General features: G+C 49.4%; 2 protein-coding genes and 1 pseudogene across 5 annotated transcripts; 2 read left to right on the top strand and 1 right to left on the bottom strand.

Annotated features, from left to right (window-relative positions):
- The first annotated feature begins 3,610 nt into the window (after nucleotides 1-3,610).
- On the top strand, nucleotides 3,611-5,308 carry LOC147992942 (E3 ubiquitin-protein ligase WAV3-like). Its single transcript, XM_087532663.1, has one exon. The coding sequence runs from the start codon at nucleotides 3,646-3,648 to the stop codon at nucleotides 5,002-5,004; it is 1,359 nt and encodes a 452-aa protein (XP_087388789.1). The 5' UTR covers nucleotides 3,611-3,645; the 3' UTR covers nucleotides 5,005-5,308.
- Nucleotides 5,309-20,487: 15,179 nt separating this feature from the next.
- On the top strand, nucleotides 20,488-34,321 carry LOC125540054 (uncharacterized). Of its 4 annotated transcripts, none has more exons than XR_015609897.1 (9): nucleotides 20,488-20,755; nucleotides 30,444-30,519; nucleotides 30,678-30,751; nucleotides 31,063-31,115; nucleotides 32,064-32,109; nucleotides 32,994-33,063; nucleotides 33,150-33,242; nucleotides 33,317-33,406; nucleotides 33,484-34,321. XR_015609897.1 is itself a non-coding variant. In XM_087532676.1 (9 exons), exons 1-9 carry the CDS (start codon nucleotides 20,624-20,626, stop codon nucleotides 33,494-33,496), a joined length of 609 nt encoding a protein of 202 aa, XP_087388802.1. In that variant the 5' UTR covers nucleotides 20,488-20,623; the 3' UTR covers nucleotides 33,497-34,320. The 4 variants fall into 4 exon arrangements, 2 of the variants coding, with proteins under 2 accessions (XP_087388802.1, XP_087388809.1); XR_015609896.1 differs by having other exon boundaries at nucleotides 33,487-34,320; XM_087532676.1 differs by having other exon boundaries at nucleotides 33,355-33,406; nucleotides 33,484-34,320.
- A 27,567-nt stretch (nucleotides 34,322-61,888) lies between these two features.
- Nucleotides 61,889-64,102, bottom strand: LOC125533205 (sucrose synthase 5-like; annotated as a pseudogene).
- Between the last annotated feature and the right edge of the window lie 7,443 nt (nucleotides 64,103-71,545).

Consider the following 71,545-nt stretch of genomic DNA (forward strand, 5'->3'; position numbering starts at 1 on the left):
ACTGTAACTCCAATATCATTGAATATAACTCTCTTTACCCCCGCAAAAAAAATAACAGAAAAAATAAAACAATGGATAAAAAGTTGAAGGGACATTTACACTTACACCCAATGCTCACATTTACCTCAAAGGCTACATTTGGAATGTCGTTTTCTATCCATATCCCCCCAGGAAACATACCCTCTGAAGAAAAACCGGGTGGCCTTTGGTTAGACGCTTGGTTGGTCGTTTGTGGGGCGTAAACTTTACACTCTTTTGCACATTACACCTGGAATTGGCCGGATTCTAAAACACTGCCCAACCCACAATTTTGGTATGTCTCCTTTCTTGATGACCCGATTGACCTATGCGCATGCATGTGTTGGGAAACGTGGTAGAAAAAAATTCGCTCTACAATCACCCAGAAACATTATGAAGATGCGACGAACGGTTTGGATCAGATCTACCGCCTTCAAGTTGCAGCGGAAGAAAATGAGTCGGTGTAGATCATAAATGGAGTCCTTCGAACCGTAGATGAACGATACCGCAGACCGCCCACGAACAGTCCCTGAAGGGAAGACCGAAAGCACGATCTTTGCGAGTTGCAAGCATACGGTCTTCATGATCCGGTAGCGCTTAGCCGTCCACAGCTAAACGTCGCCAGAGAATTAGAGAGAGGAGATTAGAACCACACTGATGGGTTTCTAATTATGAGGATTAGAGGATCTAGGTCAAGTTCTGATTGATCGACTAGAAATAGAACTAGAAAACTAGAGGAGGCTCCAAAACTTGTGTATCGAAAAGGTGCAAATGCCTCTAGTATATATAGGTTGGAGGAGAAGGAGGGGGCGCCACAAAGGAGGGAAAGTCTCCCTCCCTTGGCCGGCCAAGGGTAGAGGGACTCCCTCTCCAATTCGCCCTCCCTCCCCCCTTTCCATGGGGAGAAGGGGGTGCCATCATTATTGGGCCCTTGTGGCTCAATTGTCCTTCAACCTCTTATTCTTTTAAGGCCCGTCAATATCAAATTAAATATAAAAGTCTCCTAACTACTATTAGAGAAGTTTATTATTAAATATTAATTTAACATCCCCTAAAACATTTTTCATCTATATATTATTTATCGGTAATACCCGGTATTGCCCAATAAATTCGGAAACCCTTCCGATGACCCCGAAACGGTTCCTGTTTCTCTCGAAGCTATTTCAAATATTGAAAAAATAATTTCACAAATATTCCCTCTAATTAATATGTGCTTATCAATCACAACACTCCCCCTAATCTATGATTGTCCATGTAGAATTGTCACACGATCACCACGTATCCTAATCCATTGTGTTTTCTTTAAAGTAAAAAATGACAACAATTTGGCTATGGCATTTAGCCAAACATTTCTCGTGCATGTTGTTCGACTCTTGTCCGACATGGACAACATCTGTAAGGAGGAACAATAGCCAGGTGCCGATGGTGGAACGGTGACCAATTCCAAGGGCAGGCATGTGGGGTGGAGTGACTCAAGTTTGACAATGCCTAGGCGAGTGACCGGGGTGGTATGGCGGCTATGCCATTATGGGAGAACAGATACAGAGCGGGAGGTCGGACAGAGTGAGAATACCCGCATTGAGTAGAGTTTTGCATGGGCCGGGGGTGTCAAAGTCCTATGTGGCGGAGGCCGCACGTCATACATTCGAAAAAGGTACGTATTTTAAATAAAAGTTCATGAATTTGACAAAAATATCCATGAACAAAAATATATCACCAATTTGCCAAAAATCTTCTCAAATTAAAAATGTGCACAATTTTTACAAATATCCATGAATATCCCATATGGTTCAAAAATTCAAATATTGTTTGTAATTTTGAAAAACAACGAATTTGTGAAACATTTCACGATTTTGAAAAAGCCCATGAAATTGAAAAAATATCATCTATTTGAAAAAAACGTGGAAGCAAAAAAACTGAAATTCATTTTTTGAAAAAATATTACGAAATGTAAAAATTTCATTCATTTGATTATTTTTCACTAAAAAGGAATAAAGAAAAACAAAATTGAAAAGCATTCCTGTATTTGAAACATACATTTTTTTATCTATTGGAAAAAGTTTGTGAATTTGCAAAAGAATACTAAGAATATGGGAAAATTTCACAAAATTAATAAAAATCATAAATTGGGAAAAAGTATGTTAAAAAAGATCGCAAGAAACAAAAAAAGATAAAAAAATAAAAATAAATTTAACAAAAAGGACAAAAAATAACACGAAAAAGTAACATAAGGAACAAAAATATCAAAAGAGAAAAGTAGGACAAAAAATAGTTGGAAGCTTCTAGAAGCTTCACAAAACCGGCTGGAAGCTTCTATAAGTTTCATGATTCCAGATGGTGGATGTATATGTAAATCTAAAAGGTAACCATGGGTATGCGCTATGTGCCGATATGCCTTTAAGTGATGCCTTAAGCGCTAAATAGTAACTAGCTCCGTTGTGTGCGGTAAGTTCGGCAAGTTGAGTAGCTACCTTTCCACCGGTTTTGGGAAGAATTTTCAAGTTTCTGGCCGGTTTCTTCTTTTGTTTGTTTGTCTTTTTTACTTGCCTTTTGTCTTTTCCTTTTTAATTATGTATTTTATTTATTAAAAAATAAGACATTTTAAAATCAGTTAGCGTCTTTTTTATTTATGTTCATCTTTTAGGCTTGTAAATATTCTTCCAGTCTCATTGAATATTTTAAATTTATTATATTTTGCCAAATTCCTGAAGCTTTTTTTAGAAATTCCTGCGCATTTCTTAAACTTATCAATGTTTTTTAATGCGTTAATAATTTTTGAATTTTCTGGAATTTTTCAATTTCATGAACATTTTCAAAATTCACGAACATTTTCTTATATATGTGAAAATTGTCTGATTTCACCAACTTTTGAAAACCAAAACTCTTAGTCATAACTAAAGAGGGCTGGAAATTAGCACATGTGTTTCTTTTTTGCTCTCGCAAAGAGAATAATGTAAAGTCTTCTTTCCATTGATTCGCGCCGGTTAGAGTTTGACTCCGAGCATTTGCGATGACGAGATTTGTAGTCAGGTTTTTCGAATTGATTGAAGGAGTCAATGACGACGATCGTGGCTCCGAGACACTGGTCCTTTGAGGCACACGCACTAAAACTTTTGGGCTATCATCAGCTCCGATGTGGGAGCGGCGACAATGCCACGTCGGTGGCTCGTTGTGTTGGCAACAATTGTTGTTTGGTGGTCTAGAGACCAACATATAATCTGTATTATGTTTGGGATGTTGTGTACTTTAGATAAAAATTGTATAAATAGATTGGATTCATCTTACAAATTATATAAAAAACAAACAAACAATCCCAAACATAATACAATCAGGCAATGGAAAGTTTGGGATGTTGTGTACTTTAAGAGTTTTGGTTTTCAAAAGTTTGTGAAATCGAACAATGTTCACATGGAAAGTTTCTAAAAACACAAAACATGCATGGAAAGAAAATATTGTCGCCTGGTTTCCGCGCGGGCTACGAAACCTTAGTTTCCGGATGCGGAGTACGTCGAGCACCCCACGTAACCTAACCTAACCGACCCGACCCGCTATATATATGTACGGCGCGCTGCCTTCGTCCAACACCGACACAACGACATTGTACGTACTCCGTCCGTCGTGCACCAGATGCGACCCAGACCTTCCTCCGCCGCGCGCTTGGCGGACGCCGACGCCGACGCCTGCGCCATCTGCCTCGGCGGCATGGTCCGCGGCCAGGCCGGCTTCACGGCCGAGTGCTCCCACGCCTTCCACCTCCGCTGCATCTCCGCCAGCGTCGCGCACGGCAACCACGACTGCCCGCTCTGCAAGGCGCCCTGGACCGTCCTCCCCGCCGTCAACGCCCCACGCACATCGCCATCGTCGTCCTCGTCGTCGTCCCGGCAGGTGCGACGCGCGTACCAGGACGACGAGCCGACCGTCCCGGCACAGGCCGCGGCGGCAAGTAACGGCGGATCAGGAGCTGCGGCGGTGGTCCTCAGGACGCACTGCGAGTTCCCGGCCTTGGCCAGGGGCACGGCCCGCGAGAACTTCGCCGTGCTCGTGCACGCCAAGGCGCCCTCCTCCGAGGCGGCGCGCGCGTCGCTCGACCTCGTGACCGTGCTCGACGTCAGCGGCAGCATGGCCGGCAGCAAGCTGGCGCTGCTCAAGAAGGCCATGGGGTTCGTCATCGACAACCTCGGCCCGGCCGACCGCCTCTCCGTCGTCTCCTTCTCCGACAACGCCAGTCGCCTGATCCGCCTCGCGCGCATGTCCGACGCAGGGAAGGCCGCGGCGAAGCAGGCCGTGGAGTCCCTCTACGCGGACGGCTGCACGAACATCGGCGAGGGCCTACGCGTGGCCGCCGAGGTGCTTGACTGCCGACGCCACATGAACGCCGTCGCCAGTATCATGCTTCTCTCCGATGGGCAGGACACGTACACCGCGGCGGGGAGAAACGGTGCGAACTACATCACCCTGGTGCCACCTTCTCTCAGGGGGTACAACGGCGCGGGAGTCCGGCCTCCGGCGGTTCACACGTTCGGTTTCGGCACGGACCACGACGCGGCGGCCATGCACAGCATCGCGGAGGCCACCGGCGGCACGTTTTCCTTCATCCAGAACCAGGCGATCGTCCAGGACGCGTTCGCGCAGTGCATCGGCGGGCTCCTCACGGTCGTCGTGCAGGAGGCGCGTCTGGCGGTCACATGCTTGCATCCGGACGTGCGCGTCCGCGAGGTCAAGTCCGGCCGCTACGACAGCCACGTGGACGACGATGGCCGTGCTTCCTCGGTGGACGTCGGCGAGCTCTACGCCGACGAGGAGAGGCGCTTCTTGATACTCATGGACGTGCCGACGGCCAAAGACGCTGAAGACGTCACCGGCCTGGTCAAGGTGAGCTGCACATACCAGACGACAGGGCAGGCGGCCACCGTTGACGGAGACGACTGTCGGATTCGTGGGTTCCGGCAGACCCTTAAGGTTCGAACACTGGGGTGCGTGCGGTGATCACGCCCTCTACCTCTCCGTCTCGCAAGGATCTAAACTACTAAAAGAATTGCACAAGGGACACAAGATTTATACTGGTTCTGGCCACCGTTGTGGTGTAATACCCTACTCCAGTGTGTGGTTTGTGGATTGCCTCTGGGGCTGGAGATGATGAACAATACAAGGAAGAACAACCTCGCGAGGGTCTGTTCTTGGCTGAGGTGATGAACTGCTAGGAGGAGTTCAGTCACCTTTCTTTCTCTCTCTCTCTCCGATGAGATGATCCTCTCTCACCGAACCATCCAACCGAACCCCTTGCTATGTGGGTGGCTAATCCTATTTATAGAGGCCCTGATCCTCTTCCCAAATATTGAGCGGGAAGGGAGCCAACAACGGCGGGCTAATTTGAAGGGGAACAATGAGTACACTTATCCTGACAAAAGCAGTCTCCGCCTGCCAAAGGCTCTGGTGATGACGCCGTGCTGGGCTCCATGGTGACCTCCGTCTCGTAGTCCTCCTGGTCTTGGTCTCGTTGCACCGAAATGGCAACCTTTGCCTGATGCCTCGGTACTCTGCGGCTGCGCTTGCCCCCTTTGCACCAAAGAGGAAAGAAGGACGCTGCGCGCGCTGGCACCCGCCTGGCACCCTGAGTCGTCATGGCTTACGTCATGGGCAGCTTGCGAGGTACCCCGCCTTGAACTCTCCGCCTCCTCGTGAGTCAGCCTGATGAGGCTGCGCCTGAGGATGCGCCGTGTCGTCCGCCTCGCGAGGCTTGGCCCCTCGCGAGGGTCTTGAGCCTTGTGTTGATGAAGATGGGCCGTGTTGGGCCCCCATTTGAGCCACGTCGCAGGCCACAGGCAGGCAAGTCTGGGGACCCCCGTTCCCAGAACGCCGACAGTAGACCCCGGGCCCAAGGCGCGCATGGACTTGGCCGTGCCGAGAGGCGAAAGGGCAAGGGCGAAGTGCCGCGGGCCCTAACAGCCTGCGGCCTTGGGCGCCGCGTGGCGGTTGACTGGACGCAAGTGCTTCAGCAACCGCGCAGGTTGATAAAAGAGCGGCATCTGCCCAGACCTTGCCTTTTGCTTTCTCCGGTTGCTGCTTAGATCCCCTTTCTTGCGCCTTCTCCTTCTTCCTCCAAACTTCCAGATCTACTCCGGCTGCGCGACCTAGGAAGCCATGGCGCCTCGCCAGCCTCCGGCCGAAGCTTGGTGTTCTCCTGCTCTGGACCTGCCGAATGTGTCCAAGGCTAGCCTTGCCCGGCTGCGCCGGATGGCGGCGGCGCAGGGCATTGACGGGACGAAGGTGTTCAAGGCCGGCACTGCCACCCCTGAGGGCCGAGGGAGCACCTTTTATCCTCTCTTCGCAAGCTCCATTGTTGCGGGCCTGATGCCTCCCTTCTCCGAGTTCTTCTTCTCTGTCCTCCGCCATTACAACTTGCAGGCTCTGCATCTTCACCCCAACTCCGTTCTTCTTCTGGCGATCTTCGCTTACTATTGCGAGGCCCACGTGGGGGTGCAGCCTTCGGTGGCCTTGCTGCGCCACTACTTCTCCCTTCGGATCTCTGGCGGCCTTCCTTCCGCGTGCGTGAGCTTCGTCGCGTATGGCGGCACCATTGCCATCTCGAGTCCCGGGAAGAGGACTGAGGGTTTCAGGAGCAAGTGGGTCTTGGTAGATGCCGGGTGCATCCACCCTCGGCTGATCTTGCCCGCGGAGCAGCCCGTGAGCTCCAGCGACTGGTGCCGGGCGGAGCTCAGGGATCCCCGCGCAAAGCTGGTGTTGGAGAAGATGGACGCGGACTTAAGGCCGGCCTGCATGACGGCAGCGAAGTTGAGCGGTGCGTCGCTGCTGAAGGAGTTCCTGGAGTACCAGCTCGCTCCACTCCGGCGGTACTCTCCTCCAATGTGGAGGCCTCATCCGAGCCCCGAGGCTGTGGACGAAGAGGATGCGACCGCGGTTCTTCAATCTCTGGTTGGGGGCGAGGTGGCAAGGTTGAAGGGCGCTCCCAAGCCCTTGTTCCTTCGCGACGACTGGAAGCGGGTGGTGGAGTCCATGCCCATTTTTAACGGGGACGGGCTCGTGCCCGTGGCGGCCTCCGAAGGACCGGTGGACGTGCCCTCCGGCGACTCCAGCGAGGAGGAGGACGAAGAGGAGCGGGGAGAGGGGCCCGAATCTGGGGCGACCGATGGAGAGTCGAGGGCTCCCCTCCCTCGGCGCTCGCCCCGTACCCTCCGCCTTTCGCCGAGCGATGATGATGATGACGATGACGCGCTGGGTGGCGGGAGCTCGCCCTCGATCCCGAAGAAGGACAGGACCGGGCTGATCTCCCGCGGGTCTGCCCCCACCCCGAGGCAGTCTACAGACGCGCCTTCTGCTTCCAAGGCCGACCCTTCCAGCCGGCTGTTAGGCTTCAAGTTGGGCCGGAGGCTGCCCGAGCTCACCGGCGATGACCCGTAAGCGCTTGATCCTTATTCTTTTGTTTCTCGTTCCGCCGAAGAGGCTTGATGATTGCTTCTCTTGAATAGGCTGGCGCCCATGGCGAAGAAGTTGAAGGGGGCTCCAGAGGCGCCATCCGCGGTGGCGCCTCTGCCTGTGGAGGGGGGTGACCGCGGCGCGCGGGCTTCTCCTGCCCGGTCGCCCTTGGGAGGCCTGGCCATGCTGGCGGGGGCGAGCTCAGCCCCCATGGCCCAAGTGACTCCTGAGGTGCCCTCGTCTGGCGCCGCTGCTACGGCTGTGGAGGCGCAGCGGACTCCGCCTCGGGACACGGCGGCCTCGCCGCCGCTACCTTCTCCTCCCGTTCCACTGACCGTTGCTTCCCCAACTCCTCCTGTTGTCTTGGAGTGCACCGATGTTTCTCCGCCTTCTTCTTCCATCCTGGAGCATGCCGTTGCTGAACTGGACCGGCTGCGGCAGGATCTTCTCGGCGCCGACCCTCGCCTGGTGGCCGGGCGCCTGGAACTGGCTTTGGGGTGGATTCGCTCCGATGCTTCGATCCGGGCGACGTTGGTTCAGGCCTCGACGGCCTGTGACGAGGAGAGGCGGGCCGTCCTCGAGGCAAAGGCTGCCCGAGACGCGGCCCTGGGAGAGGTGGTTGAAGTCCGCGGTCGCTGCAAGGCGCTGGAGGGCGAGCTGCAAGGCCTGCGGGGCCAGCTCGCGGAGGAGGTTCGTCTTCGCCAGGAGCAGGAGAAGGGGGCGAAGGCGCGCGAGGCGGCGCTCGAGGACCGGGAGGCCAAGCTCAAGAAGCGCCGCGACCACCTAGGCGCGCTGAAGAAGGAGCTGGAGGTGACGAAGGTCGAGCTGGACGCCAAGGCCCGGGTCCTCGCCGAGGATCGCGTGGCCTTCGCGGACATGGAGAAAGATGCCCGCGCTTCGCTGAAGATGCTTTAGAGAGCGGCCTGGACAGCCCGCTAGCCGGTGACGGGGACGGCCCCGCCAAGCTGCTTCCCTTCCTGGTTAAGGCTCTTGGGGATGTCGCCCTTGGCATCGGCCCCGCGGCCGAGGCCGAGGTGCGCGTCCTGTCTTCTGCTGCGCTGACGCGGGTCTTCACCCACATCTACCTTCGCGATCCCAACGCCGACCTCGACGGCCTGCTGGAACCGGTGAGCGGCGAGGGTGCTGCCGCCGCTGTCGAAGCCGTGAAGGGGCGCGCGGAGGCGCTGCTGGGGAGGTTCCAGGCCTTCAGCACCAAGCCAAAACAAGGCGCTGCCGACCCTGCCGTTCCACGAGGCGAAGCCACCGCCGACAAGTGACTCCATTCCATCCCTGCTCTTCTTTCAGTTCCTGCACATGCATCACGCCTCGGGGAGGCATTTAAACTTGCGTTTGGTACTAGGACGGCAGTATGGGTTGTAATATTTGCTTTTAAACTCCTTGGATTTTATGCTTTTCTTCCCTACTTGCTTGTGTTCTACGCCGGCAGAGCACGGCCCCGCGCGTGCCTCACCCAGCATTAGCCCCGACCGGAAACCAGGACGAAACCAAAGGAGTGAGGGGCTACGTGACAAGTTAGACTCCTGAGTCGCGATGCTCAGGAGTCCCCCTTGGCGCGCGAACAACAAGTAGGGAAGCGTGATGTAGGTGTATCTTCCGTTCTACGTCTGCAGAGCCCGACTCCGCGCGTACCTCACCCAGCATAGCCTTTCGGAACTAAGGAGTGAGGGGCTACGGAGCCAGTTAGGCTCCTGAGTCGCGATGCTCAGGAGTCCCCCTTGACGCGCAAACAGCGGGCGATGAGGTGAACTGCAAGCGGGGCTACCGTTCTACGTCTGCAGAGCCCGGCCCCGCGCATACCTCACCCAGCATAGCCTTTCGGAACTAAGGAGTGAGGGGCTACGGGACCAGTTAGGCCCCCTAGTCGTGATGCTCAGGGGTCCCCCTTGATGCGCAAACGGCCTTCATACCTTGGCTCCGCTCGGGGAGAGACGCGCGATGAACCAGGCCCGAGAGGCCTGACTGGGCGGCGTACGTCTGGGCGTGACCCAATCGTAGCCCCCGTGCCTAGCCTCCTCGCGCGGCACTCCCGAGGGGAGGCGTTGCGATGAGGCCAGCCACTGAGCTCTGGGCTCCCTGAGGTTAACGCGGCCCGGAGGCCACCCTCAGTTGTTTATCACCAGCGCGGAGCATAGCGCTTCCGTATGTGTACGGGCATAGCCGCTCCTCGGCAGTGTCGTCAGCCAGCGCGGAGCATGGTGCTTCCACTGGTACGTGGGAGGGGGCTCCCCTCCGGGAGGAGCCCCCGGGGCGTGTACAGCCCCGCCCTGACACGTGGCCAGCACGGTAGGGCTAGGTGAGGTGTATCTGGGCACCCGTGAGCCAGCGCGGGACTCACGAGGCCCTACCTCTGGGCGGGTTGCGCCCGGCACTGGGCCATATCTTGAGATGTGTCCCTGCAAAATTTGGTTAGATGCCGGTACTCTACGTCCTCGGGTCCCGGCCCTCGAGCTTGTCTCAGCCGTCGCTGGTATGCCAGCTCGCGATGCCGTGGACAAGGCCAGAGGGTGAGGGCTGGAGAGCCAGTAAGAGCCCTGAGTCGCGATGCTCAGACACCCCCCCTTTAACGTGCAAGTAGTCGACATGGAGAAGAAGGGATGCCGTGGACGGGCATCAAGCAATCAAGCGTGATAGGCGAATGCATAGTTGGAAATAAACGCGAGGGAGATACATGCCACTGGGCCTGGCCCGAGCGGCTTGGGGATGATGCAGCCCGAGGGGCGCCCCCAACAAGGCAAATTAACAACTGGGAAATAAAAGCAGATACATGCCGCAGGGACGGACCCACGCGGCCTGGGAGTGATGCGACCCTGGGAGGGCGCTCCCAGCTGGGAATGAGGCTTGAAAGATGTCACCTGAGGGTGTCGTCGGCGAAGTGGCGTTGGTGCAGCAGACTCGGTGGGTTGCGGAAGCCGATCCTCACGAGCCCCCAGGCCCCGGGGCCTCGGGAGGCTCTGGAGGCGCTGGTGGCTCCTCGCGAGCTGTCTTCATCTCCGCCATGGCCGCGGAACGCCTGTCTTCCTGAGCCTCCATGATGCCCCTCATGAGGCGCTGGCACGCCGCAGCCACGCTCGGCAGGCCGTAAGGCATGCGAACATAGCTGTGGGGTGGACCTCCGCAGCGCCCCACTTGCGAGGGCCAGAGACGCTCCGTTGTGGCGATCTGATTGAGCCCTGGTACGTTGACGCAGACGCGCAGCCCACCATCCTCGCTTGGATGTGGGGCCACAGCTGGTGGACGACGACAACCTCTCATGATCCTCGACTCCTGTAGTTCTTGAATGGCCTTGTTGACGAACTCCCGCTGGTCTGACCTTCCTTGCCTGGCTCCCTCTCGAGGGAGACGTGCTTCGAAGCACGCCTCCACATGGTGCCCAAGCGCCTCCCTCGTGACACTGGCTAGGTCGGTGGCCCTCCAGGTGAGAACCCCCGAGCCCTGCCTGAGGAGGGCGCCGGGCGCGCTTTCCTATGCGATGGAAGGAGGGTCCTTCCGGGCAGACACGGGCCCAGAAGGGCCTACCTCCCGAGGGGTTGAGCCTGACGACGTCTTCTTCTTCTTGAGAGTGGTCTTAGGAAGCCTCCTGCTTCCGCGATCTGGGTCTTCTAGCGACGCGGCCTGAAAGGCTCGCTCCAGGGAACACACTGCATCCTTCTCCTCATAGGGCACCGTGATGACGCCGCCACTTCCTGGCATCTTGAGGATGTTGTAGCCGTGGTGAGTCACGGCCATGAACTTGGCCAGCGCTGGATACCCGAGGATGGCGTTGTACGGCAGGCGGATGTGGGCGACGTCGAAGTCGATGAGCTCGGTGCGGTAGTTGCTGCGGGCCCCGAAGGTGACAGGGAGGCGGACCTGCCCAATCGGGACTGTGGAACCGTCGGTGACTCCGGAGAAAGGCTTGGTTGGCTGAAGCTGGTCATAGGGCACTTGGAGGTTGTTGAATGTTTCCACGGACAGGACGTTGAGCCCTGCCCCTCCGTCGATGAGGGTCTTGGTGACCAGCACGTTGCTGATGACTGGGGAGCAAAGCATCGGGAGGACTCCGGCCGTGGCCGAGCACTTGAGCTGGTCTGCTGAGCTGAACGTGATGGCGCACGCCGACCACCTGAGGGGGTGCGTTGCTTCGAGCTTGGGGAGAACTGCATTCACTTCGCGGGCAAACTGCTTGAAGATACGTTGAGAGGCTGGGGCTTGAGCTCCGCCCAGGATGCAGGCGATTGCGCGCGGCTCTTGGAAGCCCCCAGCCCCCTCGTCTTGGTGGCAGTCTTCGTTCCTTCTTGGCGGAGGCGGCAGCGGAGGTAGGCCCGCGTTGCCGTGAGGGCGATCCTCACGAGGCTGATCCCTCCAGTCCCCCTTGCGAGGCAGGTCCCGCCAGCGGTCCTCGCGAGGTTGGTCGCGCCACCCCTGGCGTGGGCCGCGATCTTCCCAGCGTCCTGGGTTTCTTCCTCTTCCTCGGCCGTAGCCCCGGTCAGCACGGTCAGGGCGACGGCCGATCCTTCCTTCTCGCACGGCGCGGAGTTCTTGACATTCGTTGGTGTTGTGGGTGTGGAGGTCGTGGTACACGCAGTACCGGCTGCCCCTGGAGGAGTCGGGCAGATCCTTGCCCCGCTTGTTGTCTGGTTCGGCTGCGAGTACGACAACCCCTTGCGCTTCACGTCCTTGGCCTTGGGCTTCTTCTCTTCTGGGTTCGCGGCAGGCAGCTCGAGGAGGGAGAGACGTCCCTCCTCAGCCTTGGCGCACTTGTTCGCCAAGTTGAACAGCTCCAGGGAGGTGCAGAGGTCTTCATGCATCGCCAGCTCCTCCTTCATCTTGACGTCGCGCACGCCATCGGAGAAGGCCGAGATGATGGCCTCCTCGGACACCTTGGGGATCTTGAGGCGCGCGCTGTTGAAGCGCTGGATGTACTTTTGCAGGGTCTCTCCGGGTTGTTGCTTGATGCGGCGCATGTCGCTCACGGCGGGTGGTCGGTCGCGAGTACCTTGGAAGTTGGCGATGAAGCGGGTGCGCATCTGGTCCCAGGAGGAGATCGTGCTTGGAGCCAGATTCAGGAGCCAGGTGCGAGCTCCTTCCTTGAGCGCCATGGGGAACCAGTTCGCCATGGCCTTCTCATCCCCGCTGGCAGCCTTGATGCCCAGCTCATAGAGCTGGAGGAACTCTGCGGGATCAGTTGTGCCGTCGTAGCGAGGAGGCAGGTCTGGCTTGAACTTGCCGGGCCACGCGACGCTGCGTAGTTTGGTGGTGTAGGCGCGGCAGCCCGCGGTGGCCACGAAAGGCTTCGGCTGGTGGAGAGCTCAGTCTTGAGGGTCCCCACGCGCTGCAGCTAGGAGCAGAGCGGGGTCTTGGCGTGCCGGAGCTGGAGCAGGGAGCGCCCGGGCAGCTCCTTGCGGGCGAGGGACTTCTTGGCAGCTCCGTTCTGGCTGCGCTGGCACCTGGCGGAGCGGGTTCCGCCCAGGGGCCACGCGCCTTGGAGCCATGGCATCTTCTTGGAGAGGAGGCAGCTGGTACGCCCCCGGAGCTTCATTGCCCGCGCGGGGCGGAGTGCGGCGCAGCGGGGCGGATGGCGCAGGAGAGCCCCCTGCGGCGCGGACGAGCTCGGCGATGCGGTCGAGCCACTCCTCGTAGACGTCGTCGACGGGGCGGTAGCGCAGGAGCTCATTTGCTGCGATGAGCGCAGCTCGAGCCTTCAAGGGTGCGCGGAGCGCGCGGGACGAAGATCCAGCTGGTGCGAGCGATGGAGTAGCGGTGCGGCCGTCTTGCCGCACGGACGGGTGCTGAGATGATGCCTGCTGCTCGCCCCCCGCCGGGCCGGTGGCGGCGTTGACGGCGGGCGACGGGGAACGACGAGGACGCCCACCGACGGGGGCCGTCTGGGCGACGCGGGAAGCGATGGCGGCCCGGCGCTCGGCGCTGGCCCGACGAGCGCCAGACATGGATGCGACGGTCGGAGGAGAGCGGAGTGGTGGAAGATGAATTCCGGCGCACCCCTACCTGGCGCGCCAAATGTCGGATTCGTGGGTTCCGGCAGACCCTTAAGGTTCGAACACTGGGGTGCGCGCGGAGATCACGCCCTCTACCTCTCCGTCTCGCAAGGATCTAAACTACTAAAAGAATTGCACAAGGGACACAAGATTTATACTGGTTCGGGCCACCGTTGTGGTGTAATACCCTACTCCAGTGTGTGGTTTGTGGATTGCCTCTGGGGCTGGAGATGATGAACAATACAAGGAAGAACAGCCTCGCGAGGGTCTGTTCAGCTGAGGTGATGAACTGCTAGGAGGAGTTCAGTCACCTTTCTTTCTCTCTCTCTCTCTCCGATGAGATGATCCTCTCTCACCGAACCATCCAACCGAACCCCTTGCTATGTGGGTGGCTAGTCCTATTTATAGAGGCCCTGATCCTCTTCCCAAATATTGAGCGGGAAGGGAGCCAACAACGGCGGGCTAATTTGAAGGGGAACAACGAGTACACTTATCCTGACAAAAGCAGTCTCCGCCTGCCAAAGGCTCTGGTGATGACGCCGTGCTGGGCTCCATGGTGACCTCCGTCTCGTAGTCCTCCTGGTCTTGGTCTCGTTGCACCGAAATGGCAACCTTTGCCTGATGCCTCGGTACTCTGCGGCTGCGCTTGCCCCCTTTGCACCAAAGAGGAAAGAAGGACGCTGCGCGCGCTGGCACCCGTCTGGCACCCTGAGTCGTCATGGCTTACGTCATGGGCAGCTCACGAGGTACCCCGCCTTGAACTCTCCGCCTCCTCGCGAGCCAGCCTGATGAGGCTGCGCCTGAGGATGCGCCGTGTCGTCCGCCTCGCGAGGCTTGGCCCCTCGCGAGGGTCTTGAGCCTTGTGTTGATAAAGATGGGCCGTGTTGGGCCCCCATTTGAGTCACGCCGCAGGCCGCAGGCAGGCAAGTCTGGGGACCCCCGTTCCCAGAACGCCGACAACGACGCGGTGGTCCAGAGGCCCGTCGAGGTGACCGAGGTGGAGCCGTCCATGGAGGTGGAGCGCGAGCGCCTTCGGGTGGCGGCAACCAAAGACATGGCGGCGGCACGTGAGGCGGCCGATCGCGGAGAACATGCGGAGGGTGGACGGATACTGCGGAGACGAGTGGCGGCTATGAAGTGCTGGGCGCGCGCTCACAAAGACCTTGACTGCGAGGAGCTGGAGGACGAAATGCACGACTATATCGGTCTCGTGGAAGACAGGCAGTAGTACCAGAAGTTTGGGCACGCGCGCATCCTGTCGGGCATGAGCTCGCACCGGAAGCAGCGCGCCGCCACGGTGGGGAAGGCGCCTGGCAGTCGTGGCCGTGGCTGTTGCCGTGGCGGCCGCGTGCAGCGGGCGCTTACGCGACGCCGGCAATGGAGAAGATGGTGGACAAGTCACGCGAGCAGCGGCAGACCGCAGCGGCGCCGGCGCCACAGCCGAAGAGGAAGCATGGCAGAGGGCAGCAGCCAGACAGCAAGAGCGGCACAGGGAAACGTCACAAAAAACATTAAATTGCCACTGCTATATGAAAATTAGTTAAACATGTTTGGTTACTACTACGATTTAGATATATTTTGTAGCTAGTTAGCTTATATCCTGAGGAGTTAATTCATATTAGTGATATGCCTTTTTTTTCGAACAATAGTATGCAACAGTTTTAATACTTATCAGTTTTTTGTAGTACTCCCTCCGTTTTTTTTATTCCGCATATAAGATTTGGTCAAAGTCAAACTACACAAAGTTTGACCAAATTTATATATAAAAATATTAACATCTACAATATTAAAACTATATAGTATGAAAATGCATTTCGTGGTGCATCTGATAATGTTGATTTCATATTGTCAATGTTTATATTTTTTAATATGAAGTTAGTCAAATTTTACAAAGCTTGACTTTGATCAAACCTTATATGCAGAGTAAAAAGAAACAGAGGGAATATTGAAAAAAAATATAGTGCGTTTGAGGCACATGGTGAAACAAATTGCTTATATACTTTTTTATTCTATATGCTTATTATATGCAGCTGAATGTTCTTGTCCTTGCGTACGCAATAAATAAGAAGATAAACATCCTAGAAAGTCCAGCCTATCATTGTACAGACCTACAGTTGGAGATTGGCTATGTGTACCTTGGTTCTCCTTGTTTAGTTCAAACTTTTAACTTTGTCGGACAAAAATTACACTTATGCATATGCATGGACTTACATGGACCATATACTTCGATCAAGTATGTAATTTCTTTAAACAGTTTGTTTAATTCATATCTAGATGTTTTCTTAGGATGTCATATTTAAACTCTCACAAATAACGCAACAACAAAGAACAAAAAAAAGTTGTGATAAAAAAATAGACCACAAACATAGTGAACATCAGGTTAAATGTGACATACAGACCCTTCTTTAAAATGGCAAAACTAACCTCCATTCAAATAACATTCCCCATGTCACATGGGTCCAAAATAAATACCCATGCATGCTGCCAGCACTACAACAAAATAGCCGCGTATGGTCGCTTTTCCTGAGACGCTCTTTGTATTTGTCTCTAAGCTCGTGAGCATCAGGAGGCTAGAGACGTTACAGAGCGCCACAAATGTTTTTTCTATAACTAGACATTTAAAATATAAATATGCATTTTTAATTAATGTATACACAATTTTTGAGACGTTTTAGTATGCTGATCTATTTTTTTAACCATATTTTTTTATACTTTGGATAGCTATTAAAATCAACCATGCTAAAATTCAAACACGTGGTTGAGTAATTATGTGAGGTGATAAGCTCATGATGGTACCGCTTGCATTCCCGGTGTTAGAGAGGTGGGGGCCGGCTCAGTGCCTCCATTCTGGCTCATAGATATGCAAGGGTTAGAAGTTTACAGTGGCATGTCGAGGATGGCGCCACTGTTGCGAAAAGATAAGGTTTCCATGACCATTTCCATGATCAGGTTGCCCCGCGTCACACTCACTGCTTGAGGATGTCACCCTTATTATTCTGAGTCCCACTCCGCCTGTTTGATCTATCACTGCATGAGCTTTATAATTTTTTATTAAATAATGTGAATATTACACTGGATGTGTATATACATATATGGTTAATTAGTGAAATCTACATTTTCCTAGGATTTGTTTTTCGCTTTATCAAATTTGGGGCTCCTAAACTATTTTTGCTTAATGAAATTTGGCGCGGCAAATTAGATTTTCTTTACCGCCTAAGACTTCCCGCGTCTCTCGATTTTCCCGCTCCATCTAATCCCAAATATTTTCCTCACGTACGCCGCCTTCTCCCAACCTCCAGATTCAATCTACACCGGCATCATGCCCACCTCGCGCGCCGCGCAGTCCCCTTCCCCGTGCGGCAACATGCATGGTTGAGTACATTTACTAGCAATATAGAAATGAAATTGCTAATGACTTATATGATTGCTTTCACTAGCGAGGTCGGGTGATAGCTAAATGCCTTTTATCAGAGAGCAAATTGAATGTTCTCTTATATCTGATTAACCCATAGAGAATTTTTCTTGATGTTCTAGTACTGCATACTAATGTATTTTCAATGCATATTTTATATCATGGTATATAGCTTAGGGTGTGAAATATTCATATTGTGCACCTTGCGATCATCAAGTATTTGAGACTGGTGAAATTTATGGTGTTGTGGAACTATTGAATTTAGTACAAAGTCGAGACACTTATATTGGAATGGAGGGAGTATAAGTTTACTTACAGTTGAGCTGAACCTCAAATGTAGAAAGCAGATGGTGGTCAAGAATCGGAAAATGCTCATGCTTGAAATAGCAATGCGACCAAGCAAGGTGGTATTCAATCAAGTGTATAACTTCCCGTGTTACTAAGCTCATCAAGAAAATACATTTGTAGGCATTATGTTTGGTGAAGTATCTTGGGTTTTTAGGTCAAAAAGCCAAAGCTGACCACTCCAACACAACCTAAGACATTGCTGCTCCAAGACAACCTCAAGACATTTGTACATCTCTCATAGTTTTATCAAAGAACACTTTATCTTGCTCTAATCCAAAAGCTTATGTTCTAAACTTCTCCCTGTTAAATTTTTTCTTTCAGGGTAGCTGAGAATTTAGAATCGGAACACATTGCAGGAGCAAGCAGCAACTACGCAAGAATTAGTCTTTAAATGAACACATATTATGTATAATGTATGGAAAGCCTAGTTCTAGTTTGTACTATATTCTCTTAATTATTTACATGTTTCATACGAATGTCTGATTTGATTCAGTTGTGAACTCCATACACAAACGTATGTATTTGTTCATAGATTTGTTACAAAGGATGCTAATTGTGAGAATGGATTGCTTGTGAATGCAATTGGTGATGTGGGTTGATGCCTTTTTATAGTGATATTTGATCAATTTGCACATGCATCCCTATCATATTAAGGTAACTGAATTTGAAATGGGGAATACAAAGTAAAATTAATTATCAAAAAATGATTAAAGCAAAATATTCCATAGACACAAAAAACTTAATCATATTTAGAGACGAATATGTCATCTCAACATAGCGTTTATAAGCAATAGGCCCACATGAGTAGAGACGCGATACGGGCGTGTTATAGAATGTCTATTTTTGTAGAGACGATTTTGAACGTCGCAATATAGCATCTCATATCATGTAGACACGCTAACCAAGCGTGTCTATCCGTTTTGAGACGGTCCGTAAGGAGACGCTCCAAGGACGCTTTACTAAATCGTCTCTATTTTTACCTAGAGATGAAATAACGCGTCTCTAGCTATGAAAATGAACGTCTCTAGACATCATTTTTCCTGTAGTGCAGATCCCATCACATATGGCTGCATCTAAGGGAGGACAATAAAGTGCTCGCCTAGCTAGGGAGAGTCATTTCTGGGGCCAAATTTCTAGGGGATGAAGATATTCAAATTTACCATAGTAGGGCCAATAAATAAATAAGGATTTTTTCAGAACTAGTTGTACATGCACCACATATTTTGTCTCCCAATTTTAAATGGAGTGAGGCATGATATCATTTGTAACAAGTGAGACATGATATCATTTGTCAAGTTCTTTGAAAATCAAGTGATTCACACTTTTGGTATGGCGTGATGAAGACCAACGAATTCTTTTTTCAATTTGGCTCTTTCTCGGTTACGGATGGTTCTCAGATTCGATTACGGGAAGATACCTGGCTGGGTGTCACCCCACTTTTGGTGCAATACCATAGCTTACATGATCGTCACACATAATCAGTCACGATCAAACAAGTTTTGGGACAAGAAACCCCATATATTTCATCCCATGGGGACCTTTTAGGGCCTTGCCTGTCAGCATGAAATGAATCACTCAATTGTCTGGAGGTCATTCAGCTATCAAGCGAACCAAACAAGTTTTAGCGGAATTTGCATCAGAACGGCTAGTTTTCAGTCAAGTGCTTCTATGATGCATTGGCTCATAGTGATGTTCCGATTGATAACAAAAAATTGCGGAAGTTCAAAATTCCTCTAAGAGTGAAGATATTCCTTTGGATTCTAAACAGAGGGGTCATCTTAGCTAGAGATAACCTGGCACAACGTAATTGACAAGGTAGCAAGGGATGTGTCTTTTGCCAACATGACAAGTCTATTGAACACTTATTTTTTGAGTGTAAGTTTGCTCGTGCAGTGTGGGCCATTGTACAAGTAGCTTCAAATCTATATCCCCATGTAGTGCACGTAACATGTTTGGCAATTGGTTGCGGGGTATTGATAGAGCACATATGCTTGTGGGGGCGGCTGCCTTATGCTGGGCGTCGTGGCTTACCAGGAATGATGTGATTCTTAAGGTTATCCATGCATGTATGTGATGGCTCCGTACTTGGTCTATCTTGCAGTGGCTGGAGCACAAGGACCTTTTTATGATGGCGTCTACATGGCTGGAGCATACGGCCAAGGCGGTTTTCTCCCTCCATACACGGTGGTGTAATCTTTAGATAGGATCTAACCCACCATAGGTTGCATTGATCTATTAGCTATAATAAGATGTTTATTTTTGGCTGCATTGGACTTGTTGGATGTGTGCATCGTGCTATGTAAAGGCCGGACATTCTTTGGATACGGTTGTATTACCTTGATATATCAATTCAATGAAATGTCCTTTATCAAAAAACATATTTTCTCCCCCCTTTTCTCTTCTTGAGTTTTTGACAAAATGAAATAATTCACTGATGTAGGTTATCCTATACCTTGTTCATCTATATAGACTTATGAAACATATATGACTTTTTTAGTAAACACACAATTTATTTTAAATAAACATAGCTCAATTAGTACAAATATACATGGCGACCATCAGACAAACATGACGGAGACAAATGTCCCAGAGACTATGCATAAAGATTAATATGGAGCCCGATGCCAAATTAGTTGTCGATCACCAACGTCACTTGAATCCTAAAATGAAGGATGTGATAAGAACAGAAATGTTAAAGCTTGTGAAGGTGGGTATAATTTATCCTATAGCTAATCCAGAAACAAGCATAGCAGTGCCCACCCAGCCTCCTCCCCGCTCGGGATTTCTGGCCGTCGGATCAGTTTTTTGATGAATTCTGGGCCGTCCGATCACGCCCTCAGATGATATCGGCCGTCGGATCACTGCTACAATGAATAGTGATGAATAGTAACCTCCATTCGGTTTTCCTTACTGACTTTTCTTACTCTGGAATTACTTTTCTGCCTCGCTGACGTGTGGGGTCACTCGCTGGTGGGCCACGCCGGTCAGCGACTGTGGCTGTGATCGTGGCTTGTGTTGTTCGTCGGCATCCTTTCCAGTGTGCCACCGCCTGTATTTTCGCTAGCCCGCCGAGGGCATTTTCGTCATTTCAGACCCAGGGATATAAAAGCCAGCCGCTCCCGTGGAGACGACCTAGCCGTCCTGCTCCTCCCGCACTCACGCCGTCCCCTCTCCTTCCTCTCTTTCTCCTCTACGCCTGCCTCCCTCCCTCCCCATTGACCCGCGCCTGTCTCCCTCCCCATCGGCCCCCTCCCCACGTCGCTCATCCTCTTGCGTCACCCGAAGGGGAGCCACCGCTGCTCGGCCCTCTCCCCCTCGGCGTCGAGCGGATCATGGCGGTGCCGGATCCGGTGTCGGGGTCGAGGGGCACGCAGGATCCAGGCGTGACGGCTTATTGGTGAGCGCGGCGGCCGCCATGGACGAGCTCAAGCCGGGTCATGTGGGCGCGTTGGTTAGCGCGGCGGCGGCCATGGCCGAGCTCGAGCCCGGGTGCACCGACGAGGGTACTAGGGGATTTCACCGTGATCTCCTCCTCGTCGTCGGTCAGGTGATGGTCCTCGCGATCCCGTCTTGGCTCCTTCGAGGCGTTCTTCTGTCATCGCCCCTATTCCATCAGGCGAGACAACAGAGACTGAAGGAGCATAACAGGGCAAGGAACGCCCCAGTGGCTGATGACTCTTCACAGTTGGGCCTAGGTGTGCGTGTGGGCCGTGGGCCTTGTGAGTGTAATAGCGTGTGTGGTAAAGCTACGGCATATATAAGCCCGAACCGTGTAGCCGAGAGGCATCGAAAAATTAAGAAATGAAACAGTAGTCTCCTTCCTATATTTTCCCCTTTTCTGCTCCTTCCCGAGTTTTCTCCCCTTGGTCGCCGCCTACCTTCGTCCCAAATCCCTAGGGTTCATCCCCGAAGGCAAGGACATTACAATTGGTATCATATTTGCCTTGTTCGATCCGCTGACCCCGCTTCCTCGAGATCAGACTGTAACATCGACCGATCGGTTGTGCAGCTGCTTCGGCGGCCGCCTGTAAATCCGAGATCGGCGTTGGTCTGGTTCAGAGAGGGTTACGACGGCTCTGTTCAAGCCAAGCGCGCAGACGAAGCATCTGATCGCAACAATGTCGGCCTTCGAAGAGCGGGTGCTGAAGGAGCTGTCTGCTCTAAAGGGAATTGGCGAGCGAGTGGCGCGCATCGATGAGATCAGTGCACGGCTCGACGATCTGGACGCGAAGTTTGCAGAGCAAGTTCAGCGCCTGGATCAGGTTCAAACCAAGGTAGATCTCTCGGTCACATCAATTGGGGAAATCCATCAGGAGCAAGTCCATGTAGCGCGCGCAATTAAGGAATCGCACAGCACTCAGGATACGGATCTAGATCGATTGGCGCAACCAGGCTGTTTTGCAGCGTCTCCGACGGCAGCGCAAGCTACGGCAGCAGCTTCTTCAGCCGCCCAGGTGCCACCGCCGCTTCGTCGACCATTCGACCCGGGCAGAGCACCGCCATCACCGCGCCTTACTGACGAACAGAACTCTAAGCAACCATGGATGCCGAAGATGGAGTTCCCACGCTTCGATGGAGAGGGAGTTCGTATGTGGCTGGACAATTGTGAAGTGTACTTCCAATTGTACCGGATCCCTGATGGCTTCAAACTGATGTCGGCCTCTCTGCACCTGCAAGGTAACGCGGCACACTGGTATCAGGCGTCCAAACACACAGATGCCTGCGCAGATTGGTCACGGTTCAGAAAAGCAATACTGCAGGAGTTCGACCTCAATGTGCACCGCAACTGTCTGAAGGAACTTCTATTGCTGAAACAGGAAGAGTCTGTGCACCAATACCACACCATGTTCAATTAGCTTGTGTATCAGGTCCGGTTATACGATGCGAGCATCAGTGAAACAATGCTGGTGACTCAATTTGTGTTGGGATTGAAGGAGGAAATAAGAGTAGCAGTGGAAATTCAGTTACCCCAGTCGGTAGTCCTAGCGGCCGAGTATGCACTGGTACAGGAGGCCGTCCTAGAACGACAGAAAATGCAGCACCACAAAGTTCAGAAGCAGTTTGGACAAAGCAAATTCACTGCACCTCGTCAGGAAAATTCCTCTCGGCCTCAATTTGCAGCAGGAGACTTGTGGAGAGCAAAACAACTCAAGGAGTTCCTTAGGGCAAATGGGCTTTGCTACAGTTGTGGTGAAAAATACAGTCAAGGTCACGTATGTGCAAACAAACCACCTTTACAGCTCAAGGCTTTGGAGGCTCAGGAAATTGAAGGGCAGCTTTCAGATGACATTCTAAATGCCATTGCGACTGAAGAAGCAGTAGAGGAAGTGGCTGCTTATCTTTCAGTTAATGCCATATCAGGGTCTGCAAACACTAAAACTATCAGGCTGAGAGCACTTGAAGAGAACAAAGTCATGTTGTTACTAGTGGACTCCGGGAGCTCTCACACATTCATTGACAGGCAATTAGCAGACAAACTGAAACACAAAGCCACTATGCTTGATAAGGCCCTACAAGTCAAAGTAGCAAATGGGGAGCAGCTTCAGTGTGAAACTGAGATGGTGGGCTTACCCTGGTGGATTAATTGTGACACTCCAAAATTTTTATTTGGTTTTTCAGCAAAAACTTTGTTGGTTTTTGAAAAGAGGCCATTTAAATTTTTTCCAGAAAACCTTCCTCTTAAAAACTTCTTTGGCAAGGATTTTTATTTTTGTATCTTCTTCAAACTATGGTGTTTGATCATTTAAAACTCTTTCTCTGATGGTTCCCTTCTCAAAGTATATTTTTGGAAATTATTCTTTTTCTTATAAAAAGAACTCTGTGAATTTTGAGGTTTTTCTTATCTTGAAAACCACCCATGGTTTTACCATGTCTCTTATAGTAAATCTTCTCAAAATCCCTCCCTCCACCTTTGAACAATCTAAATTCTCTGTCTCAACAAGTCCAAACAAGTTTTGGATTTTATTTCAATTATTTTATCTCTCAAATCATTTCTGCCAATTATTTTGAGCCTGAGTGATTTTCAAAGCAAGTACCAAGATGCAATTGATTTTTGACCTCAAACTAACTCTCCTGGATAGTACTTGGTACCCACAACCCAGAACCATCTTGATCCACTATCCCTCTTTTCAAAATTTTCAAATTTCAGTCTCTGCAAGTTTGGACCAGATTTGCCAAATTTGGTGAAATTCATATCTACACTTCTCCAAAAATTCCACCAAAATTCAGGCAACCTCTAGTTGCAATGATAGACCTCTCCACCAAAAATCAGCTCAAGGAAAAATCCCTACATGCCAGAGTCATTCTGTCGAACACTTGGCATGCACTGTTTTTGTTCATATTCAGTAAATTCAGAGTTTCAGTGTCGTTTCCCCGACAGAACTTCAGTCACATGCCCACTGTGCATTTGGCTCGATGCTCGCAGCCCCTTCCTCTTGTCCGGAGCTTCACACACGCGCTTGGCGCCTTCCTGGCGTCGGTGGCGCCCTGGGCCGCCTGCGCCGGCGTGCTTTGTGGCGGCAGAACCACCGTAACGGCCGACAGGGGGCAACACCGCGGCAGAACGCCGTTCGGCGCCGCCCAATCCTCCTGGTAGCTCCGCGTGGCCATCTCCTTGCCAGCGCACACATGCAGCACCATCGCCGTGGCCTGGCACGCGCAGAGCGCGTTCTCTGCCGCCAATGGGCCGTGCTGCCGTTCCGTCGAGGGCAGGCCGTAACCCTCCCTCCCATGCTGAGTTGGACCCTGTAATGGCACCACTGCTCCACCTAGGCGTTGCTCAAGCTCCTAAGCCGACCGTCCCGCCACAGCGCCGCCGTAATCACCCGCCGGACTTATCCGTTCACGGCAACCGCCTCGGGCCGGCTATAAATAGCACCCCCGAGCTTGCTCTCGTCCCCGCACAACTCCACCACCTCACTAGACCCCGCCTAGCCACTGGGAGAGCCTCGAGGGGCCTTTCTTCTTCGACTCCGGCCACCTCCGTCCGCCTCGGGCTCCGGCAACATTCTCTTTGGTGAGAACTCCTCCGCCGCCCTGCTCTTGCCCGTAGCCCCGTACCACCTCCAGTAGGCTAACCCCCACTCCAATTTGATCTTCACAGCTCTCTCCGACGAGGTCCGCAACCACCCGAATCGCCGTCCGCCGGAGCCAGCGTCGCCGCCGACGTGGTACTCGCCGGCGACCACCACCACCTCCCACAGACGTGGAATGGCGCCCTGAACACGGAGGTACTCTCCGATCTCCCTGCCTCACCGTGGATCGCCGCCGGCGACCACCGCGGCTCTCGGGCACCGTCGAGCTCTGCCGCCTCTTTTGAAATTTCAAACCTGACGGGCGGGACCCGCCTGTCAGCCTCTCTGATCTTTTAAACGAACCGTTTTCTGAAAACGTCTTCTGCCAAAGTACGTCATCCCTCTGGGCCGGCATATTCTTTATCGAAGCGTTTTCTGTTTTTATAAGTTAAACCCTGGAAACTTTCTGTTTCATTACAGATGAGTCCCTGGACAAAAACCTTTATAACTTTTAAACAAAAATATATTTTTGATTGATTCTTTTTCTGTCCTCTTTAGAATTTTGTCTAGTTTTTTATCAGATTTATTTGAAAAAAATATTTGGAATAATTTTTGTGCACCTCTCGGTATTTACGTTAGCGCGTGTGTTTTCTTTATACCGTAGATACCGAAGGAGGTGACGGAACCGCAAACTTCACCGAGCTAGGCTCCGACTACTCTGAACCAGGCAAGCATGTTTGAACTTTTGATATGATGATTGTTTTGGCATGTTGCATTAAGTAGTTTCATGGCATGTTGATGAGCATACCGACGAATGTCGTGTTACATGCAACGATGAGGCAAGTGAGTTTCGAAAATCCATAAGTGGATGGATGTGAGTATGCATGGCCATGTGTTGGCATGAGGATGGGTAAGATGGCAGTGTTGCAGCATGCCAGTCTTATGCCAGACTATATGACTTCAGTGTCAACCCGTATCGATCCAGTTCCTTCCACTTTTCCTTCCCTGTACTACCACATGTTTTCCGCAAGGAATATGGCTTAGTAAGTTGCAAACCGCTTTCTTGGTACACACCAAAAGGAGAGGCCGTGATGATGGTTCCATGGCCCTGGATTAAAGCCAGTCATCCGGTCAGGGGGCATGGGTGTTTCCGGTTGGGACCGAGAGGGGGGCACCCCTTAGAGCGCGCGTATATAAATTTGATCCCATGCTATTCGAGATTGTGATCTCCCCGTCTCAAAAGTTTTTCTTGGACGATGTCTAGGGTGATTCCTGGCATCGAGAGGTAGGATGGGTGTGTACTGGTTAGCTGTGTTTTCTTCCGAAATACCGTAAACGGAACTAGTCCTTCGTGACTACGGAAATCCGTTGGCTGTGGGAAAATTTTTCGTACAAACTCTGCAGAGTCATATATTCCTTTGAATCGTCTATTCCATGTCCAAGTTCGGTATTATCTTATCCTGACAAATGTCAGTTTTGATGACAGAGACTCCGGTGAATCACATGAGTGCTAAGTCCGGTTAAATGTTTATTCCTGTGGATGGACTAACCCGTTTATTATCATGAATTGAATATTTATTATGAGTATTACTTACTTGTGAATAAAAGCCTTTTCTGCGATGTCGCTCAGACGTCCGACTGTGGCATTGTTATTATTTACTTTCAATAAAAGCCCTTTCTGCGATGTCGCTCAGACGTCCGACTGTGGCATTGTTATTATTTACTTTCAATGAAAGCCCTTTCTGCGATGTCGCTCAGACGTCCGACTATGGCATTGTTATTATTTACTTTCAATAAAAGCCCTTTCTGCGATGTCGCTCAGACGTCCGACTGCGGCAGTACTGTTATTTACTTTCAATATAAGCCCTTTCTGTGATGTTGTCCCGACGTCCGACTGTGGCACGCATGTCTTTTATTTTCAGTTTAAGCCCTTTACGTGGTGTCGCTTAGACGCCCGACTGCGGCATGATCTTTATTTATTTGTTCACCCTTTGAGGCGTCGCTTCAGACACCCGATCGGTTTCCTATTATTTTCTTTTTGTTGGGTTTTCAGGCGGACTACCGCCGATTCCCTTTTTACTTACCTTGCTTGCTAAATTTTGAATGTGCATTGGTAAATTAATCATGACGCATCCATGAATGCATTTGTTATATCTTACGTCCGAACTGTCTTGCGAGTACTTTCAGAGTACTCACCTGGCTTGTTGATTTGGCCAGATGCTGACGAAGGCGATCTCATGGATGAAGAATTTGATAGCGAGTCCGACGCCTAGAGGAATCCCAGTCAGTCTCGTGCGACCCTAGATTTGGTCACTGTATTATATCCGCTTCCGCTACCAAATAAATTCATCGAGCCTCACCTCGACGCTCGATGAGATGCCAGTTTTAGAGTCATGTATCTCACTCCCCGCTGTGTTTTTCCACCACCACCCTATCCTCGAGTCAGTAGTATGCCTCCACACCACTGTGTCATGTCCGCCATTATGTATAATTATTGGCGTGCTTGTAATAATTTGGTTGAGCAACCGTAGCTCGACCCTGTAATATATTTTATGCTACTGGCTTATTGTATCAAGAATTTGTCTACCGGTAAGGAGGATTTTTCTCATACTGGACTCAAAAGATTGGTTTCTCAATAAACATTTTTATTGGAAAACCGGTCGTGACATTAATGGACACACCTTCACTTCTGATATGAAGGTGGTGGACTTGGGAGGGTATGATGCTATTCTAGGAATGGATTGGTTGGCCCAGTGGGGATCTATGGTCTGTCATTGGGAAGAGAAGTGGCTACAGTTTGACAGAAATGGACAACAGATCAGGTTGGAGGGCATTGTGGAGAAACAACAAACTGAGATTCAAGCTATCACTGTGGAACAAATTCTCAAATGGCAAAAAGGGAATGATATTTGGGCTACTGCAGTTGTCTCCCCAACTTTGCACACCGAGAATCATGAAGTGCCAGCCTACATTTCAACAACTCTGCAAGATTTTGCTGATGTGTTTGAGGACCCAAAGCAGTTACCACCACATAGGGAATTTGACCATGCCATATCCCTTTTACCTAGCAGTGCACTAGTTAATGTCAGACCTTACAGGTATAACCCATAGCAGAAGGATGAAATAGAAAAGCAAGTAAATGAGATGCTAGCTACTGGTCTCATCACACCTAGTATGTCTCCTTTTGCTTCCCCAGTCTTGCTAGTAAGGAAGAAGGATGAGACTTTGAGGTTCTATGTGGATTACAGAAGACTAAACACACTAACAATAAAGAACACATTTCCAATTCCTGTGGTGGATGAGCTGTTAGACGAAATTGCTAGGGCCAAGTGGTTCTCTAAATTGCATTTAAGGTCTGGTTATCATCAAATCCGAATGGTGGCAATGGATGAAGAAAAGACTGCCTTCAAAACTCACCATGGGAAATATCAGTCCAGAGTAATGCCCTTTGGGCTGACAAATGCACCTGCTACTTTCCAGTGTCTGATGAATATAATTTTCAAAAAATATGCTAGGAAGTTTGTACTCATTTTTATGGATGATATATTTGTGTTCAGTGAAACACTGGAGGAGCATGAAGAACACTTAAGACAAGTGCTCCAGACTTTGAGAGAAAATTAGCTATATGCAAAATGAGTAAATGTTGCTTTGCTACACAACAATTGAGCTACCTGGGACATATAATCTCTGACAAGGGAGTGGCCACCGATCCTGAGAAAACCAAGGCCATGGAACAATGGTCCCAACCCACCAACTTCACGGAATTGAGGGGATTTCTCGGGCTTACAAGCTATTACAGAAAATTTGTGGCCCATTATGGAATTCTTGCCAAACCCCTGACCTCTCTATTGCAGCTTAAGACATTCCAATGGACCGAGGAAGCCCAGGATGCTTTTGACAAGTTGAAAACAGCAATGGTGTCCACTCCAGTGCTGTCCTTACCAGATTTCTCCAAATCCTTCATAGTAGAGACTGATGCATGCGATACTGGGATTGGGGCTGTGTTGAGTCAGCAAGGACACCCAGTGGCCTAGTACAGCAAAGCTCTAGGAGTGCAAAATCAGAAGCTACCAACATATGAGAAAGAATTCATGGCAGTCATGATGGCAGTAGATAAATGGAGATCCTACCTAACCAGAGGGCCATTTGTCATCAAAACTGATCATAAAAGTCTGTGCAACTTAGAAGATCAAGTGCTCCATACCGAATTGCAGAAAAAAGCAATGGCTAAATTGGCTAGCCTCCAATTTAAATTTCAATACAAAAAGGCACCGAGAACAAAGCAGCTGATGCCTTGTCGAGAGTGGGACATGTATTTGCAATACAGGCTGTATCCACTGCTCAACCAGTTTGGCTGCAAGAAGTGGTTAACTCCTATGCAGTAGATACAAGAGCCCAGGAACTACTTACTAAATTAGCAATCACTGCGGAAGATGAGCCTGGGCTTTCCCTTTCTCAAGGACTAATCAGATTCAAGGGCAAAGTCTGGGCGGGCTCTAACTCAGGTTTACATACCAAACTAATTGAAGCATTTCATGATTCTCCTATTGGAGGGCACAGTGGTATTCAGGCCACATACCAGAGAGTAAAGAAGTTGTTTCACTGGGCGGGAATCAAGCAAGATGTTCAGAACTTTGTCCAACAGTGCCAGATTTGTCAACAAGCAAAACATGAAAATTGCAAGTACCCAGGTCTCCTAAACCCATTACCAATACCAACAAGAGCTTGGGAGGATGTAAGTATGGATTTCATTGAAGGTTTGCCTAAATCCAGTGGATATAATGTCATCCTAGTGGTAGTAGACAGATACTCTAAATACAACCACTTCAGTCCCTTGAAGCATCCTTATTCAGCTGCTACTGTAGCACAAGCATTCATGCAGCAGGTGGTGAAACTTCACAGCATGCCATTAACTATCACATCCCATAGAGATACAATATTCACCAGCCACTTCTGGAAGGAGTTGTTATCTATTTGGGGCCCTAAGTTACAAATGTCCACAGCCAGACACCCACAAACAGATGGGCAAACAAAACAAGTGAACCAGTGCTTGGAGATGTATTTGAGGTGTGCTGTTCATGATTCACCTACAAAATGGCACAACTGGTTGGCCTTGGCAGAGCTCTGGTATAACACCTCCTATCATTCATCCTTGGGGTGCACTCCTTTCAAAGCTTTATATGGGCAAGAGCCACATATGGGACAATTCCTTAGACCCCCAGAGGATGCTTCTCCTGACATCCAACAGTGGCTACAAGACAGACAAGCTTACGCAGAAAACTTGCAACTGCATCTTCAGAGAGCCCAGCAAAAATGCAAAGCAGATGCTGATAAGCATAGATCCATGGGAGAATTTGCAGTTGGGGAGTTTGTTTTCCTCAAACTACAACCCTATGGACAGCTTTCTCTTGTGAACAGACCCTGCCCCAAATTGGCTTTTAAATACTTTGGGCCTTTCCAAATTTTAGAGAAGTTTGGCCCAGCAGCATATAAGTTGGACCTGCCTTCAGATACACAAATCCATCCTGTGTTTCACGTTTCTCAGCTGAAACAACAAGTGCCTGATCATACTCCTGTGTTCAAAACCTTGCCGAAGCTGCCAAGACTAGACACTGAAGAACTCACTCCCTCGGAAATTCTGGATCGCAGGTTAGTCAAGCGAGGTAATACAGCTCTGCTTCAGGTACTAATTCGGTGGTCAGATTTGCCAGGAGAATTCGCTACTTGGGAAGATTATGAAGCGCTGCAGAAAAGGTTTCCACATGCGGCTGCTTGGGGACAAGCAACTTCTCAAGAGGGGAGCACTGTCATCGCCCCTATTCCATCAGGCGAGACAATAGAGACTGAAGGAGCAGAACAGGGCAAGGAACGCCCTAGTGGCTGATGACTCTTCACAGTTGGGCCTAGGTGTGCGTGTGGGCCGTGGGCCTTGTGAGTGTAATAGCGTGTGTGGTAAAGCTGCGGCATATATAAGCCCAAACCGTGTAGCCGAGAGGCATCGAAAAATTAAGAAATGAAACAGTAGTCTCCTTCCTCTGTTTTCCCCTTTTCTGCTCCTTCCCCGAGTTTTCTCCCCTTGGTCGCCGCCTACCTTTGTCCCAAATCCCTACCTTCGTCGTCGGTCAGGTGATGGTCCTCGCGATCCCGTCTTGGCTCCTTCGAGGCGTTCTTCTGGCCGGTCCTCACTTCCCCTCTTTTCCTTTTTCATTAGTTGTCTTGCAGGTAGTTCGAGGGTGTGACGTCTTGGCCGTGCGGTTTGCTTGCCGTCACCTTGGCCGCCGGCGTGCCATTGAAGAGTGTATTGTTCTGGTCCCTTTCCTAGCCCTGTGCTACCTTTGCTGGTTCCTTCCCTGCCCGATTCTGATGATTACCTAGGTCCATTTTTGCCTGTTTGGCAGAGATGTTATTAGGATTTGTTTTGCTGGTTAGTGACCAGTAGTGTTCTTCCTCTTGCAGCCAGTAGTGTTCTTCCTCTTGCAGCGGATAAGTTGTGGCTCTTCGAGGATAGCTCACATTGCTTAGTTGCGCAGGTGACTGCCTTTTTTTTGGATCCTACAGTTTTGGCATTATGTGGATTTATTTTGGCATTATATCCCATCTTGTTTCTATTGTTTTGGCAAAGTGTGTGTTTACTTTGGAATTACATGCTCATAGTATTTGTATAAGGATAAAATTTGTTCCGTCGTCACATTCTCATACTGTTTGTTTAAGGAACGGGTTCTCATGCATCTGTCTGTATATTTTTCAGCATCAGATGGGCTATTTTAGCATTTCTAGTTCATATTGGGAAATTGAGAACTATAACAAGCGTTGCTTATTTTTTTCACCCTGCATTTTGTAGAGAACTAGGAGATCTCATCTAACTATCTTGGCTGAGCTTGTTCAATTGACAAGGTATCTCTCTCATCCTGTATTTTTTCCATTCATCTTTGAAAGTACAGTGTACCTAATGTCCTAACCAATGCCATCCTATTCGTATAGGCGGTGGTAACTTCAGAATTTCATGAATGAGAATATTGTTTATATTGTCAGAAGTTCACATCATGTGCCTTCCCTTCAGTTTTCACATGAAACTAATTTTTCTCCCATGTTTAGAATTTATACGTAAGTGTTGACCGACTCTTCATGTTCATTGCCTACTTCGACATTATTTTTTTAAGAATGTCTTTTAATGGTGTTTGATCAATCTTATCAGTTAACCACACTACATGTTCTGCATTCTTGCTTTGTTTGCTGGCTATGTTTCTTGGCTGGGTTGGTGTGCAGGATAATATGGGTGAATTAACAATCAAAAATGAAAAACGGTACAGGGCTAGGGGTTAGACAGTGGTGAATTAACACACTATTAGTGACAAAGTAAAAAGAAACCGGTTCCGAGTATTCGGGTTGCAGGTTCTGAGGTGTGATCGTTGAGGTGGGGTAGCAAATATAGTTAGCAGTATTGTATCCTAACCTGGAGAACATCCATTTACTAATTTTGGCTCCGGAGTTCTGTTAGTGAATTAGAAAATAGTGAGCCCCTGCTCTGAGGCCAAGGTACGCCAATGATCGTCCAAGTTACGCCAATGATCAAAAGAACACCTGAATGAAAAAAAGTTCTTCCATTTGCAGCGAACTTTCAGTAGATATCGTCTCTATTTCTTTTACATGTGGATATTGTTGTTTCAAAGCAAATTTCACCATTAAGTTTTACCAGGTTTTGTTACCTATAATCTGTTTTTTATTAGGTTCTTTTTTTTGGTTTTATCAGGTTTTGTTACCTATAATCTGTTTTTATCAGTTTTTCTTGCTTATTCTCTCTAATCAGAAAAGGAGCCTAAAAATCTGCATTTACATTTGCAGATACGGCAGGAAAGTACAGCTTATCCACAGACACCAATTGGGAGAGGTACAGCATATGCATTTCAAAGAGAACTGGACTCTGCTATTTCTGATTTCACCAAGGTTGAAATTTTAAATTCAGAACTTCAGTGATGCTTACTGTTCTCTTTCCTTGACAATGTTTGCACAATATATATATATTTTAGAGACAGTAAATATTTGTGCCTTGTGAGAATAGGTCTGCTGTCAAGTGACATCATGCAACATAGATTTAGAACGAAGATTATGATATGTTTCTGTACAACGACTACTGGATCGATAGTACAAAATAAATAGCTTGAATGGATTTAGCATTAAGAAAAAAATAAGATATGGAAATTCTAAAGCTACCCTTCTTGTGGATCGACTGATAAATCCATGTAATATTTTGAGAAAGAGTTAAATCTGTATATGTTGTTTGAGTGCCTTTTAATTAAGATACTGGACTATGTTGGTACACATATATTTGGATGCTTGTGATTGGCTGGAAAGAACAGAAATTTAGATTTGTTGTTGGACTAAACTGAGACTGAGTAGTCATAGCCTTTTGGCTGATGCATCCTTCAGTATACCAAAACACTTGCTATTTTTCATGTTCTTGTACGCGATGGGTTTAGGACACAAACAATTATTTGTTTTATCTATGAAAAACTTTTGCTTCAAGATTACAATGTGTTGAATGCCTTTCGTGCTTAGTTAAAGTATAAGTACTGCTTATATGTGATTTCAGTTCAGCTTGACCAATTTTCTTTGCTCTGCTTTTTCCCTCCCTCTCCACTGAATATGAACATGTTCAAAATAAAATGCGCATTAACACTTATGAGAGTAACCATATTTTATTTTTGTTGGGACTCTTCTCTCTAGGTTTGCGTTGATCCCACTCTCTTGCATTTTTGCTTTCACAATTACTAGGACTCCAGTAATAACCACATTATGAAATGGGCGATAATCAGCGACTCTATTTACATCAGTGATGACGAAGGTATGGGTGTATATATAGAGTACCAGTGTCGTCTCTAATTCCTATTAACGATGTCGTATCCGACGCTGGTTGTCTCAAATATTCAGGTAAGCGCTGCCATAAACGCCAACGTGCCAAAAAGACAAGGGGTCGAGCTCCATGTAGCAAACCATGTCTTTGTGAGAGGACCTTAACAAGAGGTAGCATGCTGGCCTTATGCCATTGTTCAATACTTTGCATGTTAGATGAACTCTTACACACCATTGTTCAATAGATTGTTCTTCGCAAGTTAGACTGAACTCTTACGCATAGGACCAATATGGTGCGAACTATGGGGCAAACCATCACTCACTATCCACAAGCGGTCAGTTAAAAGAACATAACCGTATTATCCATGATTTTTTTGGCTATGGCTTGATTGCTTAAACTAAATACTCGCAGCAGGTTCATGTGACGTGCCATGTGAGAAGTCGAACGTGAAGACAATCAAGTGAAGTTATCAGATAGTATGCTTTAGTTGAACTGTATAGGTGCGCTCTGGCTTGATTTTGTTGTCTAACTCTACTCTGTGTATCTAACTTAATTTGAATTGATCGTCCTGCCTTAGTTTTGGAACAAAGAAATGTTACCCTTTTATTATGAGCCTCCAGATCATTTGTTGTACTGATTAAATATTTCCTACTCACCTTGGTTTTCGTATACCCAACATTGTTCTTGATTTACTTTTGGAACACAATATATGTTTCCGCTTATTCATGAGCTTCCAGATCAACTGTTCTACTGAATAAATATATCAGGTTTGCCTTTTGAGGGAGTCCTGGATTAGGGGGTGTCCGGATGGCCGGACTATACCTTCAGCCGGACTCCTGGACTATGAAGATACAAGATTGAAGACTTCGTCCCGTGTCCGGAAGGGACTTCCCTTGGCGTGGAAGGCAAGCTTGGTGAGGGAGTCCTGGATTAGGGGGTGTTCGGGTAGCCGGACTATACCTTCAGCCGGACTCCAGGGCTATGAAGATACAAGATTGAAGACTTCGTCCCGTGTCCGGATGGGACTTTCCTTGGCGTGGAAGGCAAGCTTGGCAATGCGGATATTCAAGATCTCCTACCATTGTAACCGACTTTGTGTAACCCTAACCCTCTCCGGTGTCTATATAAACCGGAGGGTTTTAGTCCGTAGGACAACTTCATCATACAACAATCATACCATAGGCTAGCTTCTAGGGTTTAGCCTCCTTGATCTCATGGTAGATCTACTCTTGTACTACCCATATCATCAATATTAATCGAGCAGGACGTAGGGTTTTACCTCCGTCAAGAGGGCCCGAACCTGGGTAAAACATCGTGTTCCTTGCCTCCTGTTACCATCCGACCTAGACGCACAGTTCGGGACCCCCTACCCGAGATCCGCCGGTTTTGACACCGACATTGGTGCTTTCATTGAGAGTTCCTCTGTGTCGTCACTTTTAGGCCTGATGGCTCCTTCGATCATCAACAACGATGCAGTCCAGGGTGAGACTTTTCTCCCCGGACAGATCTTCGTCTTCAGTGGCTTCGCACCGCGGGCCAATTCGCTTGGCCACCTTGAGCAGATCTAAAGCTACGCCCCTGGCCATCAGGTTAGGTTTGGAAGCCTAAACTACACGGCTGACATCCGCGGGGACTTGATATTCGACGGATTCGAGCCACAGCCAAGCGCGCCGCACTGTCTCGATGGGCATGATATAGCTCTGCCGCCGAACAGCGCTTTGGAGGCCGCACACGCACCGGTTTCGACCATTGATTCGGAGCCTACTGCGCCGATCGAGGATCAGCGGTTGGACGCTGCCTCAGGGGCTGCGATCTCAGAGGCGATCGAGCCGAACTCCAGCCCCGCACCCCGCATGGCCCGTGACTCCGAGGAGACGGATTCCTCTCCGAACTCCGAGCCCCCGTGCCCCTACCGATCGAATCCGATTGGGCGCCGATAATGGAGTTCACTGCCGCGGACATCTTTCAGCACTCGCCCTTCGGCGACATCCTGAATTCCCTAAAGTCTCTCTCTTTATCAGGAGAGCCCTGGCCGGACTACGGTCAACAAGGTTGGGATACGGACGATGAAGAAATTCAAAACCCACCCACCACCCACTTCGTAGCCACTATCGACGACTTAACCGACATGCTTGACTTTGACTCCGAAGACATCGACGGCATGGACGACGATGCAGGAGACGAACAGGAACCAGCACCTATAGGGCGCTGGAAGGCCACCTCGTCATATGACATATATATGGTGGACACTCCAAAGGATGGAGATGGCGATGAAACAGCGGGAGACGATACCTCTAAGAAACAGCCCAAGCGCCGGCGTCAGCGGCGCCGCTCTAAATCCCGCCAAAGCAAAAACGGTGATTCCGGCACGGGAGATAATACTACTCTGGATAGCGCGGAAGAACACCCCCTCCAGCAAGATTCAGCACAGGAGGACAGAGAAGCCAGCCCTCACGAGAGGGCGGCGGACCAAGAGGTTGAGGACGATAATTATACGCCTCCCTCCGAAGACGAGGCAAGCCTCGACGACGACGAGTTCGTCGTGCCAGAGGATCCCGCCGAACAAGAGCGTTTTAAACGCAGGCTTATGGCCACGGCAAGCAGCCTCAAGAAAAAGCAGCAACAGCTTAGAGCTGATCAGGATTCGCTAGCTGACAGATGGACTGAAGTCCTTGCGGCCAAAGAGTATGAACTCGAACGCCCCTCCAAGAGTTATCCAAAGCGCAGGATGCTACCCCGACTAGAGGAGGAAGCACCTACATCACCAGCGCATGACACGGCCGACCGGCCACCTCGTGGCCGCGACAGAGAGGCCTCTTGGCCCCCCACTCAAGCCATGCCCCGACGCCGCGTCAAGCATACTAAGGCACGGGAAAATGCGCCCGACCTGCGCGACATACTGGAGGACAAGGCAAGGCAAACAAGATCGATCTATGGATCGCGCAGGCGCCCCACGGCACGTGACGGTGATCGTCACTCCGGATGCAATAAATTCGGCCGGGCCGAACTCAATAGACAAAGCTCCTTCGAGCTGCGTCGTGATATAGCCCAATACAGAGGCGCCGCACACCCACTATGCTTCACAGATGAAGTAATGGATCATAAAATCCCTGTGGGCTTCAAACCCGTAAACATCGAATCGTACGATGGCACAACAGATCCCGCGGTATGGATTGAGGATTATCTCCTTCATATCCACATGGCCCGCGGTGATGATCTACACGCCATCAAATACCTCCCACTCAAACTTAAGGGACTGGCCCGACATTGGCTCAACAGCTTGCCAGCAGACTCAATCGGTTCTTGGGAGGACCTGGAAGCCGCATTCCTTGACAACTTCCAGGGCACTTATGTGCGACCACCGGACGCCGATGACCTAAGCCACATAATTCAACAGCCAAAGGAATCGGCCAGGCAATTCTGGACACGGTTCCTAACAAAGAAAAACCAGATAGTCGACTCTCCGGAAGCAGAGGCCTTAGCGGCCTTCAAGCATAATATCCGTGACGAGTGGCTTGCCCGGCACCTGGGACAGGAAAAGCCGAAATCTATGGCAGCCCTCACGACACTCATGACCCGCTTTTGCGCGGGAGAAGACAGCTGGCTAGCTCGCAGCAACAACTTAACCAAGAACCCTGGTAATTCGAATACCAAGGACAAAAGTGACAGGTCACGTCGGAACAAACAAAAGCGCCGCGTTAACAGCGACAGCAACGAGGATACGTCAGTTAATGCCGGATTCCGAGGCTACAAATCTGGTCAACGGAAAAGGCCATTCAAAAGAAATACTCAGGGCCCGTCCAGTTTGGACCGAATACTCGACCGCTTGTGCCAGATACATGGCACCCCCGAAAAGCCAGCCAATCACACCAACAGGGATTGTTGGGTGTTCAAGCAGGCAGGCAAGTTAAGAGCCGAATACAAAGACAAGGGGCTGCATAGCGACGACAAGGAGGAGCCCAGGGCGCTGAACAACAGTGGACAGAAGGGATTTCCCCCGCAAGTGCGGATGGTGAACATGATATACGCAACCCACATCCCCAAGAGGGAGAGGAAGCGTGCGTTACGGGACGTATATGCGATGGAGCCAGTCGCCCCAAAGTTCAACCCATGGTCCTCCTGCCCGATCACCTTTGATCGAAGGGACCACCCCACTAGCATCCATCACGGCGGCTTCGCCGCACTGGTTCTAGACCCAATCATTGACGGATTTCATCTCACAAGAGTCCTCATGGACGGCGGCAGCAGCCTGAACCTGCTTTACCAGGATACAGTGCGAAAAATGGGCATAGATCCCTCGAGGATCAAGCCCACGAAAACGACCTTTAAAGGCGTCATACCAGGTGTAGAAGCCAACTGTACAGGCTCAGTTACACTGGAAGTGGTCTTTGGATCTCCGGATAACTTCCGAAGCGAGGAGTTAATCTTCGACATAGTCTCGTTCCGTAGTGGCTATCACACACTGCTCGGGTGAACCGCATTCGCAAAATTCAACGCGGTACCGCACTATGCATACCTCAAGCTCAAGATGCCAGGCCCTAGAGGAGTAATCACGGTCAATGGGAACACTGAACGCTCCCTCCGAACGGAGGAGCACACGGCAACGCTCGCAGTAGAAGTACAAAGCAGCCTCTCTAGGCAGTTCTCCAGTTCGGCCTTCAAAAAGCCGGACACTGTCAAGCGCGCCCGTAGTACCCTACAACAACACCGCCTGGCACGTTCTGAGCTAGCATAGCAATGCGGCCCCAACCCTAGCCCTCGCGATATAGCGAAACCAGCGCTTCACGTACATAACTACGCTCTTGAAATACCATGGGCACAGGGGAAGGGGCACTATCACGGCACGCCCGAAAAACGGCTTAAACCGCACCAGGGGCTGCCGGATTCCTTTTTTTCTCTTACTCTCAAGACTCCATACTTCGGATGACCCGTTCGGCAATTCAACTGCCGCACAAACGATGCAAGATCCAGGAAAGCAGACAAGCCACGCCGCATTATGGAACTCCCAGGTGGTCTCTATTGCGAGCAGTATACCTGTTTTTTAATACAATTCCGCGGCCTGCCCCTGGCCAAGACATGTTAAATAGTGCAATTTCTTTTGCTTATCGCACTATTTGTATTGTTCCGCTTTCATAACAGCCTTTCTATAAACAATGCATAGCTTTTTGTCTATTTTTTGCATTATCCTCTTTTTATATATATGTTTATTAATAACATGTCGCATCCGTACACTGTGGTACGGCAAAATATGCCAGGGGCTTCAGTACCCATCCATATGGCGTGAGAAGTCCGTACACTTTCACAAGTGCGGCACCCCGAACTTATAGCACTATATGCATCGGCTCCGAATCATGATTTGGGTCAATGGTTGGGTTTGCCCGGCTCCTATGTTTTGGTGCCTTACGTTCCGCTATATCGGCTAAGGTAGCACTAGGAGAACTACTGCGATTGTGCCCCAGTTGAGCTGGGCTGAGCACCTCAGTAGAGAAAGCTAAAACCGACTGTCATGATGAAGCGAGAGACCGGTCGCTGTTCGAGAGGTTTTTCGAGTCCTTAAAGACTTATGCCGCTTCGAGCGAGGAACCGGCTTTGTCCGGCCAAGGCGTGGATAGCGCCCCGAACTCGGTCTTGCAAATACTAGGGGCTTTGCCGAAATTTAAAATTATAGAGTTCTATGGCTAAGTGAGAGTGTTCAAGCATTATAGTCCGATTGCCTCGTTCGTTGTGCTGAGCGCCTCCCTCGACGGACCCAATCATGGGAAAAAGAGCGCTCAGGTTTATCCCGAACACCCCAGCACTAGTGGCATGGGGGCAGAAGCCGACGACTGGCCATCTCTCAATTTTTTGATAAACGGCCGCACAGAAAGTAATATTTTAAATTCAAAAGCATTTCTTAGCGCATATGAACAAGTTTTCAGCGCACAGGATAACACGAGCGAGTTCATTCAAAAATCACATCCTTGGTACATTCATCCGCCATAAGGCGGGCACCAGCTAGAACATCCTTGTAATAGTTCTCGGGCTTGCGATGCTCCTTCCCCGGCGGCGGCCCGTCCCTCACAAGCTTCTCACCGTCCAGCTTACCCCAGTGCACCTTTGCACGGGCAAGGGCCCTACGGGCACCTTCGATGCAGACGGAGCGCTTGATGACCTCGAGCCTTGGACAAGCCTCCACCAGCTGCCGCACCAGTCCGAAGTAGCTCCCAGGAAGGGCCTCTCCAGGCCACAGCCGAACTATGAAGCCCTTCAGGGCTTGTTTGGCCGGCTTGTGGAGCTCGACCAGCTGCTTCAGCTGGTCGCTCAAGGGCACAGGGTGTCCGGCATCAGCATACTGAGACCAGAACACCTTCTCCGTCGAGCTGCCTTCCTCGGCTCGGTAGAATGCGGCGGCATCAGATACGCTGCGGGGAAGATCTGCAAATGCCCCTGGAGAGCTCCGGATTCGGGTAAGTAACAAGTAGTTTACTTTTATATGTCTGCTTTGCATAGAGAATGCCTTACCCGCCGCTATCTTTTTCACTGCATCCAATTCCTGGAGGGCCTTCTGGGCTTCGGCCTTGGCAGATTTGGCAGTTTTAAGGGCCGCAGCAAGCTCGGACGCTCGCGTCTTTGAGTCGAGCTCCAAACTTTCATGTTTTTTCATGAGAGCCTGAAGCTCTTGCTGCACCTCGCCGACCTGCGCCTCAAATTTCTCCCGCTCGGTGCGCTCCGTGGCTGCTTTCTTCTCAGCCTCGGACAGCGCCTGCTTGAGGGTCGCCACCTCAGTTGTGGCCCCTACAATAAGCAGTGTACTCCTGTCATTTTTTGCAATTGCGTCTTCTTATAGGCATTTTTTCTATAAGGTATCTCTTACCTTCTTTCTCCTCGAGCTGCCGTTTGGCAAGGCCGAGCTCTTGCTCGGTCCGCTCGAGGCCCTGCTTCAGGGCACCCACCTCCGCAGTCAGTGCGGCGGTGGCCAGCAGCGAAGCCTGCATACGTATATTGACTCCTTTTTAGTTAGACTCCTGCGATATTTAATAGATCCTCTATTCGGCTTTTCTTTCGAACGCCAAACAGAGCATCAGGGGCTACTGTCTATGCGGTAATATTTTTACATATTTTTTACTTACCTCGAAGCCTGTTAGAAGGCTAGCACAAGCTTCAGTCAGTCTGCTTTTGGCGGATCGAACCTTCTGGACCACCGTACGGTGCTCCTCGTCGATGGAGGCGCCCTTAAGCACCTCCAGTAGATTGTCTGGCGCCTCCGGTTGGACGGAGGACGCCGGCTCAATAGGCTTGCTCCTCTTGGCAGGAGTTTGCCTGCCGCGGTCCGGAACCGTTGATGATTCCGGCGTGGTGTCCGGCTTAAAGCCGGACTTGGAGCCCTGGGGGGTCTGGTCCCCTTTACTCATGGAGTCCGGGAGGTCGCCTCGCGGCTCCTCCTGGACCACCTCCTCTTGCCCCGAAGCTTGTCGCGACGCCACCTCGGCGTCATCCGCAGCACAGGGGGAGGCAGCGGGCGGAACTGAATTCACGTCCGATGAATCCAGGGAGCCGCTCAACGACTCGTCGAGCCCGTCCCTGGGTGGGCTGCATGATTACATTCGACATTAGGGAAAGTTGTGCAACAAAAGGAATATCACGAGTTACTCTGGTATCCGAACACTTACGATTTCGCCGGACGCTTGGCCCTGTCCGGCCACTCCTCATCGTCCTCGTCGGCGTCGGGGGCGTAGTTCGGCGGAGGGGTTTTCCTCTTCTTAGACCCTTCGGCCTCCCCTACTGGGGCGGCCTTCCTCTTCTTTCCTCCCCCCGCTGGAGGGGGAGAGGTCTCTTCTTCCTCCTCCTTGTCTTCATGGGAGGAGTGCGTCTCGGACTCGTCGGACGACGAGTCCGACACCACCATAAGCCGGGAACTCTTTCGAGTCCCCGTGGCCTTCTTCTTCTTGGCCTTATTCTCCGGCACCACATAAGGTGCCGGAACCAGCAGTTCACTAGGAGAGCAGGGGCTGGGTCTTCGGGTAAGGGAGCCGGACAGTTAATCATTTCGGACTTCGCCCGCCAATCCTGTCAAAGGTGAGGGAGTTTAGATCCCGCATAGAGTCAAACTATGAAGAAAACTTAACATCCTGTAAAAGATGAAAATATTTTACCTCGCCAGCAGGACGCTGCGAGCTGAATCCGCGGTCTTCGGAGGCAGATGTGGGAGCCTCGGCGCCTTTGGTTAGCCCCCTCCAGACATCTTCGTACGTCGTGTCGAAGAGCCTGCTCAGAGTTCGGTGTTGCGCCGGGTTGAACTCCCAAAAATTGAAGTCTCGTTCTTGACACGGAAGGATCCGGCGGATGAGCATGACCTGGACTACGTTGACAAGCTTGAGCTGCTTTTTCACCAGGGACTGGATGCATTTTTGCAGTCCGGTCACCTCTTCTTCGTCGCCCCACGACAAGCCCGTCTCCTTCCAGGACGTGAGCCACGTAGGGGGTCCGGATAGGAATTCAGGGGCTGCGATCCACTTCGGATCGCGTGGCTCGGTGATGTAAAACCACCCTGACTGCCACCCCTTCAAGGTCTCCACAAAGGAGCCCTCGAGCCATAGGACGTTGGCTATTTTGCCCGCCATGGCACCTCCGCACTCCGCCTGGTTGCCGCACACAACCTTTGGCTTGACGTTGAAGGTCCTGAGCCAGAGGCCGAAATGGGGGCGGATGCAGAGGAAAGCCTCGCACAAGACGATAAATGCTGAGATATTGAGGATGAAGTTCGGGGCCAGATCGTGGAAATCTAGGCCATAGTAGAACATGAGCCCGCAGACAAATGGGTGGAGAGGAAAACCCAGTCCGCGGAGGAAGTGGGGAAGAAATACTACCCTCTCATGGGGCCTTGGGGTGGGGAGAAGCTGCCCCTCCTCAGGAAGCCGGTGCGCGATGTCTTTGGACAGGTATCCGGCCTTCCTTAGCTTTTTGACATGGCCCTCCGTGACGGAGGAGACCATCCACTTACCTCCTGCTCCAGACATTGTTGGAGAAGGTTGAGGTAGGAAGTGCGGGCTTGGGCGCTGGAGCTCGGGTGCGCAGAAGATGGATAGGCAAAGGAGGAAGAAGGCATAGGTAAAAAGGTGGATCCTTATCCCCTTATATGGGCGGATGCGACTATGCGTCCCCACCGGCCTAGTAAAACTCGCTTGCCTCCCAAGCACCGTGATAAATGGCGTGGTTGGGTTACCCACGTCCGTATTGATGAGAATCCAGTAAATGGGGGACACGATCTCTGCTTTGACAAGACGTGCCAAGGAAACTGCCTCGCAAAACACGCTAAGGTGGAAAAGTGAAAACGATTCGAATAAAGGCTTGGCCATAGTGTGATACCACGCTGCGGAATACGTCAGCAGATTAGATTTGTGTTAATATTGTTCTCTCTGTGGCAATACGTGGAAACTTATTTTGCAGAGCCGGACACTACTCTTGGTGTTTACAAACTTTTATGAAGAATTTGGAGGAGGAACCCGCCTTGTAATGCCGAAGACAATCTACACGCCGGACTCGTCGTCATTGAAGCCTGGTTCAGGGGCTACTGAGGGAGTCCTGGATTAGGGGGTGTTCGGGTAGCCGGACTATACCTTCAGCCGGACTCCAGGACTATGAAGATACAAGATTGAAGACTTCGTCCCGTGTCCGGAAGGGACTTTCCTTGGCGTGGAAGGCAAGCTTGGCGATACGGATATGTAGATCTCCTACCATTGTAACCGACTTTGTGTAACCCTAACCCTCTCCGGTGTTTATATAAACCGGAGGGTTTTAGTCCGTAGGACAACTTCATCATACAAGAATCATACCATAGGCTAGCTTCTAGGGTTTAGCCTCCTTGATCTCGTGGTAGATCTACTCTTGTACTACCCATATCATCAATATTAATCGAGCAGGACGTAGGGTTTTACCTCCATCAAGAGGGCCCGAACCTGGGTAAAACATCATGTTCCTTGCCTCCTGTTACCATCCGACCTAGACGCACAGTTCGGGACCCCCTACCCGAGATCCGTCGGTTTTGACATCAACACTTGGCGATACGGATATGTAGATCTCCTACCATTGTAACCGACTTTGTGTAACCCTAACCCTCTCCGGTGTCTATATAAAGCGGAGGGTTTTAGTCCGTAGGACAACATATAGAACAACAATCATACCATAGGCTAGCTTCTAGGGTTTAGCCTCTCCGATCTCGTGGTAGATCTACTCTTGTACTACCCATATCATCAATATTAATCAAGCAGGATGTAGGGTTTTACCTCCATCAAGAGGGCCCGAACCTGGGTAAAACTTCGTGTCCCTTACCTCCTATTACCATCCGGCCTAGACGCACAGTTCGGGACCCCCTACCCGAGATCCGCCGGTTTTGACACCGACATTGGTGCTTTCATTGAGAGTTCCTCTGTGTCGTTGCCGTTAGGCTTGGTGGCTCATACGATCATCAATAGCGATGCAGTCCAGGGTGAGACCTTCCTCCCCAGATAGATCTTCGTCTTTGGCGGCTTCGCACTGCAGGCCAATTCACTTGGCCATCTGGAGCAGATCGAAAGCTATGCCCCTGGCCATCAAGTCAGATTTGGAAGTTTAAACTACATGGCCGACATCCGCGGGGACTTGATCTTCGTCGGATTCGAGCCACTGCCGAGCGCGTCGCACTGTCACGACGAGCATGATCTAGCTCTGCCGCCGAACAGTACCCTGGAGGCCGCACCCGCATCGGCTTCGACCCTTAATTCAGAGCCAACTACGTCGATCGAGGATGGGTGGTTGGACGCCGCCTCGGGGGCTGCGATCCCAACGGCGATCGAGCCGAACACCAGCCCCGCACTCCGCGAGACTCGTGACTCCAAGGAGCCGGACTCCTCTCCGGACTCCAAACCCTCTGCGCCCCTGCCGATCGAATCCGATTGGGCGCCGATCATGGAGTTTACTGCCGCGGGCATCTTTCAGCACTCGCCTTTCGGCGATATTTTGAAGACACTAAAGTCTCTCTCTTTATCAGGAGAGCCCTGGCCGGACTATGATCAGCAAGGTTGGGATATGGACGATGAAGAAATTCAAAGCCCACCCACCACCCACTTTGTAGCCACTGTTGACGATTTAACCGACATGCTCGACTTCGACTCCGAAGACATCGACGGTATGGACGCCGATGCAGGAGACGATGAAGAACCAGCGCCTATTGGGATCTGGAAAGCCACCTCGTCATATGACATATACATGGTGGACACCCCAAAAGAAGGAGATGGCGATGCAACAGCGGAGGATGACCCCTCCAAGAAACAGCCTAAGCGCCGGCGTCAGTGGCGCCGCTCAAAATCCCGCCAAAGCAAATATGGTGATTCCAGCACGGGAGACAATAATACTCCGGAGAGTGCCGAAGAAAACCCCCTCCAGCAAGATTCAGCACAGGAGGATGGAGAAGCCAGCCCTCATGAGAGAGTGGTAGACAGAGAGGTCGAGGACGATAATTATATGCCTCCCTCCGAAGACGAGGCAAGCCTCGACGACGACGAATTCGTCGTGCCAGAGGATCCCGTCGAGCAAGAGCGTTTTCAATGCAGGCTTATGGCCACGGCAAGAAGCCTCAAGAAAAAACAGCAACAGCTTAGAGCTGATCAAGATTTGCTAGTCGACAGATGGACTGAAGTCCTTGCGGCCGAAGAACATAAACTCGAACACCCCTCCAAGAGCTACCCAAAGCGCAGGTTGCTACCCCGATTAGAGGAGGAAGCGCTTAAACCTACATCACCAGCACTTGATACGGCCGACCGACCACCTCATGGCCGCGACAGAGAGGCCTCTCGGCCCTCCACTCAAGCCGCACCCCGTACCAAGGCACGGGAAAATGCGCCAGACCTGTGAGATATGTTGGAGGACAAGGCAAGGCAAACAAGATCGATCTACGGATCGCATGGGCGCCCCATGACTCGAGACGGTAACCGTCACGCCGAACACAAATCCGGTAGGGCCGAACACAGTAGACAAAGCTGATTGGAGCTACGTCGTGATATAGCCCAGTACAGAGGCGCACACACCCACTATGCTTCACAGACGAAGTAATGGATCATCAAATCCCCGAGGGTTTCAAACCCGTAAACATCGAATCATATGATGGCACAACAGATCCTGCGGTATGGAGCGAGGATTATCTCCTTCATATCCACATGGCCCGCGGCGATGATCTCCACGCCATCAAATACCTCCCACTCAAGCTTAAAGGATCAGCTCGGCATTGGCTTAACAGCTTGCCAGCAGGATCAATCAGTTGTTGGGAGGACCTGGAAGCTGCATTCCTCGACAATTTCTAGGGCACTTATGTGCGACCACCAGACGCCAATGACCTAAGCCACGTAATTCAGCAGCCAGAGGAATTGGCCAGGCAATTCTGGACACGGTTCCTAACAAAGAAAAATCAAATAGTCGACTGTCCGGACGCAGAGGCCCTAGCAGCCTTCAAGCACAATATCCGTGACGAGTGGCTTGCCTGGCACCTTGGACAGGAAAAGCCGAAATCTATGGCAGCACTCACGACACTCATGACCCGCTTTTGCGCGGGAGAAGACAGCTGGCTTGCTCGTAGCAACAATATGACCAAGAACCCTGGTAATTCGGATACCAGGGACAGTAGTGGCAGGTCGCATCGCAACAAGCAGAAGCGCCACATTAACAACGACAATGCTGAGGATACAACAGTTAATGCCGGATTCAGAGGCTATAAATCCGGTCAGCGGAAAAAGCCATTCAAAAGAAATCCTAGGGGCCCGTCCAGTTTGGACCGAATACTCGACCGCTTGTGCCAGATACATGGCACCCCCGAAAATCCGGCCAATCACACCAACAGGGATTGTTGGGTGTTCAAGCAGGCAGACAAGTTAAATGCCGAAAATACCGACAAGGGGCTGCATAGCGATGACGACGAAGAGCCCCGGTCGCCGAACAACAGTGGACAGAAGGGTTTTCCCCCACAAGTGCGGACGGTGAACATGATATACGCGACCCACATCCCCAAGAGGGAGCGGAAGCGCGCGTTAAGGGACGTATACGTGGTAGAGCCAGTCGCCCCAAAGTTCAACCCATGGTCCTCCTGCCCGATCACCTTTGATCGAAGGGACCATTCCACTAGCACCCATCATGGCGGATTCGCCGCATTGGTTCTAGACCCAATTATTGACGGATTTCATCTCACTAGAGTCCTTATGGACGGCGGCAGCAGCCTGAACCTGCTTTACCAGGATACAGTGCAGAAAATGGGCATAGATCCCTCGAGGATTAGGCCCACCAAAATGACCTTTAAAGGCGTAATACCAGGTGTAGAGGCCAACTGTACAGGCTCAGTCACACTTGAAGTGGTCTTCAGATCTCCGGATAATTTCCGAAGCAAGGAGTTAATCTTCGACATAGTCCCATTCCGCAGTGGCTATCACGCACTGCTCGGGCGAACCGCATTCGCCAAGTTCAATGCGGTACCGCACTACGCATACCTTAAGCTCAAGATGCCAGGCCCTCAAGGAGTAATTACGGTCAATGGAAACACCGAGCACTCCCTCCGAACGGAGGAGCACACGGCGGCCCTTGCAGCGGAAGTACAAAGCAGCCTCGCCAAGCAGTTCTTCAGTCCGGCCATTAAACGTCCGGACACTGTCAAGCGCGCCCGGAGTAACCTACAACAAGACCGCCTGGCACGTTCCGAGCAGGCGTAGCAATGCGGCCCCAACCCCAGCCCTCGCAAAAATGCGACGCCAGTGCTTCGCGTACATAACTACGCTCTAGAAATACCATGGGTACAGGGGGAGGGGTACCATCACGGCATGCCCGAAACACGGCTTAAACGCACCAGGGGCTGCCGATTTTTTAATTTTCTCTTACTTTCAGGACTCCATTCTTCAGAAGGCCTGTTCGGCAGTTCAATTGCCGCACAAATGATGCAAGAACCAGGGAAGCAGACAAGCCATGCCGCATTACGGAACTCCCAGGTGGTCTCTATCACGAGCAGTATACCTGTTTCGCATACCATTCCGCAACCTGCCCCTGGAACGGACATGTTAAATAGTCCAACCTTTTGCTTATCGCATTATTTGTATCGTTCTGCTTTGATCGCAGCCCTTTTTTTAATAAACAATGCATAGCTTTTGTCTATTTTTGCATTACTCTTTTTTTACAAATATATGTTCCTTAACGACATGTTGCACCCGTACACTTTGGTACGGCCAAAATACGCCAGGGGCTTTAGTACCCCTCAATATGGTGTGAGAAGTCCGAACATTTTAACAAGTGCGGCACCCTGAACTTATAGCATTATATGCATCGGCTCCGAATCATGTCTTGGGTCAATAGTTGGGTTTGCCCGGCTCCTATGTTTTGGTGCCTTACGTTCCGCTATGTCGGCTAAGGTAGCACTAGGAGAACTACTGCGATTGTGCCCCAGTTGAGCTGGGTCGAGCACCTCAGTAGAGAAAGCTAAAACTGACTGTCATGATGAAGCGAGAGCTGGTCGCTGTTCGAGAGGTTTTTCGAGTCCCTAAAGACTTATGCCGCTTAGAGCGAGGAGTTGGCTCTGTCCGGCCAAGGCGTGGATAGCGCCCCGAATTCGGTCTTCCGAATACCAGGGGCTTCACCGAAATTTAAAATTATAGAATTCTATGCCTAAGTGAGAGTGTTCACGCATTATAGTCCGATTGCCTTGTTCGTTATGCTGAGCGCCTTCCTCGAAGGACCCAAACATGGGAAAAAGAGCGCTCAGGTTTATCCCCGAACACCCCAGCACTAGCGGCACGGGGGCAGAAACCGACGACTTGCCATCTCTCAGAATTGATAAACAGCCGCACAGAAGGTAATATTTTAAATTCCAACATCATTGCTTAGCGCATATGAACAAGTTTTCAGCACACAGGACAAAACGAGCGAGTTTTACTCAAAAATTACATCCCTGGAACATTCATCCGCCACAAGGCGGGCACCCTTCAGAACATCCGTATAATAATTCTCGGGCTTGCGATGCTCTTTCCCCGGCGGTGGCCCGTCCTTCACAAGCTTCTCAGCATCCAGCTTGCCCCAGTGCACCTTAACACGGGCAAGGGCCCTACGGGCACCTTCAATGCAGATGGAGCGCTTGATGACTTCGAGCCTTGGACAGGCCCCCACCAGCCGCCGCACCAGCCCGAAATAGCTCCCAGGCAGAGTCTCTCCAGGCCACAGCCGAACTATGAGGCCCTTCATGGCCTGTTCAGCCGCCTTGTGGAGCTCGACCAGTTGCTTCAGCTAGTCGCTCAGGGGCATGGGGTGTCCGGCCTCAGCATACTGAGACCAGAACACCTCTGTCGAGCTGCCCTCCTCGGCTCGATAGAATGCGGCGACATCGGACACGCTACGGGGAAGATCTGTGAATGCTCTTGGAGAGCTCCGGATTCGGGTAAGTAACAAGTAACTCACGTTTATGTGTTTTCTTTGCATAAAGAATGCCTTACCGACCGCTATATTTTTCACCGCATCCAACTCCTGGAGGGTCTTCTGGGATTCGGCCTTGGCAGACTTGGCATTTTCAATAGCCATCGCGAGCTCGGACGCTCGCGTCTTTGAGTCAAGCTCCAAACTCTCATGTTTTTTCATGAGAGCCCGGAGCTCTTGCCGCACCTTGCCAACCTGGGCCTCATACTTCTCCCGCTTGGTGCGCTCCGTGGCCGCTCTCTTCTCGGCCTCGACCAGCGCTTGCTTAAGGGTCGCCACCTCAGACGTGGCCCCTACAATAGCCACGATAATCCTGTCATTTTTTGCAATTGCACTTTTTATATATATATTTAAACAAGGTATTTCTTACCTTCCTTGTCCTCAAGCTGCCTCTTGGCACGCCCGAGCTCTTGCTTGGACTGCTCGAGGTTCTGCTTTAGCGTGTCCACTTCTGCAGTCAATGCGACGGACGCCAGCAGAGAAGCCTGCATACGCATATTGACTCCTTTTTGTTAGACTCCTGCGAATTTAATTTGATCCTCTATTCGGCTTTTCTTCCCGAATGCCAAACAGAGCATCAGGGGCTACTGTCTATGCGGTAATATTATTTACACATTCTTTACTTACCTCAAAGCCTGTTAAAAGGCTAGCACAAGCTTCAGTCAGTCCGCTCTTGGCGGACTAAACCTTCTGGACCACCGCACTCATAATGGTGCGGTGCTCCTCGTCAATGGAGGCACCTTTGAGCACCTCCAACAGATTGTCCGGCGCCTCCGGTTGGACGAAGGTCACCGGCACGGTGGGCTTGCTCCTCTTGGAAGGAGGTCGCCCGCCAGACTCTGGAACCTTTGAAGGTTCCGGAGCGGTGTCCGGCCTAGGGCCGGACTTGGAGCCCTGGGGGGTTTTATCCCCTTTACTCCTGGAGTCCGAGAGGTCGCCTTGTGGCGCCTCCAGGACCACCTCCTCCTGGCTTGGAACCTGTTGGGACAACACTTCGGCGTCGTCCGTAGGGCGGGGGGAGGTAGCCGTCGGAAGCGAATTCACATCCGACGAGTCCAGTGAACCGCTCGACGACGCGTCGAGCTGGTCTTTGGGTGGGCTGCATAATCATATTCGACATAAGGGAAAGCTGTGCAATAAAGGAATACTATGAATTACTCTGGTATCCGGATACTTACGACTTCGCCAGGGGCTTGGCCCTGAGCGGCCACTCCTCTCCGCCATCGTCGGCGTCGGTGGAGTAGTCTGGAGGAAGGGTTTTCCCCTTCTTGGACCCTTCGGCCTCCCAGTGAGGGCGGCCTTCCTTTTCTTCTCTCCCCCCACTGGAGGGGGAGAGGTCTCTTCTTCCTCCTCCTCGTCTTCATGGGAGGAATGCGCCTTGGAGCCGTCGGATGATGAACCCGACACCTCCTGGCGCCGGGCACTTTTTTGAGTCCCCGTGGCCTTCTTCGTGGCCTTCTTCTCCGGCACCACATAGGGTGCCGGAACCAGCAGCTTCGCCAAGCGGGCATCGGCTGGGTCTTCGGGCAAAGGAGCCGGACAGTTGATCTGTCCAGACTTCGCCTGCCAATCCTGTCAAAGGTAAGGGAGCTTAGATCCCGCATAGAGTTAAACTATGAAAAAACTAATACCCTATAAAAGGTACAAACAACTTACCGCGCTAGCGTGATGCTGTGCGCTGAATCCGCGATCCTCGGTAGCCCTTGAAAAGCACCTTCCAGGCATATTTGTACGTCGTGTCGAAGAGCCTGCTCAGAGTTCGGTGCTGCGCCGGGTTGAACTCCCACAGATTGAAGGCCCGTTGTTGACACTGGAGGATCCAGCGGATGAACATAACCTGGACTACGTTGACAAGCTTGAGCTGCTTGTTCACCAGGGTTTGGATGCATGTTTACATTCTAGTCACCTCTTCTTTGCTGCCCCATGACAGGCCCGTCTCTTTCCAGGACGTGAGCCGCGTTGGGGGTCCGAACCGGAACTCAGGGGCTGCGACCCACTCAAGGTCGCGCGGCTCGGTGATGTAAAACCACCCCGATTGCCACCCTTTCAGGGTCTCCACAAAGGAGCCCTCGAGCCATAAGACGTTGGGCATCTTGCCCACCATGGCGCCTCCGCACTCCGCCTGGTTGCCGCGCACCACCTTCGGCTTGACATTGAAAGTCTTGAGCCATAGGCCGAAATGGGGGAGGATGCGGAGGAAAGACTCGCACACGACGATAAACGCCGAGATGTTGAGGATGAAGTTCGTGGCCAGATCATGGAAATCCAGGCCGTAGTAGAACATGAGTCCCGGGACGAATGGGTGGATAGGAAAGCCCAGTCCGCGGAGGAAGTGGGGAAGGAACACTACCCTCTCATGGGGCCTTGGGGTGGGGAGGAGCTGCCCCTCTTCAGGAAGCCGGTACGCAATGTCGTTAGACAAGTATCCGACCTTCCTTAGTTTTTTGATGTCTCCCTCCATGACGGAGGAGACCATCCACTTGCCTCCCGCTCCGGACATGGCTGGAAAAGGTTGAGGTGGGGAGTGTGGACTTGGGCGCTGGAGCTCGAGTGTGCAAAAATGGATAGGCAAAGGAGGAAGAAGGCGTAGGTGAAAAGGTGGATCCTTATCCCCTTATATGGGTGGACGCAACTACGTGTCCCCACTAGCCTGGTAAAACTCGCTTATCTCCAAGCGCCGTAATCAATGGCGCGGTTGGGTTACCCACGCCCGTATTGATGAGAATCCCGGAATAAGGGGACACGATCTCTGCTTCGACGAGACGTGCCAAGGAAACCGCCTCGCATGACACGCTGAGGTGGGATAATAAAACGATTCGAATAAAGGCTTGGCCGTGGTGCGTCACACTATGGAATACGTCAGCTGATTAGATTTGTGTAAATATTATTCTCTCTATGGCAATATGTGGAAACTTATTTTGCAGAGCCGGACACTATCTTTGTGTTCAAAATCTTCTATGAACTACTTGGAGGAGGAACCCGCCTTGCAATGCCGAAGACAATCTGCGCGCCGGACTCGTCGTCATTGAAGTCTGGTTCAGGGGCTACTGAGGGAGTCCTGGATTAGGGGGTGTTCGGATGGCCGGACTATACCTTCAGCCGGACTCCTGGACTGTGAAGATACAAGATTGAAGACTTCGTCCCGTGTCCGGAAGGGACTTTCCTTGGCGTGGAAGGCAAGCTTGGCGATACGGATATGTAGATCTCCTACCATTGTAACCGACTTTGTGTAACCCTAACCCTCTCCGGTGTCTATATAAACCGGAGGATTTTAGTCCGTAGGACAACATATAGAACAACAATCATACCATAGGCTAGCTTCTAGGGTTTAGCCTCTCCGATCTCGTGGTAGATCTACTCTTGTACTACCCATATCATCAATATTAATCAAGCAGGACGTAGGGTTTTACTTCCATCAAGAGGGCCCGAACCTGGGTAAAACTTCGTCTCCCTTGCCTCCTGTTACCATCCGGCCTAGACGCACAGTTCGGGACCCCCTACCCGAGATCCGCCGGTTTTGACACCGACACCTTTCTTTTGGTATATCTAATTGCTTTGGCCTTTGGCATATATAACTTTGACAAAATTGTATGTACTGGACTTGGTTATCCTGCCTTTTTATGGTACATCCTTGATGTAGTGAGATAATCCATCCTGACCAATCTGTCTAATTCCCTTTGGGAGTACTAAACACTTTGATTAAATGCTGGGACAACGCAATGAGCCAGGCACACTGCGCGGATATTATAACTGCTCTGTCATGTATGACATTTGTTGCCTATTTTGGTATGATCAAATTTTATGGAAAACACTGCGGTACAAAGTAATGGAAGGTTTAGATCACATGTAGTGAACCATGTCTATGTGACAGGACCTTGACAAGTGATAACACCCTAATCTCCATTGCTTGCATTTAGAAATCCTTTTCAAACATTTGACTAAACATATATAAGCAAAGATTATTTTTTTGATAAACATATAGGGCCACAGTTGGGTAGTTTCAACTTCTTAAGACATGAATGTGTCTATGCAGGTGAATTGAACATCTCCCCATTCGAAATCAAGCGACTACTCAATTCTGCCTAATAATCTCACATGTAGATGTTGAACTGCATAATGTATTCCTTGTATCACATGTGATTTTTTCTTCTTTATTTTGTGATCATGTTTGAATGCATATGTTAAAGCTGAATTCCTACTAACTTGAGCATTAACTACTTGACCACAACGTTAGGACCGGCACCCTCGCGCCAAGGCGCGCTCCCGATCTAGTAGTAGATGGGTAAGCCCTTTTCATTGCGCTACTGCAGGAAGGTCCTAAGACGACACATGTATAGGAGACCAATCGACCAAACTGTGTGCGATGCATCAATCGCAAACGGTACTATAGTAAAATCGTGCCAATAAAATGAACCATGTGTGATTGCTGATCCAACAAGTACGATTCAGATTAGAGTTGTGTTTGCGAATTGTGGCATACAATTGATCCATACAAACTGTTTGCGACGAGCCAAAAAACACAAATGGTTACCCAGATCTGTGTGCGATAGACGGCATACAGGTCATCACTCAGATGAACTATTTATGATGAGGCAAAATAACACAAATGATTACCAAGGACAAGAAGTGTGCGATGGACGGCATACAGGTCACTCAGACGAACTGTTTGCGATGATCTATAAAAACACAAACAGTTCGCTTAACCAGATGTGTGTGATACCCACAAATAGTTCAGTAATCAGAATTGTGTGAGAAGACTGATAATAACACAGATGATTTCTGCTAATAAGCTGTGTGTTGTGCGCAAACACTTGCTGGTAATAATTACTAGCGGTTAATGAAATAATCACTGACGGGTTCCATAGTTTAATCCATATGCGATGTGATTTGCTAAGTCTGCACGACATCTATGCTCTATCTACTGAACAACAACATATATACTTATAAAAATATGATTACATAACCAAAATAAACATCCAATTACATAACTGACTACAAATAACATTTGCACACCTAAGTAAACAATTACATGCATAATATACTAGCAGAAACGATCATCAATTCATCTTCTTCTTGTTGTGACGCTTGCCATTTCTCTGCTTCTGGCTGGATCCCTCGTCTTCTTGGGGAAGGAGGCACTTCCTCATGTCAATGATCCGTCTGTACATCTCGTAGCTCGTGTACGCCTCCTTTGCCGCGTACACGATGTGATATTCGTCCAGTATCTCCATCCAGGCCGAGTGCTAGGCAAGCGTATTCTTGTTGCAGGCATGTCAGTTATCCAACTGAAGGCCCTATCCATCTCACAGGTTGCCTCGATGATTAAGATTGCAATAATCAGACAAGAGCTATGGACGTTTAATGACTACACCTCTTGAATCCTTAGAGATAGGATCCATATTATCGTACAAAACCCTTTTGTTACCGGTGTTCATAATAACACTTCACGAACTCCCTGCCCTTAGTCTCTCTGTGGCTCGCTCTTCATGATCCCGAGTACCTGCAGGGATGAAGAACGCAGACAAGACAAGAGACATCAACGAAACAATTTTATTTTACCCATACGAGACGTTAATTCAAAGAAGTTCCATTGATCCCCACAACAAATATAGAGGGTTGGAAGGCTCTTGCCCCAACCCATACCTTACCGAACGACTCACATATGGAGATCGGATCACACGAACAACACATTGAGGAACACATCATGGAGAATGATTGATTGATAATATGTCTTACAACGATTGCCGTGTGTGATGCACAATTACAAGTATGGTCTAGTGGAAGAGGAATTATGGTGGTGATGGCGGCTATGGAGATGGAAATGGCAGCGGCTAGGGTTGATGGAGATGGATGAGGATGAATCTATTATGGCTTCACTCGCGGATGTTCTATTCACATTTCGGCCTCGACCCTTTTACAGAAGTAGTTAGAGTGGACGTGAGGCCTTAGTTTCCATGCCATACGACCGCTCATGCGAGTGGCCGCGGCTGCATGAAACATCGTCTTTTGCTTTGTGGCTTCTGGTGCGCCTCCTCCTGATTTCTTCTAGCTCCTCCTTCACTCCCTTCCATGTTCTAACTTGATTTCATCCACATTTAGCCCATTTCTTGTGGAAACACAATAAAGAGAGGATTTGTAGAATCCTATGCATTCATTAGTCATTAGTGGCAATATCGGAGTGAATATCTTGGTTTAGACAAAGGGTAGAGCATCAGCAACAACGATGTTGGTCAAGGTAAATGTGAATCCCATCGAAATTTAGGCCACCGGCGCTTATATATGTGCGGCCGGATCCCTCAATCCACCCCGTAGACTCCCTTGACAAACCCGCCCGCACTAACAAATCCACCCTTCTACGTCCCCAATCCACCTCGCTACCTCGCCCCGATCTTTCGAATTGGCTGGATCTAGCCGCAGTGGTTCGCCACCGCGGAATCGATAACCCAGATCCGTCTCCAACCTTCCACCGCTGCCGCCAAAGCGGAAGTTTGACGACGTGTGGCAGCGCAAGTCGGGGGTGTGGTTCTTTGAGATTAGAGACTGCAACACGGGAAAACGGTACTGGCTCAGGTCGTTCTCGTCGCCGCAGCTAGCAACTCGGGCGTACGACATAAAGGCGGTCGGCCTCTACGACTGCCAGGCAAATATTAATTTTCCCTTCGACAACCGTGATGTCCCAGAGCTAGTTGGCGTTGAACCCCCGTGTTGTCTCCCACCGCGAGGTGAGGGACAATCAGCTAGCCTTCTAGCAGATCGGGACCAAGTGGTACGACGAGTCCTACATGGCCGAGCTCCGAGCAAATCACCCGGAGCTTGTTGTCGAGGATCTCCAGGTGTACGACATCTGCAAGAAACATGATGGGGCCAGCCCTTCTACCAACCCTGGCTTCGGCGAAGACAACAATGGCGACGAAGGCTCCGACGACGACGGTGTGGACTGGGACAAGCTTGAGGTTGAGGAAGATTAGTTAGTTATTCTTAGTATGCTAGAAGTAGTTATATCGAGTACTTTGAAATCAAGTAGTTCAAACTTATGTTATGCAATGCATTATGTACTACTTTTGTTTCAAAATGTGTTCAAATCGAGTGGTTTCAATTAGTGTTTGAATGGAGTTTTGTGCAAACTAGTTAAAGAGATTTATATTTAAGAGCGTCACTTGTACACAAATGAAATGGTCTCATTTCGCATGACATAATTTCAATCTAAGTAACACTTTTTTCAATAGAGACAATAAATATTCAAGTTCTTGTAGTGAAATGGCACAACAGGGCAACAAGGACACTGATTATGAGCGAAAAAATGTGGAGCACCGACGAATAGCTGAATGAAAAAACTACATACGTGTGAGCATACATTCACTATTTTTATTGCATGAAACATACATTCACTATTTGCTAAGTGTAATATTTATAGTGGAGAGAACAAAAATTCAAGTGCTCTCCACTATGAACAATTGTAGCACACAACAACTATCTACATGTTTGACAGTTTGATCTATACTATACTATAAATGGTAAATATAAATATATTTTTATTCACAAATACTTATCAATGGCGCTGATAGGACAAGAGAGGCCATACATCAATAATTAAGTAGCGCCGTACATAAGATTAGACGCCGGAGTACCTTACACATTACCAACGTCCCGAGCCAATGCCACTATCAATCTACTATTTGCGGCGTTGGGAACCTATGCCGGTGATACTGGCTTATCACTGATGTCATACTACCGGTGTCTCGCCTCCGCGCCGGTAACAATGTCTCTCGAACTCCGCTACCACAGTTTTTCCTACCAGTGTATGGTACGCCATTAGGAACCCAAATAGTAGTGGTGTGTCCCTCTGATCACATGCCGCTAGTAACTTATGTCGGATCGGACAGGTCAAAATTACTAGTGGCATGACTTTTGGAATGAACACCAACAATAGTATACTTATTATTGGCGTAGGAAAGTGTTGGCACGTCGTGCCTCCTTGGTGGTATGCTACTAATGTCGATTGCCTATAAGCATTTCTCTACTGGTACAATGGCAATGATCCGAGAACAATCCTCATGGAAATTTTACTGTAGCATTTTTTTTCTTAGTGTATTGATAATTACCCCTTCTGTTTACTTCCACCTAAAATCCCACTCTAGAAACCTATGCCAACTTTAGCACTCTTTGCCATGATATTTAAGGACATTAAATAAACACAAACATATACTTGATCTAAGTGGAAGAAATTTATGTGTAAAGATATGATATTTGTTTTCTAACCTAGTCTAAACGTTGTTTAACCAAAAAAAATTAAGAGACGGTGTCTCAAAAATGAAACAACCAACATCACTTTGTCTGTAATATGTTTTAATTTTAGTACAAGTGTATTATGCAAGATTGACGTTAAAATTATATAAAAAAACCTATTATGTATTAAAATTTAGCTACTTTGTTGTGTGGTTAGTTCTGGTAATGTAATAGAAAAAATGTACTACTCCCTTCGTCCCATAATATAAGAACGTTTTTGACATTAGTGTAGTGTAAAAAATGTTCTTATATTATGGGACGGAGGGAGTAGTTAAGATAATATGCACAAAGTGAGTTATAAATAAGTACAAATGTTTAGTATAAATAAGTTATTAGCAACGAAATGTGCTGACTGGATATGACATTCCAAGAAGGAAGAGGACGCCAAGGGCGAGCTGCCTACGGGTGTCATGGCCATGATCGATATCTCTCTAGCTGAGGCAGAAGCCCTTCTTGCCGCCTCAGCTGGCCTCTGCGCCATCCTCTCTGACGGCGACGCCAAGGCCAAGAACGCCGGTGACAGCTACCCCACCAAGGTCTACATCTACATCCATAATGATTTGAAGCTTGGCCTCTTCGTCTACTACGACATGGACGAGTTCAAGAAGCTGGAGGGCGTCGTCGTCAAGGATACTCAGGCCTTGGAGGAAGCGGCCACTGCCTTCTACACGGCCTTCTGGGGCTTGAGCCTACTCGGACAAGCTCACTAGCGCGATGCAGAGGCTGGAGCTCTACAACGGGGGCTACAACAAGTGCCATGCTCAGGCTTTTCAAGCCGCGTTCCAGCAAGAGGTCGCCTGTCTCGAAGTGGATATGCATGTTGAAATTCTAGCCATGGAAAAATCCCTCCGAGGTGACCTCGCCCATGGTGACAAGCTCGCTGCCATAGAAATACTCTGTGCCAAGTGATGTGTTGCCTTGAGTGAAGAGGACCTAGAGCAGGTGGCAACCTACGCTGCTGCAGTCTGCGCTTTTATTGAAGCGCAACAGTCAGAATCTTCCTACAACTTCACTCTCGGGTATGCACTAGTTACTTTGTCCTCGTGCAAGCTCATTGTTTAATGATTTGTTAGACTGTTTGATCTCATAGCTGCCTTTGTTCAGGTCCGACAGCTTAGAGCCAATGGAGCAAAGGAAATTTGGAATTGCCAAGCGCTTCCCTAACAGGGTGATGCACAACACTGTAGGACCTGTGGTGAGAGGTACTACTCTGTCATTCCTCATTTTTGTTCTTGCTTATGTTATTTCCCTTCTCAATGTTTCACTTTATCCTTTACTGCATTCCAGAGCTGCATAGCTAGGCAGGTGATCCATAGCCATCAAGCCAAGAGACTTGCACATGATGTGCAGGAAGCCACCGCAGAGAAGATCCTGAAGGTTCTGGAGTTTCACCCAAGGTTTGTGGAGAAGATCATCAATACCAGGCCTTTGAGGATGCCCGTGCCATGGAGAAGATCATCGAGACCCATGCCTTTGAGGATGCCCATGCCATGGAGAGGGCTGCCAAGAGGCAACTCTAGAAGGACCTCGAGGAGGACTTCTACAGGTGGATCAAGTTCGGGGGTACAGGGTACGCTAGAATGGCTCCCCGTAGCAAATGGGAGATGAACATGGAGGAGACGCCTGAACATCAGGAGTCGTTCTTTGAATAGTTGTAGGTCTTCTTGTGCCCCGTTTTGCTAGTGCGCCTTGGTAGCTTCTGATATTTAGCTAGTGCATCATTTTGTTTGTGCCCTTATGGCTTTTGTTCAACAAAAACATGTGAATGCCGAAGTGAGTTTTGGGATGTAACTGCTGAACTTGAGATGTAGTTGAAATGGTCCTTTTGTCTATCTCTCAAGCATAACTGCTGAACTTAGTGTTTCTGTTGATGAGCGTGTTTAGTGTTGGGATGTCCAAGTCTGGATCTAGTGTCTCTTCTATTTCTGGAAATGCAGTCTTCTCTTTTGTATTGTTGGATTCACACTATTGTTGTGCACATGATGTTCGCGTGTGTGTGAAATAATGCTATTGTACGAAGCAGGTGTTAAAATTGAACAAGCATATTCATGCAATATTGCACTGAAGATAAATATCAAGGTTAAGTGTGCATGGTGCTGCTTTTCCTTACAACATCATTTTCGTTTCATGTTCGTGAACTTGTTTTCGCTTAATTCTGTAAGGTGGGGGAGGAACACTACTGGTGGAAGTGGATGCATGCCTACAATTATACTTGGTGCTGATGTGACCCATACTCATCCTCGCGAGGACAACAGTCCTTCGCTGATGTAAGTAAAATATTAATAGTACCCGCCACTTGTTTTTGAGTCTTGAATCTTTTTCTTGGCAAGAGGTTTTTGGTACTATGCTAATGAGTCACGGTATGGTGGTGTCTTGTAGGTTGTAGCCTCCCAAGATTGGCCTGAGGTTACAAGGTATGTGGGGTTATAGTTTCTGCTCAGGCGCACCGCAAGAGCTGATACAAGATTTGTACAAGGTCTGGCAAGATCCATACAAAGGACCGGTCAGTGGTGAGTGGTGACATGACTAGGTACACTGCTCATTATCTAGTTATTCCTTGTGAGCATCATAGAGAATTCATTGCATCACAAAAATGCAGGGAGCTACTTATATCCTTAAAAAAATCAACCAGTGAGAAGCCCCAATGCATAAACTAATCAGAGGGTGCTATCTGCTTCTCATCTGAATCCTCATTCTCTTCTTCCTCTTCATGGTTATCATTTCTTTGATTTGCTTGTTCATTTTACAATGGAACCTGTGGCCTGGGACCCACTTCTCGTTGCACTTGCAACATTTATCACTTTTCTCATTAGTGACTGCACTAACTGCCTTGTTCTCAGTGATAGTTAGAGGTGCTTTAACAGGTTTGTAGGGCAGTAACTTGAACTTTTTTTGGAAAAGGAGGATGTACCACCGGCCTCTGCATCTGGACGCTGCATGCAGCCATATTATTAATTATTCACAAAGACCATACAAGGTGAGGTGATAAGTAACTTGAACTGGGAACTGGATCCTGAGGGATTACTGTATCATGTCCTTACTAATGTTAAAAAGAAATTGTTTGTTCTTCTTGAAAGGGTAGCATTGTTCAAATCTCCTGGCTAACCAATATGCCTCATGTAAATTGTCAGGTTTCTGAACTTGTGTCAAATTATGAGCATAGTCCTTGAGCCCAAACACAAAACTCCTCACAAAATAAACTTCAGTTAAGTCAGGGTTGTCATTTCTCACCCCTCTCACAGTTCCCTCAAATTCATCAATGTACTCATCCACTTTAGTAACTTGTTGAATTTTGTGGAACACACATCATATACAGATTTTCCTTCAAACCTCTTCTTTTAACTTCCTGCAGAAACTTACCCAAGGTATCTCAATTTCTATACCAGGGCTTTCTAACCAGGTGTCTGCTCTGCTAGTGAAATACAGAGTGGCCACTTCCACTTTTTGATCTTCAGGTGTTTTGGCTAGTTTAAAATATTTGTTGGCCTTCTTTTCTATCCTTCTGTATATTCCCCATCAAATTCAGGGAAGCCCATCCTGGGCCCTTTTGCAAATCTCCTGTGCAGAGGGTTTTGTTCATCTTCCGACTCTCCCCTGTCTCTCCTACTAGGTTCAACCCCTTGGGCCTTGGTAGTAGCCCATTCCATGCATATTCCTATTATTTCCAGGTCCTTCTCTAGGCCGAGCTACTTGCAAATTCTCCCTACAGTGATTAGCTTGCAGGTACTTCCTAAGTTGATCAGCTAGCATTTGTGATTTTATTCCCTCAGTTGAGCTGCTTGCTGCTGCTCTTGAAACAGAGCTGCCTGGATGTACTCTTGTTTGGCATTTCCTACTATGAAATCTAGGCCTTACTCCTCATAAATTCTCTGCTCGTCATAGGGGTCCTCAGTAGAGGTGGCTCAAGGTTTTGTAACATGACATGGCAGGTGTTTTTTCTTACAACAGCGGTATAAATGAAGCCCAAGATCCCACTAGTTCCCATGAGTCCCACTGTCTGATTTCCTACACTAACTCCAAAGGTAATCTCAGGCATGTTAGTAATCAAAGGTAAACTAGCAGCACCACTAGGAGTGAAATTCCGTTGTATACTTGACCTTCTCCTCCTCCTATCAGAGCAGCTAGCATTTGTGCCATCTTGTCCAACTTGGAGTTGGTGTCTGGCTCTATCTTGTTAAAATATCCTCTAGTACTCACTTATGACTTGGCCAACTCCATCTGCCCCTGGCAAAATTGCCCAACTTCTGTTGAAGCTCTTCCTGTGTTCAAACTCCTCTCTAGTGATGTAGGCCATCTCCTCTTCAGCATCGTCGGTGGATTGCTTGTTTGTTCTACCCATCTCCTCACGGGTCAGGATCTTGCAGATCCGGGATTTTACTAGGAAAATAGTGTGTTTCCCCAACCAAACCAACCAAATCGAGCACCCACGCCTCCACCGTACCCCTAGTCCAGGACTTGTGCAGATCGGCTGCAGAATTTCATAGAGGAAGAACTCTTCAAACCCTTGCCAGGTTTATTCCAAGAGATCGAACTAAGGCTAGAACCAACACTCTGTTACCACTTTGTCACAACCTATACTAAGAAATTCCAATTGGTCAATAGTTTGAAGAGCAGGCGAGAATTTCAGAGAAAATAGGGAGAAACCGAGATGGGGATGAGCTAGGCCGAGCCAACTGGCGGTGGCGTCTAGGGTTCTTGTATTAGGTATTTGGTAGATAATACCATTTGGGTTACAAGCTCAACTTTACACCACAGCGAGTGATGCCGACCAACAAAAAGAAAGGAGTAAACGACAAGAAAATGACAGCTACAACGCTAAAGGAACATATGACGTTTTGGCACGCCAAAATTAACGGCCAACCACTCCTTCAACGTGTGCCCTTGGATGATTCTTATCTTCAGTTCATGACATCCGACAGCGGCTCTATGGTCGGCATCATGCGGTGTGAAGAACGTCATGTTCTACTACTGAAGCCTGTGATGCTCTTATGTTAGCGTGTTGACTCGTCATTGTAATAATTATGTGAAGAGAGTAGTAATGATCTGCCAGCGGCTGTCTTGTGTACCGTACTATGCTGGTCTATGTTTGCTCAAGTACCATCTGTGAATCCTGAACACATGTAACAGTATAGCTCACCGTGAGCACACGCTCGGTCTATGCTTTGATCCAGCAGATCTGTCCCTTGAGGCTTGAGCTGGTACTTGTCTATCAAGCTGTGCACCTAGTTAATCTCCTCGATCTCTTCTCTGTCGTTTGACTGAAGGCTCCAGGAGCCCCTGACAATGACTAGGTTGAGGAGATTTCCTAAGCCTTTTGTTCTCACCATACCATTCGACCAGACCGGTGATGTTCTTCACCTTGTCAGACCTTCCATCAAGAAGATGATTGGCTCGCTTTTGTCCCCTAGGTACCCTCTGATTCAATAGAATCATAGTAATCGTATCATAGTTCAGTGTTTTTAGAAAAAAAGGATATGTACTTACAAGAGCTCATCATTGTCCTCCTTGCTGTAGAGTAGCTCCTCGATTTGTGTGTGTGCTTTTGTGTGAAGGGAAAGTAACCGGATTGATCAGCACCAGGAGCGGCAATGTTGAACTTGGGGTCGAAATCGTTGACGCTTGTGGTGTAGGGACACGTCCCTGGCATTGTGAAGGGGTAGTGGCTCTCATATTGGCTAGGTTTGTCTTTGCTGCATTCTCTCAGGGAATCCTGGTTCCTGGGAACGGTTACATGCCATTGCTGAGATAATGTTTTTTGTTTACAGAGTGGCTGACCTTCCGGCTATTTCTCGGTAGGTGCTAGTGTTGATGAAGTCTCTAGTGTTCACGGCGATCATGTCAGCAGTAAATTGGCAGGAAAAATGATATTCTGGTCCATTTCTCTCCACTTGACATCAGAGTCCTTGTACTTTATCTCTCAAGAACATGCACAATCATTCTCTGTTGGTCGATAAATGTTTTCGTAATGTGATGTCAGGTTTGGTTGCTGACAGAAGACAGTTTTCAGGATTCATCATTTTGATAGCTCATTTTCACCTGGGTGACTCCTAGGTTGCTTGATAAGAGGGATCCTGCTAAATTGCCATCAGTGTAATTGCCAATGACCAAGTCTGGTTTTCCCTCCAATATGTCGAGAATCATGGCAGAAAAATCATGAAACCGCAACCTGCTGAAGAACTTCTCCATGTTGATCGGATCCAGCGCCTGGAGCACGTCGGAGAGGCAGTTGAGTGTTTCCCTGCATTCCGCAGTGTCACCCAACCCAATCCCCACTACTGAAACCTGTAATGGCTGGCAAACATATCATCTACTCCCTCTGCTCCCAAATATTTGTCTTTATAGACATTTCAAATGGACTACAATACATCATACGGATGTATGTATTGTAGACATATTTTAAAGTGTAGATTCACTCATTTTGCTCCGTATGTAGTCATTTGTTGAAATCTCTAGAAAGACAAATATGTCTACATATATCCGTATGTGGTAGTCCATTTGAAATTTCTAAAAAGACAAATATTTAGGAACGGAGGGAGTAGATATTTGTAGTTGTCTGATTACAAAATGATCTGTCATTTACTTTTGCTCAAACTGCTACTGCGGTGTGCTCCTCTCTAGGCCGACGACAAAGACCTCTGCGAGAAGCAACACTGTCCGAAGCTTCTCGGCGGTGTAGAGGGTGTCACTGATATACTCAGACTGATTCTTCAGGGTGAAAACCTAGATTCTGACCTTGATTGGTTGAATCCGGTGACGGCGGCGAAGGCGTTGCTGTTGAAGAACCACGGAGTCCGTGTGGTGACATGAGATAGTTGGTGCGGATATGATCATTGTTATAGTTTGCCAATTGCTGATCTGATCGCTTTAATCTTTTTTTCTTTTTTTCCCTCGCCTACACATAGCTTTGATCATATATGATTTTGCTATTTGTTGGTGTGTGTTTTGTGTGCGTGTGTTGATGTTGGCTGTGTGCATCTTAGTTATGCAGATGCCGGGTGCGTGCTCATTGTGTTTGTATCCACTTGATGCTTCATTTTGAGTTAATAAAATCCACCCTTTATCGGAAAAAGAGGGTGTCACTGATCATCAGTTTCTGCATGACAGCGAGGAAAGACTGAGTTCATTCCGGTCAGCTGCCTACCTACCACCGAGCTTTGCTGGATGGAATGATCAGTCAATATGCATACCCTACCTCGCCGCGGTAGTTTAGCAAAACAAGGTAGTCTAGCAGCTGCTTCATGCTCTTCGGCTTGGTGCTTAGCTTCGAGGACATGAACCGGGAGATGAACTGCATCCCGTCCCGGATGGAACTGCCTCATCTTTGCTTCAAGTGCAAAGATGAGACCACAAAGGTGCCTCATCTTTGCTCTTTATTTTTTTTGAATTTTTATCTTTGCTCTTTATTAGCACCACCCATATGTACCTCGTGTGATCATCAACTAGCAGTAGGAAGTAATTCTTTGCTGCAAAGGTTGGAGGCGAGATGGGACCACAAATATCACCATGCAGTAGCTGCAGCGCTCGATCTGCTATGTAGGATGCTTCGGCTGGAAACAACGCTCGTCTTTGCTTTGCAACCAGACAACTTTCACACAAACGAGCCACGCACCATGGCCTCCTTTGCTAGCAGTCTCAAAGCATGAAAGCTTATAGCATGCATGCCACAGCCAGGAAAGCTTTGAAGTTTTCGACAGTAGACAAACTGGATCAGACTGCTCAATATATATTCAGAATGTAGAGCCTGTTTGGTGTTCTCCTAACTTTTGCAAGCACCTTTCTCTGTTTATCCAACACAGTCATCAACCCTTCATCGACGGAGTACTTGCAACCACATTCATCGTTCTGCTCTAGACTGATTATATTACTTTTTAGCTTCGGGGTGAAATAAACTTCAGTTAACAGCCGGTGCTCACCGCTGTGTGCAACAAAGAGAACTGAGCCGCGTCCCTCAATGCCCAAAACTGATCCATCTCGGAATCGAACTGAACCGGTGATCTTTCGATCCAGCTCGGCGAACTTATCCAGACAACCGGTCATATGGTTGCTTGCTCTAGTGTCAATATATCAAGACTTGTCTGATGACCCTGTCAGTTTCGGCATGACTTTTTCTTCTTGCAACATGACCTTGTCTCCAACAGTGATTTCAGTGTTCTCAACAAGCTCACACACCTCGGTCATGAGCAAGGCTGGATCTTCGTCAGTTTACTTTTGCGCCAGGTTTGCGCGCGCGCTTCGGCTCCGGACAGTCACAGGCAAAGTGCCCATTCACATCACTGTTAAAACATTTTACTTTTGATATGTCAAACTTACGATGCATTTTCTGTTTGCCCTTTCCATTGTTCTCACTGTGATCACCACCTGCCCACCGCTCTGACCGCCTCCTTTCTTCGCACCAGAGCCAGATGCTCTGTTGTTGTCGACGATCTTCTTCCCCTTCATCAGGGATACCAATGCCTGGGTCATGAGCATCAGCTGCTCGTTGTTATCGCCACGGCTCTGGTGGTGCCCACGCTGGTTTTCCTCAAACGCCGTGAGGCGCCCGATAGCCTCCTGCACTGTCATCGTTGTGACGTCGCCCCATCGCTCAATGGTGTTGATGATGTCGGCCAAGCGGTCTGGCACGGCGCTGAACAGACGCTCCACCATGGCCTCCTCCACAAGGGTGACGCTGAGGGAGCTGATTTTGCTCACCAATGTGGTGAGTTTCCTGGTCAGGTGAACGAACTGCCTCTTCAGTTGCTGTGCTCGTGCCTTCTTGACGCGGTCCTCACCAACACGCGAGCACCGGATCAGCTCCCATGCCTCCTGCGCGATGCCGCAATCTGTAACCTGCATCATCACATGATCTGGAACAGATTGTGAGAGCGCGGCGAACACTCCTTCAGAGCCATGGATAGCCGACCAGACGCGCAGCGCCTTCATCAACACCTTCATCTTCACGGTCCACAACGAGTAGTTCGTGTCTGTCAGCATCGGACACTGCATGTGAATATTGGTGGCTCTCGACGGAGCAGCCAGCACCACGGTGCCTTCATCGCCTCTTGTGCTTGACCTCTTGGCCGCCGGCGGCGTGTACTTTCCGCCACCGCTGCTACTACTCTTCCTGTCGCTCTTCTTAGGAGACCTATCCCCCATCGCCGCCGCCAAAACTCCTCCAATCACTGCCGCCAAACGCCCCAGGTCATAACCTAAAGCTTTGTATACCAATTGTTGGTTTTCTAGCTGCGATCTACTCTCTCTCAAACTCTGAATTTCTCTCTCTCAATAACACAAGACGTCAAGGTTCAGAGAGCAGAAACGCAGCCCGAGAGAGAGAGAGGGAGAGCGCTTTTGTTCGTCATTCCAGTATTTGCGCGCGCCATCCCACGAGCCTGGATCGTGCCAAGTCTAGAGCTACTAGCTAGGCCTGAAAACTAGGGACAGAAACTACACCGCAACGTGAACGTACCATGTTTCTGGTGGACAAATTCAGTCGTGCTTATTATGCGACAGAAAAATAAAGTAAGCTAAGGGAAACGGGGCAGATACATTGAGATTACATCCAACTACGATGGTCTGGGATTCCCTTCTCATAATAGTCTCGGTGCCCCTCCCGCGACTAGGGTTACCCCCGCTCCCCCCGCCGCCGCCGCCGCCGGCCGCCAGCAGCGCACTCCCCGCCTCCCTCTCCCCCTTCCCCGCTCGCCCCCCCCCGCGGGCGACGGGCGGGCCCCCTTCCCCATCTCCTTCGGCCTCCTCCCCGTCCTTCTCCCTCCCCGCCGCCGCCGGCCGGAGTCGCCGGGCCCTGCCCGCGCGGCGCTGGCGGAGGCGGGCCGTCCCTTCTCTGCTCGCTCTTGGGGGGCGCGGGGGCCTCCCGATTGCGGCAGTGCTGCTCGCCCACTGCGGTGGGGTTCGGCGGCGGGAGTCCGGCGAGCTCTGTGGTTCTCGGTGCGGCGGCGCGACCGTTGGCCGCGGGGCGGCGTGGCGGCGCTGGTGGCTGGCGGCGCCCGCGCGGCCCAGATCTGGGCCCTTTCGGGCTCCATTTGTGCTAGGGCGGGCCGGCGACTCGGTGTGTGGCGGCGCTGCTCCCTGGTTGGTGGTGAAGTGGCGGTGGTCTACGGGCGGTGGCGGCTTTGTCGGCCGGCGAGCTGCAGCGTGACGGCAGGGGCTGTCTGGACCCTTTTGGGTTCGGCCAGGCCTCGGTGCCCAGCAGGCCCCTTGTCCGCGCGTCCGGTCGGCTTCGCAGTGGCGGTGATGGTTGTCCCTTCATGTCGATGATGTTGCGGATGCTCCCAAGGACACTCTCCCTTCTCCCATCCTACATCTCTCGTGTCGGTGACCTCAGGGAGACGGCGAAGTTGATTCGGTGACCGTGGTGGCACATGTTGGTGGGCCGCGCGATGGGCGGTGCACTATGATTCGTCTGGGGTGGTGGTGGGCGTTTGGGTTGGGAGAAATCTCTGGCGGCTCGTCCGGCCCCGACGCGGTGACGCCTGTGGGTGCCGTCGGACCTTCCTGAAGGGCATCGGGTACACCCCTCCCCTCACTGCCCCCCCCCCCCCCCCCCCCCCGTACCGGAGGAAACCCTAGGACTAGTCCGGGCAGCAGCGGCGTCGTCGTCGCCTCCTTCTTGAAGGTGTTGCTTGGTACGCGGCGCTTCGGGTGCTGGGAACGTGGTGGTACTTCTTCGGAGGGTGCAGCGGTCGCCGGTCATCTTCGTTTCGTCGATATGCCGTTGTTGGCATTTGTTTCTCTTCCTTTCTTCTTTGTTTTTCTTTGGGCTTGTTTGTGCTGCGGCCCCAGCACCTATCGTTGGATGTATCGGTGGTTGCTTTGTAATACAAAGCGGGGGGAAACCCTTTTTCGTAACTACGATGGTCTGTCAAACACTGCGAGTGGCGATGAGAACATTGCATCTAGTGATGAGGAATCTGTATCAAGGAGAAAGAAGATCTTAGGCCTTCCACTATGTGTTCGATGCCATACTTCTGAAAAGTATGCCACATACACATCGATGCCAAATAAAAAACTTGTGGCATCGCTCTCATAACGTGAGAGTTTGGCACCGCTGTGCACACAAGCCCACATATATAAACAAATCAATCAACCAAACTACACCAGCCTCGTTCTCTTCCATGCAAGTGTTGTTTTATTGCGTGAGTGACTTTAGCACTGGAGCAAGCAGGTGCTTCGATGCCCTGAATTTTTTTAGGACACCAGCTGAGCAATGGAGGGCACCGAAGCCAAATGCATCAAAAAGTGAATTTGGCACCTGTTTTGGCCTATATAGTGGAGGGTCATGCTTTGTTTTTTTAGAAAGGATGTATCATCTTTTTTTGCGTGCACTTACTTTTTCTCTTGGGCATATGGTACACTCATCTATTTTCTTTTCTTTTGCAATGAAATTTATCTGAATCATTTTGTTATGTTATCTAATAGGCCATCAAATCACTCAAAAGAGATTTTTCAAAGTTCTGCTCGAATTTCGACCTTAAAATTGAGGTATTTGTGTTTTCCTGATAAGTGACCAGCTCTCTTATCTTTTGCCCTTTTATCTGTTTTTTCTCCATTGTCTAAATTATCCTGACATCAACTCATGATCATTGTCTTTGCAGCAGAATAAGAGGCAGAAGGTTAAGAACTTATGGTGGTAGGGAGGGTTGTGTTCAGTGTATTTTCCACTAAATACTTTGCAGAGATCTTGAGGCGTATGGCTAGTGTTTGGAAGGATGTCATCTCAAATATGGGTTTGAGTGTCTTCTGAATTTTAAGAAACCTGACATATCGTCGCGATTTGTCCGTTGGATTGTTGATTGTGTAGATATAGTGTCCTCACAAATCATTGTTCTCAATGAGAAGATCATTTCTATTTCAAAGGATTCTATTCATTTTGTGTTGGGCCTGCGAAACAGTGGTGCTTTAGCGACACAAGACAAAGAGAGTGGAAAGAACTTCATTATGTCTCGTTTCAGCTTGACATAGATGCCAAACATAACTTTTTTTGGAGACATGCTCACATCTTCTGATTTTCTCCGTGAGGACACCTTCATATGCTTCATGGTGATTACAATTTCGTGCTTCCTTTTCCCATCTTCCAGCGATCAGATTCACACAGAGTATCTGCCTTTGCTAGAGGGGTGGGGGTGGTGATTATTTTCGGTTTTTTGTTTGATACCTGCAAGTAGGGCTTGAATTCGAGCCGAGCCGAGCCAGCTCGGCTCGACTCGCTAGAGCTCGTTTCGTTAACGAGCTAGCTCGACTCGACTTGTTATTATTAACGAGCTCAAATCCAAGATTGGCTCGACTTGTATAACTCACGAGCTGGCTTGTTTAGCTTGTTAAGCTCGTTAAAGATATGAACATAAAACCCTCAAATATTATAAAAATATTATGTATATATTAAAGATATATATCACTAAACAATAGTAATCTCTTTGTAACGCATGAGTCTCCTAGGCGGTTGGGCCTTCAACGTCTAGGCCTTGTGTTGTGCGCCTGAGACATAGGGTGCTGAGTGGCTGATCTTTTTTTATATTGGGAGTGGCTGATCTTTTGTACCGAGCCTAACGAGTTACACGAGTACTCGTGAGATTGGCTCGTTTAACTTGGTCTATAAACGATCTTAAGCTAAAGCTCGGCTCGACTCGTTAGTCTTCGAGTTCGAGTCGATTCGAGCCGAGTCACAAGCTACTCGTTTAGCTCATGAGCTTCGAGCTTTTTTTCCAGCCCTACCTGCAAGAAAAGACTTTCCTGGCTCCCAAGCCCATTTGGCTGGATGTAATCAGGATTAGCTACATTTTCATAGTTAGTTTACTTTTTTCAATTTTTTGAACCAAATTATGTCTTTTTTATTTTTGTAGGTGCCATTGTATTCAGTTTTTAGTACATTCAGAGTTATCATTTCAGACCATTTTTTTAGTTCAGAGTACTTTCTCAATCTTATAATTATTAGGCCCAGTCCTTTAAGTTTTTGTACAGGCTTTGGTTATTTTGAACAGGGGAGTGACATCTTATGCATTTTTTCTTTCTAAAAAGTCAAAGCATCTGAAAAGTATTATTATAATGGATCAACAAAGAAGTGATTGTCTCAGTATTATTATTTTGCTTTTGTCAGTTGTAGAATGATCTGTCTCTCTGATTGCCACTAGCGCGGGGTTTGCTCCCACTCATCAGTCCTTCAATCTTCCATCCATTATCAGTCGTGTGTTGATCAGTTTTGCCCGGTTTTCAATAAATGAGTCTCCATAGTTTATTACTAGTATTAGTTTTGGTTCAGTTAATTCTATAAGTCATCAGTAGTAAGCAATGTAGCACAATTCTTCAGTTACTATTTTTCAGATTATTTTTGGTTCAGTTCATAGTATAGTTTCATTGTTTTATCATTTTTCAGTTTTTCAGTATTGTAGCATGATTCTTCAGTTTTTTAGATTTGGTTCATCATTACGTCAGCATGCATGTTTCATTTGTTTGTTTTCCTAGTCATATTAGTACTTATCAGTCATTATTTTTCAGTGATCATTCTCCATGGTTTATTATTAGTTTTGGTTCAGTTTATAGGAGTGTAAGTCATCCGTATTGTTCTGTGTTTATTATTCAGTTTTCTGTTTCTCTTCAGACTTTAGATTCTTCAGTAGCGTTTAGATTCTTCAGTTATCTGATTCTTACTCCCTTTCATTCATTAGTGTTCATTTTTTCTTCAGTCTTTAGATTCATTATCCTAGATCAGTTTGTTCTGTGGACTATTGATCTATCAGGGGGAAAGCTGGGGAGGACGTTAGAGCGGGAGGCTTTGGTTCATTTAATTTAGTGGTTTTTGATGTTAATGGATTGGTTAGGCGACCCGTTAGGTACAGGACGACGCGCTAATCATTTTCGAAGGCCAAAGAGGTCGGCGATAATTTTTTGACCTGAAACCCAGAAGGAACAGATGTTTTCTTATAACTGAGTTAGACCGAGTCCTTAGTGCAGAGAGCTGTCACCCCATGATTGGATCCAAAAAATGACCTGAATCAAATATTAAAACTGATGTCTGATGTTTAGTCACTCCCTAAAAAAAAGGGACAAGTTTACCTAGACGCCCAATCCAATCTGATAGGCATTGTTTTTTTTTCAAACGATCCATTCAATTACCATATACTGTAGTAGAATTTTTAGAAAAGGGGGATAATATACTGTAGTAGATAATTGAAGGAAACAGAGTACCAGCATCCAGTAAAACCACACCTGCAAGTAGATGTTCATCGCTACCCGCAAAGCATACGCTCCAAAATCTGTTGAAGATCTAGAAACCTTACAAGGCAAGAAAAGAGCAAAGATCCAAACACCCATTCTACTGCCACTGAAAATTGAAGGACACAGCGTGCCGGCATCCGGCAAAATCAGTATTGTTGAAAACCTAGAACGACTCGACCATATATACAATGCAAGAAAATAGCAAAGATCATTCGCTTGTTATGCCATATTCTTTCCTCAGCTCACACACCGCCTTGAGAATCTGGGTGACTTGAGCATGGGATACACCCGGATCATCCTCGCTCTGCCGGAGACCCCAGAAGACCTTGAGAGCACGCTCATCGACGTCCTTGGGATCAATCTTGATCGCTTCTAGTCCCGCCCGGATCCAAGCATTCGTCTGGGCAGCCGTTGGCTCGAAAAGACCCTGCAGCACCAGCACCAGCACCAGCACACACAAATCGGATGTAGGATGATTAGCATATATCGAACAGAAGGTGGAATTTTTTTCTGTTTTTTCGCCCCC

Source organism: Triticum urartu, chromosome 1A (assembly GCF_056163025.1).
Source record: "Triticum urartu cultivar PI428250 chromosome 1A, HENAU_Tu73, whole genome shotgun sequence".
Lineage (NCBI taxonomy): Eukaryota > Viridiplantae > Streptophyta > Magnoliopsida > Poales > Poaceae > Triticum > Triticum urartu.

Bases quoted from the DNA above. Each gene is read 5' to 3' on its own strand.
- LOC147992942 (XM_087532663.1), top strand. From the start codon at position 3,646: ATGCGACCCAGACCTTCCTCCGCCGCGCGCTTGGCGGACGCCGACGCC.
- LOC125540054 (XM_087532676.1), top strand. From the start codon at position 20,624: ATGGACGAGCTCAAGCCGGGTCATGTGGGCGCGTTGGTTAGCGCGGCG. The intron at 20,756-30,443 runs GTGATGGTCCTC...GTTGTCTTGCAG, and splicing joins TCCTCCTCGTCGTCGGTCAG to GTAGTTCGAGGGTGTGACGT. The intron at 30,520-30,677 runs GTATTGTTCTGG...TTCCTCTTGCAG, and splicing joins CCGGCGTGCCATTGAAGAGT to CCAGTAGTGTTCTTCCTCTT.